The sequence below is a fragment of the Saccostrea cucullata genome, unplaced genomic scaffold (genome assembly GCF_032062105.1).
Source record: "Saccostrea cucullata isolate Sc308-1 unplaced genomic scaffold, CSIRO_AGI_Scuc_v1 ctg1876, whole genome shotgun sequence".
Taxonomy (NCBI): Eukaryota; Metazoa; Mollusca; class Bivalvia; order Ostreida; family Ostreidae; genus Saccostrea; species Saccostrea cuccullata.
This window is the reverse complement of record NW_026929714.1, coordinates 24,254-96,342: the sequence shown is the minus strand read 5'-3', so window position 1 is coordinate 96,342 and position 72,089 is coordinate 24,254. Positions and strand designations below refer to the sequence as shown.

Below are 72,089 nucleotides of genomic sequence, written 5' to 3'. Positions count from 1 at the left end.
TGATAACAAATTTTATTTCGTTTTTGTAACGTAAATACATAATAAAACAAATGTTTTACATACGTTCGTGGGGATGTAAATTCGTGGATAAGGGTAACCCACGAAAGCCACCAACATTGGACCCCCACGAACAATGATGATTTCACATTATGTTAAAAAAGAGTATGACTCTATGTTTGTAAATGCTCATAAAAACCCTGACTTGCAATGATATGTATTGTTTATTCTATTCTGTAGATGCAGCACATTGTTCAGGATGAGGTTTGTGTGAAGATCACCGCATTGTTCCAGGAGGAACGCAAGAACGTTAACAACGCTCCAGGGGAAGAGTAGCCACAGAGAAACAGCCGAACAGTGACTATCTGTTACTCACTCAGATCATATTTTACATGTACATGTAACAGGGTTTGCTATTTGCAGAATCAAGATTATTTTCTGTTCATATATTTACGAAGATGTATTTAAAGCATTATCATTAAGTTCTAATGATCACTGGAAAAAAATTCTGATTTATTCTTGGAAATTCAAAACATTACAAGATGTCTCTCTCAATATCTAAATGTCATTATTTGATATGTAATTATTTCACTGTAAATTAATTTTAATCATTTTCATAATGTCTGTTAAGTAATAAATCTTCATTTTGTGAATAGAGACTGGATGTCAATTACAAAATTTCGTTATTACATGTAATACCTGGAACTGTATTTATATGACTTTGATATAACATATGTTCCTCTTATTATTGTAGAACATTGCCTGTAGAAGTCGTTAACCACAACTTTGCATTAAAGGTTGTCAAAATGTAGTTGTGCGTTACATATTAGTTACATATTGCAATGTAATAATTGTATTACTGAAATTTCCAAACTGGTCAAACAAATCGTAGAAGATAATGTTATTATATTTAACATTTATTTCAAATTACATCGTAATACTTTTTTAAATTTCTCTTTTGGTCAAACTGATGCTGCCCTCTCATCTCAACATGGTCATCTACTTTCAATTTGTTGGTCATCTACTTTCATTTTGTTGATCATCTACTTTTACGTTGTTCTATGTTGGTCATCTACTTTTTTACTTCATGTATGTTTAGTGTAGAAAGAAGTGTTTAAAAAGTACGGTAATAAGTCAAAAGGCTTATTTTTTCTACTCTCTCGCTATGCATGCCATGGGAGCTTTTTGTATGTTTTGTACAAACCATGCATAAATGTCTGTTTTGAAGACAATTTGACATTAATTTCTGAGAGAGTACAGTTAACAAAATATTGTTGTATAAACGTAATACTGTAAAATCAGATATTTTTTAATGGGGTAGTTTTTTGTGGTTTGAGGAAAAACCATTGATTCGTGTGAATTTGATTTCGTAGATGTTTAATTGAGTAATTAAATATGTAACATTTTACATTTTGTGGTGGACATGAACTCGTGGGTTTCTTCAAACCACGAAAACAACGAAAATTAAACTACCAGGAAAATTATTAGGACAATTGAATAATTCTTTGTTTTGAATAAAATATTTTAGCATTATTTAAGGTCAAGATCTAGTAAATAACTTTAGACTAATTTTTTATGCTAGATCCATTATGACGTCATAATCAATTTCCACTTTCTTTTTCCCATACTTTACGGCTTTAACAGAATTATGTAGAAAATAGAGTATTTTGAAGACATTCAATTTGAAATCATATGAAAAGTAAACCGAATACCTATATTAAATTTGACATTGATTTAAGAAGAGGCCATGAACATACTAATTACCGTTTTCTGAGAGACTGTAGGCAATTTGGATACATTTCCTTTGTTGAATATGAAAAAAAAACTCCCATATTCATGACTGGTTTTCTTAATTTTTTTTATTGAAAATGACAATTTAAAAGACAGTTTTTCATCTTGTTTGCCTACAAATTATGCCCCGAAACACCTTATTTGACCAAGCTAAAGTTGTAAAGTTGTAAAGCATCTATAAAGGAATTTATTTCTTAAATTTGATAAATCTGTAGGCACCTTTCATTTACTAGATCTTGACCTAAAGATAATATGACTCAGCATTCATAGAATCAAAACCGATAAACTACTGTAAAAGGCATGAATTTTTATTGCATTACTTGGAGAACTGAACACAGTTGGTTAGTAATGGTACAATAATAAAGATTTTCTTGCATTAGTGATCAACAATAGATAAAATCTTTCATAATTAGATGCATGCATTTATAAAACATGACATGTTACTTAATCTATAATGAGGATTTTCCCTTAAATCCATAAGCAGTTTAATGACATTAAATTAAATGAATAAAGACTGGTTTCAATCAGAACACCTCGGGACCCTCTGCACCACATTTGGAATACACTAGGTCTTCATTCGAGTATTTTTCACGATTTGCATTAATCGTATGTGTTCGATTTTTTTTTTTCGCAAGATTAAATGCCAATGCAGTCTTATTCATTGCAGAACTAAAGATATAAAAGATGTTCTAATATTACAGCTCGGAATTTGATGAAACAGAAAGAGAGACCCAAAACAATTTCTAAACGTATTCCCCATACACCTCATACCCTAAGCAATACACATTTTTTATAAATATTACGCTGCTATCACTACTTAATCTAAAATCTACCAGTTAATTCAATTATTGCATGCACACCCCATCAACCTTAACAAAACAAATTATTGTATAGAAAATAGTCCAATAGTTCCAAAGCCACCATAGGACACTATGACGTCATTGGAATCAGGTCTGCGCGCGATGATGTCAGGGTTACAGAGTCCGTCTTCAGACGATAAAACTGCTGCCTTAAGAGCGCCATCTTTTGTCAGTAAACGAACTTTTTCACTGAACTGGTCGCACACTAAAATATTGTTGCCAATAGAGACGATGCCACGTGAACCACCGGGAATTGAAGTATCCCACAATGCCTCACCTTGAAAGTTGACACAGACGACCCGGCTCGGTGCTGATTCTGAGATGAAAACCCGACCTACTGATTTGTCAAACTCAATGGAGGATGACAGTTTTAATGGAAGTTCTGACACAACAGGTGGATAAATTGCTAACTGCTCTCTTCCGTTTTCGTCGATAATTCGAATCGTACTTTCTTCCGGTTCTGAAATATCACATGTCACGGCAAACCAGCTTTGGTCGGAGGCGATACCATGCGCCATTCCATTTACAGTAACATATTTTGCAGTTCTGTTCATTCCGAATTTCCCTACATTATAAAAATGAATTTCATTAAGGCACGTAACTGCAATTTCATCATGTGATGTAATTGTCATTCCACAACAGTCAAATGGGACCTCAATGCTTGCCACTATCTTGAAATTTTTGTCGAATCGTTTGATACACTCATTGTTTAGGTCTAAACAAATGACGTCACCACTTTTGACGTACGCTAATCCACCTACCCATGGAGTTGTGACGTCAGAGTCAATAGAACACATGAAGAATCGACCAACCCCATCGAACACACTTGCTTCCAATTGTTCCTCTGAAATGTCTTCACCATTTGCGTTTCCGTTTTCAACGGTTATGATTTGACCATTACAAACGTTATTTAAATCATTGTCAGAAGACTCGGGTCTTATGTGTTCTGGAGTATTGTCGTTTCCGTTTTGCGTTTCTGCTACCGAATCATTATCAGAAATCTCATTAGAACTTGAAGAAATCCGGATGTTAACATTTTGTTCTGCTTGACTTAGTTCAATATTCAGATCAGTCTTTGGTTTCTCTCCTTGCCCGATTGTCCTGTCAGCATTGGATTTCGGTTGACTTAACGTTCCGGTATTTAGACTAGCCCTTGGTTTCTTTCCTTTTTCGTTTTTCCTGCCAAAATTTGGCTCCGGTTGACGTAAAGTTCCTGTATTCACATCAGTCTCTTTTTCATTGCTGTTCTTTCCACCGACGTTTGGTTCTGGTGGATTTAACGTTCTGGTTTTCAAATCAGCCTCTTTTTCGCTGTCGTTCTTCCAGGTAACGTTTGGTTCTGGTGAACTTAACGTTGTGGTGTTCACATCAGCTTCTGATTTCTCACCTTCATAGTTCTTGCTGCCATTTTCTGTTTCCTTCGTCAAAGAATTACTTAAACTTTTATGTTTTGTGGCACCATTTTCGTTTCGATTGCCCTTCTTCTCAGAATTGACTTGTCCCGAGCTAACAGTTTTAGGTTTTGCCGTAACTGACAAAGAAATTGGTTTCACACTGTCTTTCTGAGGTCTGGTGGGGACAGTCTTAGGGCGAATCCTCTTCTGTTGATTTGTGTTTGATATACTTTTTGTTGGCAGGTCGAATTCTGTTTTAGCGGTGAGACTTTGAGGTTTGGCCTTCTGGGCTGATCTGAATCTGGATGACATTTTTGTGCCACGGTCCAAAGGCAAAGAACATACTGCAATGTAAAAGACCGTTTGGTAAAAATACATTACTATAATGACGTTTTGAACAAGTGCATGTACTAGAGTACTTATTGAATAATAACAACTTTATATACACATTTTTTTCAAGCGAGTTGTGCAATATATGAAACTTCATATATCCATGATTTTTAAAAATATATTATGAACATATAACACAAGTATAAAACAAGATGTGTTTGTGAAATATATTACCAAAAAAAAAAACAATTGTCAAATACATACAGAAACAAATAGAAAAATCATGCTGGACACTAAATGTACAAGGTATTTGTCACATGTATACATTCAGTAACAAACATGTAGAAAAGTCAGATCATTACCTTGTTAGAATTTGAAAGAACTTAATTATATTCTTATTTTGCATTTTATGGTTCAAATGTTGTGGCAATTAAACAGATATTTTTACGCTATAGGTTAAGTAATGGTCACAAGGTCACTGCCTTGGAGTCATTGAAAGTGCTTAATTTGTGAATGCATACCAAAGTATTATCTATAATTATGGCGATGGTTAAAGTTGACAACAGACAGACAAACAGATAAACATACAAACAGCTATACTTCTAAAAAATTCAGCACAAATTTTTAAATTGATTTATTGTTTTATTATTTGGTTTTAAATATTAAAATTTAATTAAAAAGCACTTCTAAGTGGAATCACATTATTCATTTAAAACATAAAGAATTATTTAAACATACAAAAACTTACTAGTTCTATATTTTCATTGGAATTTTTTTAGAGGAATTAGTTTTAATTAAATTATTGAAAATTCCCAAAAGACATAAGATTCACGGGAATTCTTTTCTTACAAATTATACATAAAACCAACAGAGGTTTATTTTCATTGGAAATTTCCTTTTGTCTTTAAGGGATAAATTCGAGGTTTCGAATGTGCTGATGAAATGAACATAGAAATTTAAAATTAATATGAAAAAATAAGATTTTTTTTATACAGAGGCATGTCACACCCAACAAGACACACACCCTCCCCCAAGTGTCTGTTCAAAGACATATTTTAGACAGAAATTGGATCCGCCTTCATGTTTGAATTCCTACAATGTCTTGCATGTCAGATTGTAGCAGAATATAGATCTCATTCTGTATGGGTGACAAATGCACTGAGTCTACCTTATACAGTAGATAATAAATTGTTTGATATGTAGGTATTTAAACTATTTATTCAAAGCATAATCAGAGATCAAAAGCTCTAGAATGCTAAGACATCAAGATCAATATCTGTCATTTAATACTTGAACCTTGCGTCCGACTTCAAGGACCAAAGGTTATAATTACCTGAGATAATGACAGGTACCTGATTGAGTGCTGCCAAAGATGTTTTGTTAAGGATAGAAAACTTATCCTATCTGTTTTGTGAATTACTGCACGCGACCTGTTGATTTAAAAACATTGCTACAATGTTTTTAAAAAATTCTTATCTACCTAGCTTCCACTAAATTGTTGTCTACCGAGCCTTCCTATAATTATCCCCAACCACTCAGTACCGTGTCGGTCCGTCGGAGGATTCAGTTATTCTAGTGGAAACTCTTTTTAGCTTTATTTGATTTATACATATCAACGAAACCAAGAAAAAAATATAAAATGGTATTAATGTATTGGTCGGTAGAAAAGACCCCCCTCGCTCCTCTCTTTTCCATTCCCGCCTCTCTCTCTCTCTCTTTCTCTCTCTCCAAATGCCTACTTTCCACTTTCTTTTGATTTTTGTATTATTTTACTTTTAATTCCTTTCTTTTGTATATTACTTGTAAAAAAAAAAACTTGATTGAGGTTTTTAATTTATAATTTGGGTAAATAAAAAAAAAAAGCTTATTTTTTTGTTATTTATGGATTTAAAAAAAGAAACGAAGTTATAATAGTAAAGGAGGAATTAATTGCTGTTAAAATTGCTTTGAATGCATTTAAACAAAATTATTCAAGGTTGTATTAAATGCTGTCCCATTCAAATATATATTAAAGTAAAATTTCTTTACAAACCTTTAATCTTGTTTAAACTTATTAATTCAATATCAATGTCTCTGTAAAATCCCCTTTGTTAAATTTCTCCCTGTATTTTGTTATGTACAGGTAACTTTAAAATTGCTTTAAACAGACTTATATCAACTTTTCAATATATCGATTGTCAAAAAGAGTGCTGTATGAAATTTAATAAAGCATTATTAACTGAAATCACGCCCCTCGAATAGAATGCATGCTTTGATTTCCAATGATTATGAAGTTCTTTTGTTAATAAAGAAAAGTAATCTCGCCTTACCTTTCTAAGTCTTGGATCTTTGCCACGATATTTACACGTACAATGTCGCGGATTGTTTACATTGTATCCATGCACAAACAATACATTATAAAGACCGGAATATCGGCGGTTTTAGTTCCGGAAAAAGAACAGGTGCTCGATAAGTATAGAGCCCATATTATCTGTACAATTTTTTTTTAAATATGTTACAAAAATATTTATTGATATACCGAAATTGGAATGAATAGCAGGCATGAATGTCTGTAACCATTCTCTCTACATTACAATTTGAGGTATATATACACATGATACATGTATTTTAGGATTACCTTTTAATGAACAGAAGGTAAAATAAAATAAATCTTCAATTTTTGTTAGAGTGAAACCAAGATCAAAAACTATTACTAAGGACAGACTTAAGTCGAACATTCAAATCAAAATAACTTGAAAATAATTTTGATGAGAAAACTAATATTTTAATTACAATATGTTAAAATTGGAATATTATACAAACCTACAAATTCTTGGTAACGTATTACCTATAAATTGCAAGCTATTCAAAACTTAAGCGTCGGAACCGGGGGTGGGGGTCTAGTGGGGCTAAGCAAAGATAGACATTAGGCATTGAAAATTGGGGATTACCCCTTTTTGTTGGTTTAGCCCCCCCCCTTTTCAATTAGCCCACCACTTTCAATTTGATTCCGACGCCTATGCAAAATCAAAAATTTTGACTTAAGTCTGTTCTCAGTTTATGGTTCTAGGCCAGAGAGAGAGATAGAGAGAGAGAGAGAGAGAGAGAGAGAGAGAGAGAGATTAAATTTGACCATTTTATTTTAAGAGAAAGGCTATGTCAAGGTCATTAGCTTTTTCCTTTATTTTAAGAATAAATTACCGTTATCACTGTTGCCAATTACTGCACCTTCGAATTCTCTATGTGGCGACAGTCAGATGAAATATTTTTTCTACCTGTCCTCTAACGGCTTTCGTAAATAAAAAGTGGTCATGTTCCAATTTAGTTACTCATCTCCGGTAAATTCAAAATAAAAACGCAGCTATCAAGGAGAGGCAGACAAAGAGGACCATTAACATACATTGTACATATCCGTTAGAACAATTTTCTGGTTGTCTGACAGAGTATAAGGACAAGCAAATACGATATGTCTTGGGATTCTATGGAAACTTTATCTTAATTCGTGTTCAAAACGTTTTCCGTTTTTTGTACATTATGAGTGTTCATCAAAGGAACGATAAAACAATGATGTTCTGTACAAAAGATTTAATAATATCCCACGACTTCTGGAACAATTTTGGTAGGGTGAACTGGGTTACAGACGGCAGTTTCGTTTGGTTCCCGTCCCAGGCAGTGACATACCAAGTTCTGATCCACATGGTATTTCTTTCCGTACTGCATAAACGACCCGTCTGGGGCTGTACAGTTGTAACCTTATAAGAAAAAAAAATTAAAAAAGGTCTTTTACAAATTTTTAAAGGATCTCCAATAAATAAATGATTGCTTAATTAAAGCATGTCTGTAAAATGATTTTAATCACAGGTGTGTTAAGGGGCGCGGTTATACTAACATAGCCGTTTTAAGGTAACCCCGCCTCTCCCGCCTACTTGGTTCCAGCACCAATGAAAATGAATCAATTTCATAAATTTTATGAGTTTGAAATTTATTTCAAAATTTACCATATGCGCATTTAGGGCAACAGTCGTCTGGGTGTTCCCTATAAAGATCCTTGCAAAAGTAATAAATAGAAGGATTACAGTCTCCAAACAAACAATAGGATTGCCCATTTGCAGAACAGACACACTTTACGCAAGGCGACGGCTTGAAGCCCCCTGGTGGATAAATCTCGCCCTGATAAACGCAGTATCCTTTTGTTGTTGGCGTTATGTACGTTGGAATCAGCAATGTTAAATCCATCTTGACCAAAGCCGGACAAAATATTGTCACTATGAAAAGAGAAATCATTTTTAAAGACAACGACATTATATACAACATGATAAGAGGGACAATGCTATTCCTGGAACACGTGATTTTTATTTCCTGTTCTTAATACATGCATTTGATAAAGGAATGTTTGTATTGATTGTGGAAGTCTCACACGTTAAAAATAAAATCTAGAATTGTTGAAACACATAATATATTTCAATATCATAATTTTTCATAAAAATACAAGGAAAATGTTGCAGTGTGCCCCCATGCAGTCAATCTGATTAAAGCATATGAGTGTATGCATCATTTCTGGTCAAGGTACGCAATGATAACTCCCCCCCCCCCCCCTTTCGCACGCTCCAAAAAAAAAATGGCATGGTTTTTGTCTTTGATTTCGGAAAGATTCTATGTATTAAATGTGATGAAGATAAATTCTATGAAAGTCAGATTAACTTTCCCTCATTGGTACGAGGGGTGATCATAAAGTTCGCAAACTAATTAAATAACTTTTGAAATATTTTTCAAAGTGAGATTTTTAGTTTATTCTTTTTCAAAGTAGGCCCCTCTAGCTTTTATGCACTTTTCCCATCGGTCTGCCCATGCGCGAAATACGTGATCCAAGCCATCACTTGACATGACCCTTAGCACCTTGTTCACAGCAGTACCAAGATCTTCCCGCGACTCATATTTTTCTCCCCGTAGATTATCTTTCAAAACTGGAAATAGCCAGAAGTCACAAATTGCCAAATCTGGGCTGTAGGGGGATGAATTAGGTTTTCTATACCCAGTGTTTCCATGGTGTCCATCACAACCCGACTTTTATGGCTAGGTGCGTTATCATGGTGCAGAATGAATCCAGATCTTAGGATGATTTTACCCTTACTTTGGACTTTCAGTAGGGCGTGACTTTTCTCGGCGCTACGTAAAAGCGAATACTAGTAGATTCTCATTGGTAACGAAATTAATAACATCAGGAACTTTAAATTGTTGTTGATAACGATGAGACCACTATAATTATGCCCCACTTCTGTGTCGTGAGAGAACTTTTAATTGGCTATTTACAACACCAGTTGACATTTGGCCGCATCTCTATCACATGTATATTTCAACAGTGATGGGAAACTGTGTAAATTTCAGACGCTAATTAGGTAACGTCGAGAATGTCATGCCTTACTGAGAGTCCGAATTAAGCGTGTAATGGTAATATCAGATCTGGGCGCTTTCTCTTTACTGCTCTCATCAAATCTGATTTGATAACCCGTGCATAGTAGTCCCCAGTAACTGAAGTTTTGGGTGGTACCATGTGATTTAGAATTATACCGTTGATGTCACAGAAAACTATGAGCATAACCTTCCCTGCTGACTTGGTTACGCGTGCTTTTATTGGGGATGGCGAGGAAGGATGCTTCCAAATTGAACTTTGTTGTTTACTTTCTGGCTCATAGAAATGTACCCAAGTTTCATCACATGTGATGATTCTATTCATGAAATAATTTTGTTCTTTTTCATATCTACTAACGTAGGACCGGCACGCATTCACTCTCACCCTCATTTGCTCCAGATGGCAGAAGGAGTCGAGGGACCCATCTCGCACAAACTCGCCGCATGTTAAGCTTACTCGTTTCTTAAAATCTCTTGAACTGTTCCATAAGACATGCTAAGATCATTAGCTATTTCCCTAATCGTAACTCTTCAATCTTTCATTACATATTCTTCAACCTCAGACACGTTTATCTCGGTACTTACGTTCAGCGGGCACCCAGATCTATCATCATCTTTCACCGTCTCCCTTCCGTCAATAAAACTTATTGTACCTTTTGAAAGCCCACATTCCCCATAAACTTTATGTAAATCATCGTATATTTCCCTAGTTTTACATAAAATTTTATTATAGTTCTTTGTTCAAGTACGATTGACTCATCCATTTTCGTCACAGTCGCCTCTATATTGACGTCATTTTAACATCATGACGTCATAATTATGACGCACATTTCAACATGACTGCATAAAGCACATGTTTAGGGCTATATTTGTGACAAATTTCATTCTTGTCAGAACTGTAGTTAGGTAGATAGAGGATTAGTTTGCGAACTTTTTGATCACCCTTCGTATAGGAAGAGTTTCGGATGAGAAATGGATACTTCTCCTCTTTCTAGCTTTGGTCAGTCAACTACCTTTCACTTCCTGATCCTAGACACATTCTGTAGCCAATATGTATAGTTTATCCACCTCCCAACCACTTATAGTTGTCTCTACAGACAATAAACTCGCTGGATATGAATTTTCAGTAATCTTACAAATAATTTTAATATCAAGCGAGTTTATCACTTGAAGTGACGACTATAAAGGGTTGGAAATGGATAAAATATACAGATTAATTAAATAATGTGTCTAGAATTAGGGGTTGAAAGGTAGTTGATTGAAAGATGCTGGAAAGTGGAGAAATTTTCCCAAGCGCACAAAAAATATTGCGCCGTAAATTGCACCTTTTTTGCACTACGGGATCTGTAGCGTTATGGTCAAAGCATCGTCGCAAACCACGGCTAAAATGTACGCTCCTCTCCCATCTGGCCGTGGTTGAACGAGGAGAGAATTCTTCGTAGCTCATTAAAATATTGACTAACGCGAGTAAAGCATAGTCGGATGATGAACTTTATCGTGACCTTTCAATATCCAATCGCAGTATAGGAAATATTCTAATGCAATTGTTTTGTAAAACACTTTTTCATTGGCTAATGTACTGATGTTTGAAGCAGTAAAACGAGCATTAACGAGCGTGAAAGCTTTTTCATTGTGACGTCATAATAGAGCGACGCAAAAACACAATGCTTCGTGACGTATTTCATGTAACAAAATTCATCAAAATAAGATGTAAACAACAAACAAAATGCATGGATTGCATTAGAATGGGAATAACTGATCTTCTAATTTGGTATTTGCGACCGTTAATGCTGATTTAACGGTCGCAAACATCCGTTTTACCGGCTCCGCTTACGCGTCGCAGTTTGCGACCGTTAAATCAGCATTAACGGTCGCAAATACCAAATTAGGAGATAGTTATTCCCTAATTTCTTGTATATTGTTGACGTCAGTTGTTGATTTCGATTGCGATGGAAACAAAACTTGCCACTGACAGAATATGACGTCACAATAGAGAGGCGTAAATAATCAAGATTACGACAGTTTTTATCACAGGGGCCTGTAACATACTGTATTTGATTTTACGTAATCACTATATGTATACAAAAAGAAATTTGTATATATATATATATATATATATATAATTATATAAGTAGAGTGATTACGTAAAATCAAAAACAGTTTGTTACCGGCCCCAGTGGTTTTTATGATCAAGTAGCCAAGGGTAGGAGAAAGCTATATATGCGGACTCCGGACCGTGGCTTGAGACGATGTGGTCAAAGACAAATATATAAAACCATAACGCTACAGATCTGCAGCTATGTCCATGCATGTTTTGTGATGGGAACCCTAAATATATGTTTTATCAGAACGTAAAATAGGAGGTACATAAAGGCAATGTGTAATGTAGTTTCAGTGAAAGTCTCAGCAAGTTTTATAATACCCCTATTTTTCAAGTAGGGGTAAAATAAACGTTTTTATTATATATACAAATATTATGGTGTAAAGACAGGCATAGTTCTAACTTTTAGTACAAGCCTTCGGATCCTCACCCTAATAATTAAAAGAAAAAGAAAATTTAATAACATTTTCTTAATATTTATTCATATCTAATTGATAAGGAGACAACTAGATCTAAATGGTTGATAACAATGATTACGTCACAAACATCTACCTAGCACTGGCTTAAGACCTCGGCCTTCAGCCTCGGTCAATAAATGGCACTTACAGCATGCATTATCTAACATTAAAGCAAACATCTGACACAAACACTCCACTAGGACGCCCCTAGAAAGACTTAAAATAGACGGGGTCACATGACCCCATCTACAAATATATAGCTGTACACATTGTGAAAAGCAAAAATACAAATTTTTCTATAAATTCCAATCTGAATTGCGTAATGTTTTCTAAATAAACATAGCACCAAAGTGTATATACAAGAGAAAAAGCATGATAGTTTCAGATCAAAACTGATGATAGAAAAAAAAATGGTGATAGAGGCAGTTTTCAGCAATAGTGATATATATATTACCACCATGTCAAAAATATGAACACATTCTCTCATTTGTGACAGTACAGGTATATTGCCTTTGGTTTAATTACAATACAGTATAAAAGTTGCTAATTTAAAAATGGTTAACCTTTTCTGGATTATTAAAGAGAGTACATTGATGATAACCTGAACACATTGTGCAACCCCTTCTGAAGCAAACAAAATTTGTGAATTTAAATGACATAAAGTCATATACTGGAAAAATTGTCACAGACAGATCTATTTAAGGTTCAAAGACTTCCGATTGGAGAGATAACACTTATCTTACAATTAGAGTTAATTAAAGTACAATTTTTAACAGAGTGCTTTACTTTTGATCAGTACACGGGGCACTTAATGCTTACTGCAATTTTTTATAATGCCTGAATTTCTTAACATGACTGATACATCAATTTTATGCATCTCACATGATAATGTACAAAGATACAAAAATAAAGTAACAGTGAATTTATAATGATTTTTGACAAGGTACACAAAGTTTTATGAAGTACTCAATGTTCTGTGACAAACTACCCAATATTCTGTGACAAAGCACTCTATGTTCTATGACAAAGTACCCACCTTTCAATGATGAAACTTTAAAAATATCAACAATGAAATTATTCCCTTCTCTCCTTCATATAAAAAGTATGTAAATTTTTCTCATCAATGTTTTCCCCTCTTATTAAAAAGGGAGGAAAGGGGGGGGGGGCAAAAATCTTCCAATGCATCATTATAAATTCAAGAAATGCTGGAAAAAATATTGCTGCAATTATATACGGTAATACTAACTGTGAACTGATGGGAAAAAAAAAAACTTAACTTCCTGAAAACAATCATGAAAACATATTCCATTATCTCACATATTCTAGTAAATAATTACAAAACAGATGTTGTCAAACATCATAAATCATCCTTTATACATGTACATGTACACTGAATAAATATTAAATTATGGACTTCACACTTTCTAGGGGCGTCCCAGTGCATTTCTAAATAATGGGAGAAAAAAATATACATACAAGATTAAAATTGACAGATCTGCAAAAAGTAGCCAATCAATGACTATACTATAAATAGCAACCAATGAAAAATTTCTTTAACATCCACTACATCATAATCTTTTCTCTATGACATAATATAACAATGTAGGTTTTCCAATGGAAAGTCTGTGAATATATAGGCGATGTTATTAGGGGGGGACAGCACATCAAAGTAAACATTGTACACACGCAGGTTTCTACCGATATGTGAACAAAATAAGGTCAACAATTTGGCACCATTTATAAAAACGACATCTCTCATTTATTTTTTTGGTGAAGCCGTACATACTCAGAGCTGTGGGTATGGTCAATGGGTTTTTCTTTACTTAAGGCTAAGTCTTATCTATTACTACCACGAAATAAAAAATATACATTAAAATGAACATTGTCGTGATTTCAGCAGAATTTTAGCGGTATTCTGGTTACAATCAGAATGCCTTCGTTTTCTTTTCTCAGTCAGATTCCTTTTATGGATTGTAAGTGTATATTCAATAGAAAAATGAGGTCATCATGAACATGTAGATTGAAAATGAATTTAACATTATTTTATGTTTTCAAATATTCCTTGTACATGTTGTCGGTAAAAAAAATTACCTTTATGAATCAGAATGTATCAATTTAATGGAGAAATGGTTTAAATTTTTGTGAAATAGACAAGATTTAAAATATAGCTCTATTCATTGTAAAAATTTGATGACTTGTGTTTACAAGGAAACTTCTCTTCAAATTCTTCATAAAGTTCATCTTTTCAATTAAGATACATTATATGTATAAATGATATAATGAACTGGAAAAAAAATAAAGGGAAAAAATTGACAACAATTCTGAATATATATGACTAATGAATTTGTAATTTTTCAACCTTGTGTGATACATAAGATTTTTTTTCAGAGAAAAATAAATACAATGTAGAACAAATATTTCTTCAAATAAAAATAAAATGGAAAAATTCTATACAAATAAATGCTTGTGTAAATAAATCAATTCAATAAATGTTTACTGACTGGCAATCTAATCTTTCTATTTTCAGTTTAAACATGATGAAGAAAAGAAAAAAAAACCAGATCTTTTAATGTAATCATCACTGAATATCAACACTGAATAAAAAACGAGCACTGCTGAAAACTGTTGAACAGCAAAAAAGGTAAAAATAGCATTTACAAAAAACAACCGTACTGAAATAATTTTTTTTCCCAAAGATAAAAATAAATGTGCAAAAAATCAAAAGTTTTGTTAATTTCATCATTGTCATCCACTACATTTGAATATCAGTACATTTAATATAAATAAACTTATCTTAAAGGTTTTCTAGCCAAATATAATTCACCTGATTTTTAAAAATAAATTCTCAAGAAAAGCACATTTAAAAAGGAATCTTTAAAGACTATTCGAATCATGTATACCATGTATAGCAATAATGCTTTTCTTCGAGACTAGTACACAAGTTTCAGCTTTATAAAATATATCATAAATTATAATAAGGATGAACAATTCCGTTGAATTAAAAATTTTGAAGAAACATCTGATAATCGTAAAAATGCCTTCTTACTAAATGAACAGAAAAATGGTTCCTTATGGAATCCTTAAGAAATTGCTTCTTTCTTAAGTCTTTTCTTGAATTCTGACGATTTTCAAAAGATAATGAGGATGATATCTATTAGACACATTTTGGCCCCTACATTAAAATATTCTGTAAAATAGTTTACAACCACAAAAATATTACTTCTAAAGCTTTTGCTACCCCTAGGAATCATTTTTTCCTAAAAGGTTTGCGTGGACAAGTTACTTCCCTTTGTTTTCAAAATGCGTTAACATATGATTAGTTAGCTGTCTACGTTCATAGTACGCTTTTTCACAGAACTGACACTTGTGTGGTTTGTTTTTATTGTGCGTGCGCAGGTGCTTGTGCAGCGTTCCGTACTGTGTGAACGCTTTTCCGCACGTGCTGCACGAATAAGGTTTTTCGCCTGTGTGAATGCGCACATGACATGTGAGATGCTGTTTCTCCACGAACGCCTTCGGGCAGTAGTCACACTTATAGGGTTTATTGCCACTGTGTATCATCTCATGTCGCCGTAGACAAAACGAAGCACTGAAACTCTTTCCACATGTTTTACACGTGTGAAACTTGTCACTTTTAGTGGGTGAAGTTGCCTCTGTGGCTTGACTCAGCATTGCGTCATTGCCGTTTTTCAGCGCGTGAGTCTTCATATGGCTGTCTAGCGTTTCCTGATCAGTAAATTTGGCGTCGCACATGTCACAATTCAGACCTATGATTTTGGTATGACTTTCAGAAGTGGTCAGATTAAGGCCGACATCACTGGATGACGTGTACGTACAAGAAACTGGGGGGCGTGTGAAGGCTGTGTTGTAGTCTGTGAGTCCCACCATACGTGCTCGCTGTAGTTGAGCCATGTACTCCAGCAAACTCTGATGCATTTCTGGCGCCCTCTGTATCTGGGCCATGTGCTCCATCAGACTCTGGTGAACTTCAGATGTGTTGGCCAATAAATTCAGCGACATTAGACTAGTGGTAGGATACCCGTACAGGAAGTCATACGCGGGCCTCTCAGCCTTAGATCCGCTCCCCGCTCCTTCCGTTTTCTCATTACCCTCAGACGTGTCCGTATCTTCCACCTGTCCAACTACATTTCCTGCCCCCGGACTGGTCTCCTCTTTAGAATTTTCTCTGTCCTCATCCCCCGTGACCGATGCTGTTTCCTGACTATCCTCCAGAGTGGCAACGTTAGGCCTCAGCTTGTTAGATATATCTAGACTCCTGCTCTCGTCCGATATGTACGGAGACTTGATGGCGGGAGCTTCAGTCATCTGGTTCTCGCGCTCTATAATTGCACTTTCGATTTCTGAGGGCACGGCTTCACCATTGACTAGTTCTTGTGACTGCTTTGAGAATTCGTCCTCCTCGCTGACTTCTCTCTTTATTGTAAACTCTGATAATTCCTCTTCACCTTTACTGCTCAGATTCATAGCCTGACTCAACTGCTGCTTCCGATGTACCTGCAGAAAAATTTAAAACAATATAGCTTTGTTTGAACATAAAAACAGTCACACAAGAATATCATGCATATCAGACATCCTTAGTCTTAAACTCAAAGACAGTCGCATGAGATTTACATGCATATTAGGACATATTAGCTCCTTACCAACCGCTTGGCAAAATTTACACGCCTGTAGAATGATCAAAAAAATTAACTCAACTAAGTTTCAGAGAGTTATCATTAAGAAAACAAGAGGCCCAAGGGCCTTGAATCGCTCTTCTGATAAATTGTACAATCTATCACTTCTATTTGAAGCCTCTAATCCTATATAAGTATCCTAAGACCCAAGTTGCATCAACTGACAAAGTTTGATGATTCTTAGCCAATTAGGACTGAAAATATTTTTAATAATAAAGCTATAAAAAACCATAAGTACATCACAGTGACCTATATTAAGATTGAAGTTTCCTGAGGACTCAAAATGCATTAATAAACAGAGATTGAAGAGTCTAAGCCAATAAGTATTTGAGATATTTAATTGTAGGTCATCGTGACCTACTTTTTTGTCTACATTCTTTGAAAACCCAAGATACATCAACTGACAAAGTTTGATGACTCTAAGGCAATAAGTACCTGAGATATTCAAAAGTAGTTCACCATGACCTACCTTTTGGTCGACATTCTCTAAAAACCAAAGGTGCATCAACAAACAAAGTTTAGTGATTCAAAACCAGTTACATGTAGTACCGTAGATACTTAAATAAAGCCATAAAATTTCAAAAATTAGGTCACCGTGACTTACTTTTTGGACATCATTCTTCGAAAACCCAAGATGCAACAACTTACCAAGTTTGATGATTCTAAGCCAATAAGTACTGTAGATACTTAAATAAAGCCACAAATGTCAAAAGTAGGTCACCATGACCTACTTTTTGGTTGTCACTCTCCGAAAACCTAAGACGCATCATCTCACAAAGTTTAGTGATTCTAAGCCGATAAATACCTAAGATACTTAAATAAAGCCATTAAATGTCGAAAGCAGGTCACAGTGACCTACTTTTTGGACATCATTCTCCGAAAACCCAAGATGCATCAACTTACAAAGTTTGATGATTCTAAGCCAATAAGTTCCGTAGATACTTAAATAAAGCCATAAAATGTCAAAAATAGGTCACCATGACCTACTTTTTGTTTGTTCCTCTCCGAAAACCCAAGATGCATCAACTCACAAAGTTTGAGCCAATAAATACCTAAGATACTAAAATATAGCCATAAAATGTTGAAACTAGGTCATCGTGACCTATATTTTGGTCAACATTTTTCAAAGTCACAAGATGCATCTGCCGACCAAGTTTGATGATCCTAGGTCTGAAGGTAATCAAAATATGCCTTTTAAACAATTCGAAAACAAATGCCTACAAAATTCAAAAAGTAGGTCACAGTGACCTACTTTTTCATAGATATGTTTTAAGGTCCCAAGATGCATCAACTTACAAGATTTGATGATTCTAAACCTCTCAGTGTCTGAAATAATTGGATTAAATGTTTTAAAAAGAATTAGTCATAAAGTTCAAAAAGTAGGTCATGGTGACCTACTTTTAAGCTGACGTTGTTCAAGGACCCAAGATGCATCAACTGACAAAGTTTGATGATCATAGGCCTAAAAGTGCCCGAAAAATGCCTTCAAATCAATTTGAAAACAAATGCCCACAAAATTTAAAAAGTAGGTCACTGTGACCTACTTTTGAGTTGACATGATGTGAAGTCCTGAGATGCATCAACTTATAAGATTTGATGATCCTAGTCCTAATAGTAAGCAAAATATAAACGTTTTTATTATTTGTAAATTTATGTCAACTTTGAAGTGACCTTGAGACCACGCCCTTTGCCCCAGGGTCATGCCTTGAACAATTTTTAATCTTCAACATATCCTGATCCTTGTATGTAAGTTTGGTGAAAATCCGCCTGGTGTTTCTGGAGAAGAAGATTTTTTAGCAACCAGTACTTTTGGTTTTGTTTTCCTGATTATCTCCCCTTGTTTAAGGGTCCCAACCCTTATTTTAGTATAAAGGGTAGCCCTTGGGCCAAGGATACCCTGTGACAAATTTGACACTGATTGGCCAAGGGGTTCTTGAGTTATGGCCCATATTCTAAAAAGTTAACACACACCGCACATCATACAAATGGCCATAGCATTAGCTCTTTGAGCCTTTGGCTCAGAAGAGCTAACAAATAGAAATGGAAATATTGTAGTATGAATTTATGAAAAATTGTCTTTCAGCTAACAGTACTATTTGTTGGTATACAGCAAAACTTGTTTAGTACAAACATGGATATTGCGAATTTACGGACATAGCGAAGTCACCTTGGATCAGCTATATAAATTTAATGAATTTCTTAGCCTGTTAGCGGTTATAACAAATTACGGATGTAGCGAAGTAATTTCATAGGTCCCAGTGACTTCATTGTATTATAACCGAGTTTTGCTGTAGTAATATCATTCTATACAGAATTGTAGAGAAGACATCTGATATTACCTGCATGTGGTTATGTAGTGTTCCGTACTGAGTGAAGCGTTTCCCACACACAGAACATTGGTGAGGACGTTCTCCTGTGTGTATCCTACAAAAAATAAATAAATAGCAAAATATACCAAAACAAATGTACAAAAAGAAGATCTCAGGTGCAAATCCAGGAATTTTCTCAAAAAACATTTTCCATTAGTATAAGATTGGTCAGAGCGTCTTTAAAATTTCTCTGTTTCAAAAGAAACAAACAGAAAAAATAACACATATATATGTATTATCCATGATGAATCCATACCATCTACTATGCAAAATAAAAGTATTAACAGTTTACTTTAATCAATTTTAATAACATAAATTTAAAAAAAAAAAAAAAAAATCAAAATTCCTATTTTCGCCGCCTCTCTAGTTAACTAAAATCCTCACCTGAAATGGACCAAGAGTTGCTGTTTTTCCACGAACGACTTCCCACACACCTGACATCGATTTGGCTTCAGTCCAGTATGTACCAGCATGTGTCGCCGTAGGCATGACTGCATCGTGTACTTCCTATTACACACATCGCACTGGTATGGCTTAGCGCCCTCTACCTTACTGGTGAAGTTTCTCATCAACATGTCATTGATCTCGTTCATGGTGCGAGAATCGCGATCCACCTCTGCATCTTTCCCACTTCCTGAGTCAGAAGGTACATCAGTGGAAACCTCCTGATTGTTTTCTATGGCTTTCGGAGAGGGATTTTCCGTGTCGCTCACTTCTGCAGACACTTCCTCTTGCTGAGGCATGATGGGTATGTCTTCATGTTGGTAGGTGACATCACTTCCTGGAGGCGTGTCTGACTTGATGTCGTCTGCTGTGTACATATACCGGGCCTCCTCCACCGGTTTTTCCGGCTCTGGCTCCGATATTACAGTTGTGTTTTCTGGATGATCGCTCGGCAGGTATGACATCATTGCCGCCTTATCCTCATCAAAAGAGAGATACATCCCAGAGTCCATTTGAGACTGTTCCGGCTCTTTCCTTACCTCAACCTCCTGTTTCCTTGGTATGTCCTCGTAAATGTGCTTTGGGGTTGATGTCTCCAATGGTTTGAATGTTGAATGTGTCTTTTCATGTCGCTTCAGCACTTCTCGCCTTGAAAAAGTTTTAGGGCATATGGAGCAGGCGTACGGCTTTTCCCCTGTATGTGTCCTCATGTGCACCACGAGGCGGGGCTTATCAATGAAGCGCTTCCCGCAGACACCACAGACTTCGTCTCTTTCTCCGGTGTGAATCTTCATGTGGCGACGCAGAGAGAACGGCGTGGTAAACTTACTGTGACAAATCTGACACCAAACAAAGTTCTTCTCAGTGTGCTGAGACATGTGTTTGGTCAGTTCTGCGGAGGTTTGAAACTTCTGAGCGCAGACTTTACAGGAGATATCCATGGTCATGTTGACTGCTGTGGACAGAGAATTCTGACTTTGATCATTTTCAACCACGGGTGTGTTTAGGAGTGCTGGTGATCCTAACGATTGCTGGACTGCTGCCTCGTAGCTGGGGGGAGGTGGGGGGTGAATACCGAGCGATGACGGATAGGCCGACGGGGTGGAGTCAGACAGTGTCTGGGTGGCAGGAATACCTGGACCCACAGCAGAATTGACGGTGGTCACAACCGGACTCTGATTTCTCCTGCGTAGAAGAGACTCAGTGAGACTAGAAAATGACTCCAGACGTTCTGACTTAGAGGATGTGACTGAATTGTCACTGAAAGTTTCCTGTAGTTGGTCCGCTGAGGTATCAGCCCTAGTTTTCTCTATCTGGGGATTTGGTAGAACAGACATGTCGTAATTTTGATCTGCTTCTGGTTTCTTGTAATCCAGACCAGCATACCCCGGGTATCCAGCCATTAGAGCAAACTCGGAGCCCCAGTTGGGAAATCTCGCAAGTGTCTGTGCAAACAGCTGATTTTGTAGATAACCCTGCAGAAACTGCTGTTGGTCCCCAAACACATGCTGATACAGGAGATTATTGATAGCCTCTGTGTCAGACACGTGGGGTGGGTTGGGGTACCCTGAACTTTCCCCCAGTTCCTGCTGATCATGTGTCATGTGCTCCGTGCTGGGTACACTAAGAATCGTGGTCTTCTCAGGAGCCCGAGGGACCTCAGAAACGTCTCTGTTTTCTGTCACCATGGGCACCCTCTCTAACCTGTTTTCAGATGACATCTGTTCACTCTCTGGACCCACTGTTGCAGGTGCTGAGTTCTGAACATGCTTCTGATTGGCTGGGCTCTGCTGTAAGTGTTTCTGATTGGCTAGTCCCTGTTGTAGGTGTTTCTGATTGGCTGGATCCTCTGTCGGGGCAGTTTCTGCTGGGGCTGGAGTTGCAGGAGTCTGGTTGTTGGCGTTTTCTGCTTTGTTGTGTATTTGTCGGTGCCGGTACAGCGTGCCGTACTGAGCAAATTGCTTTCCGCACGTGTTGCATTTATACGGACGTTCCCCTGTGTGTGTCCTCATGTGAACGACCAAACTCCGCTTACCTAGCAACAAAAAAATTCATATGTAAGACCAACATTTGCTTACGTAACAATGAAAGAAATTACCAGTATATAAATTCATGTCTGCTAAATGCATGATAAATCAACAATACTTTTTCATGTCTGTAGAATAGGAAATGAAATGAATAAATATTTAATTATTAGTTTGTTTAAAACCTTATTAAATGACAAAATCAACTATAAGCATTTACGTCAGGTACATAATTCAAGAATTATGCCATATTTTTTTGCAAATTGGTACTTACCTACAAACTCCTTTCCACACACTTGACATGTGTCGGCCTGTTTGTCGTAATGACTCTGCATGTGGCGATACAGTGTGTATGACGAGGTTAGCTTTTTCTTACAGATCGGACAGGTCAACATATCACCCTCGCTGGGGCCTACATTCCCAGAATCTGTGACATTATTAAGGGCAGCTGCACTCTGCAGGTTCTCAGTGGTTTGGTGCAAGCCAGATTCAGTAGTGTGTGGTTCAGGATGAGCATGCGGTTCAGAGTTAACCAGAACCTGGTGAGGTGGTGTTATTGGTATTGTGTTTTCTATGGAAGCAGGAGGCTTAGGATGCATGATCCCTGGTTGTGAACTTTCTGCAGAAGTATGGATTTCATAGGAAGAGGCAGATGCTGGGTTTGTCACCATGGTGATCGGTTTTTCTGGTGGGGCGGAGTTGTGGGGTTGGTGGTTCTGTGAAAGGTCAGTGGCCGTGACATTGACCGTCTCCTGGTAAGTTGCCTCTGGCAACGGTTGCCTAGACAACATGGCTATGGTGTTTCTCAATCCCAGGATGCAATGGTACAGCTCTTTCTTGCTGTGAGTTTCTATATGGTTATTGAGGGATGTGAGCGTGATGAAAAAATTCCCACACACCTGGCACTGGTTTGTATCCATGGTAACGAGTGTAATCAAAGTAAACAATTAAAAGGTTCCTAAGCAACTTATTAACATCACAAAAAGGGTTCACTGTCTTGAGTTTTCAGCTTTACATATTGTCTTCTAACATGTTTATAGGTTAAAGCAAAGCTGCACTGGGATCTTTGGTGGGTATCCATCATTAGCTGTGGATGTACACTGCCTGGTTAATTCTGTTCTACAACTTAGCGGCTGGTTACACTGGTCCATGTGTTTGATCCTTCAGCAGTTGAATAGCACTACTCCTACAACACAAAGGTGTAAATCATTAATATTTTTAAAAATATGAAAGCTTAGTGATTTTTTTTTCATTATTTAGAAAAAAGCACGCAGCATTAGTGGTACAGTTCATGCAGAATTTGATACAATCTTGTAGAGTTAAAAAAAGATTAAAAATAATTAAACTACTAAAATGATTAATATTCATGTCAAAAAGTGATCATTTGGGGATCAGAGGTGGTTTTTCCACCTGTTTTTATTTTACAATGTGTGTACTACATTTGCAAAAGTTCTCCTTTATACATGTAGAACATTATTTGAACAAGGTGTACTTATGACTGTATTAAAAAATATCATGTTCATGATATTATTATTATAATTATATAGCACAGGGATGTGCGATTTTATCGGTATACCGGTATATCATGATTTTTGTTGTGTGATACATATCATGATTCAGAGACTTAAATACCGGTATTTAGGTACATAATTATTATAAAGTCCAGAAATTATTTATTTATTTGTTCAATCTTTCAAATGACAATTACAGAAAGTCTAAAAATTGTTGTAAATGGTGAAAAGAACGACATCTTACCATCATAACATGATTAATTTTATTAAGGCCATATAAAATAAAAATTTCAAAAGAACTATATGCGGTATATTGCATATGTTATACCCCCGCCTCGATTTTTTTTATTTCTGTTTTTCTGAATTCAATAAATTGTATCGAGAAATATAAGTTAACAGAAAATATTATAGTGCCATTCTACTTTCTGTTTTAAATCCCGCACAAAGTCGATGATATGTGATGATGTGAAGTAAGAGATAATTGAACCTTTACTATGACTTTATAGAGGTATGTGTGTTAAAATTACACCGATTGACATAGGTCAATAAAAAATCTACAAAATTAAATCAAATAAAAAACATAAACACACATGCGCTCGCCCGCCTTTTATTTAAAAAAAAATTTGGACATTTTTCTGAGACATTCATAGCAATTTATTTATTATCATGATTATGGCCTAATATAAAAAATTTTTAAAAAGTGAAAATTTGTTTTTCTTGCATATTTTTAAGAAAAATAATGCCTATTCAATATAGTGTTCATTTAAAATCATTGTAAAAATTACTTGTAAAAATACCATGATGCTATTGTGATATTTTGGGAAAAAATTGTGTTATATTTCAAATGAATTTTTAGCGATACCCATCCCTAATATAGCTGCAGAACTGTAGCTCTCCAAAGAAAAATATATTGACAGACCGGAGAGCTACCCATTAAAAAAACTGTAATATTTATTGTGCACAAAAAGTTGATCATATTGATTTTCTTTTTTGGAATGTTACCTTAAAAAAAAAATTATTTTTTTAAAAATCCCTTACTCTTTTTCAAATGTAAAAACATTGATGTTCTTAATTCTGCACAACACACATTGGCCCTGTATTATTATTGATTTAAATGGCAGCATAAAAAGACAAAATTTTTTTTCAATTTTAGGGCTTGTTTAACAACAGTTTTAAAGTAGATTTTATATGTATGGCTAAAAGCAGTGAAAAAATATGTGATGAACACACGGTTAGTGATATTTTGAGATAACAGTTTAAAAAACATGGGGAAATAAATCGAGAAACAGCACACTTTTTGTGCGCCATAAATATACAGTTTTTTCAATCAGTGGCACTGTAGCTCTCCTGTCTGTCAATATATTTTTTTAGGAGAGCTATAGTTCTGCACCTAATAATTTCATAACCTCATATTAAATCTAAACCACTGATCTTTGAGAAAAAAAATTGTTTCATGTGTTTATGAAAAATTCTTAAAAGGTATAAAAAATGGCTTACTGTGTGGTCAAACATTAATTTTTTATGACTGCTCAGTAAAACATTGGAAATGTTACACTTTTAATAGCAGTGATTTATACAGGAACAATTTTTTAAAAGATATAATAATGGTCCATCATTGCATATAGTTAAAATTTATCTTTTACAGGAGTTGCAAGACTTGTAGAAATTTGGAATGTTTCAAATCAAGAAGCAATTTAACTGTATTCTTTAGTTATTAAAAATGGTGGGTCTACAGTTTAGGAAAAAAGTAAGTGACATTAAAAACAAATATTTAATAAAACATTGAATATTTTAAAAATAAGGATCAAGGTGTATCACATTAAGATCTGCGACATCCTACAGGGCGCTTATATTGTACTTTCACTTCGAGGAAATTCGGATATGCACCAAAATGAGCAAACTCATTTCATCAAATTTCCAAAAATATTTCCTATAAGACAGCGTAAACTGCCTTTATAAAATGCTCTGGTGATTATGTATTTGATAATCCCAATAAATAATGGGAAACAAACCTTTTCTATCATCAACATCTCTAGAATTCGCATCTACAGCATCACCCCATATGGCGACATATTTACCCTTCTGGCGATACGTTTCCAATTTTTTAGTCTGCCATTGTTGAGTTGATTTGTAAATATATCCTTTTTATCAGCATTATACACGATTTGGGTCTTAATTTTATCATTTTTTCAGCATTTCAAACAAAGGAAAAACCATCCCGAACAGGAAATTATTCTTGATAACATACTACACAGAACCGGATACACAGATATCTTGTTTCCGAAAAAGTGAAAGACGGAGGAATATTTCAAAAAATGTATTTTTTGCTATTTTTCTCTATGGTTAAATCTGAAAGTATACTCGGTCTCCAGATTGACATTTTCACCAAATACCCATAAACAGTACTATGCACTTGACATTAGTTAATTAGCAAACAAGTTAAAGAACATAATACGTGTAACCCCCTCCTTCCTCAGTTCTGATTCATAAACCAGAGATCTGCCTCTTACTAATTTTTTAAGGCTGTATTTCATTTTCGGATTCAGCTTTTTATAATAAATTATCTAATAAGATTCCTGACATGACAACCCCCCTTCCTTTTATTGCCCCCCTTTATGAAATTCCGAGATCCGCCACTAGATATTGCATTTGTAAACAAAAATTGCATTCTTATTTCGGATTCTTTGAAGTCTTAGAATGGATTTTGTGATAAGTTGACAATTGTACCCCATAAAAATCCATAATAAATACATTTTCGGAGATATAAAATTTTATTGAATCTAACTGTCTTGTTAGCACACGGGCACTGGAAGTTATATAAATATATAGTTTGTGCATGTATAAAAAAAAAAAAGAGGCTGCACAGGTACTTGAGGTACTTGTGCACACCCCCGATATTTAACCCCGGGGCTTATTGGACATTTTTTCTCGCAAATTATATTTATTATAATTATTCATTATGTGTTCAATATGAAAAAAAATCGTAAAACCCCCCAAAATGATCGCTAAACAAAAAAAGAATACCCTACTACTATATATATATTCTCTCTTATGATGTATAGTTGGGTTTTTGTTGTTGTTGTTGTTGTTGAGCGATTATTTGGGAGGTTTTACGATTCTTTTAATTTCCTATTGTGCACATGATAAATAAGTGTAATAAATATAATTTGTGAGAAAAAATCCGATAAGACCCGGGGTTGATATCGGAGGGGGGGGGGGGTCTGTCCACAAGTACCCGTGGTTAGCTGATGGAATAAGAAGCGATCTGTGAAAATTGATCGATTGTACATTGTTTAACGTCCCTCTCGAGAATTTTCCACTCATATGGAGACGCCATCATTGCCGTAGGAGAGCTACATGTATACTTGGCACTTAGGTCCATTGAGCAGGTAGGGATCTTTTTCGTGCCTGCACCTACTGCGACACGGGACCTCGGTTTATACATTCTCATCCAAAAGACCAGTCTCCACTTCTCACAGTGGGATTTGATCCCGCGAAGTAAGGATCTATTCCTTACTTTGCAACTCTAGAGCAGACGCTCTAACCACTGCGTCAAGCGGGCGACCGATCTGTGATGTCTTGCAATGAAAACGCAATCTTTTCACGCTGTATTTTCTAGCCTCAAATACCGGTATACTGTATTTGTATTTGTTGATCTGATAGGAAATGTTTCTTTTCTTTTCTAAATATAGACTATGTATTTAAAACTTGATACATTTCCCTATATATTATGATTAAAGTTCTTTGAATAAATGCTATAGGTAAACTTTTAATTCAGAGATTGTTCAGTCGTGATGTTATGAACCTGAGGATCGGACTACAAAAAAAAAAATGCTGATTGGTCGATCGATGGCGATCCACTCTAATCAAAAGTAGATCGAGAAAAAAATTCCTTTTTTAAAAAAAACCGTATGCCAAGGGCGTATGAGGAGAGTAGCGTATCAGAATCCCTTGGCTAGCCAAGATACTGTCGGAAATGAAAACAATAAATGTCGGAAATGAAATGCTGCACATTTTTAGCTGACATAAACCACATGTACAATCAGGGACCTATATACTAACGTTAGAATGAAGTTAGGAAATCAGTGATAGTGGGTCTGTTCTTTTACATGGATTAAACCCCTGTCACACCGGGGCTGCGTCCTCACGGCGACTGCACTGCGTCCTCAAAAAATGCAAAACGCCGAGGTGATCGCAGTAGAGTCTCCTACAGCGCCGTGACAACGCGGCGAGATCTCCACTGAACGCCGTAGGGTCGCGTAGGGTCTCCAAGAACGCCAAGGGACGGCGATCACTTTGAGCATGCACAAAGTACGCGCCGTGTGATCGCAGTCTGATAAGAACGCAGTAGAAACGTAGTATGATCGCCGTAGCAGCGCGGTGAGATCTCCAACAACGTAGTGGGAGCTCCGTATAAACGCCGTGAAGTCGCACATGATCGCAGCACGAACGCAGTGATAGTAGACTGCGCTTCCACGGAGACCCCACGGAGATGTCGCGGAGTCCTTGGAGATGTCACTACGTTTCTATCGCGTTTTTACGGCGCTTCTAATGAGATTTATCGTCTTGTGATTTTTCGGCTGCGATTACACGGCGACAGCCCGGAGTTGTCACTGCGGTCATTGCGCTCCCACGGCGTTTCTACAGCGTCCGTTGGCGATCATAATGCGCTTTCACGGCGTTGTTAGAGCGTTGTCAGCCAGCTCACAGAACAAGAGCAATTGGATCATATTTGATCTGCTATAATTTAAACGTATTTGTTGCACTAGGAGCATTTTTGTGAAAAAAATGGAAGAGAAAATTACACAAGCACTTGTTCTGTTGTTTCAATTAAAATTTGTAGAAAACTTTTCGGTGTGTTTATTATTTTTTTTTACATTAAAAATAAAATAAAGAAAATCTAACAACACAACTGAACCGATGAAATTGAAAGAAAAGGAGTTTATTCATAAAACTATTAATAATTTAGTACTAAATTATTTAAATATAGAACATTTTTGATTATTAATATTTCTTGGCATGATTAGAAGTCTTTTCATCGTGTAACTTGAGTCTTTAAACAAAAATGTGTTACAGTCCTTCTAAATAAATATCAACGAGTATAGAACGCATTGTGAACGTATTGTGAACGCAGTCAGCGCAGTGAGAACGCCGTGAACACGAGGTGAAAACTCCTAACGCGCCGTGAAAACTCCGCGGAAGCGCAGTCAATCGCCGAGAGATCTCCATGGGAACGCAGTAGAACGCCGTGAGATCGCCGTAGAATCGCGTCCGTCACCGTAAGGACGCCGTGACATCTTCATATTGTGAAAAATTAACAGAAATTTGTGCAATTTCCCTGCGATTCCACGGCGATTTAAAAAAATTAACAACGCCGTAATGACTCCGTGTGAACGCAGTTGGTGTGACAGGGCCTTTACTAAACAGAGCTACTGTAAACATAAACAGTTCTTTTGCAGTGTATGCCAGCTGCAGAATGGTTATGTAGATGGGCACTTTAGATGGCTACATGTATTACATATCTTTTAATAAAATACAGTTGGTACTAGTCTATAAATGAGGTACATTGTAGATTTGTTAGCCATTTATATTGAGTGTTGTGACCAGATTAATACCAATATACATGTATGTAACAGGCCTAGGATTAGACCAGGATTTTGAATTTGGCAATTTCAACTGTAGATAGGTAGCCTACCGATTAAGTTCCTTAGCCATCGACGATTACATTGTAATGAATGAATGGACTTTATGTTCCAAAAAGAGGAAACTTGACATTAGGTGGTTAAGCAAAGCTTACACTCATTCATGATTTTAATAGAGGTCTTGTTTTTTTTTCCCGCTCAAGATTTCAATAAAGGTCTTGCATATAGCCCGCAAATGTAATTCTATCTCTCTGCGGACTTGAAGACAATATGAAAAAACTTTGAAAAAATTGTTACTGTTTAGTATAAGATAAGTAAAAGATTTTATTATCGAAAAAGTAAAATGGATAATATTTGTTTAACCTGTGAAAAATATACAACAAAAAATATCTTTTAAATGAAAATGTGCTATGATATCATGGTTCTGTTCTTGCAAAAACCAGAGAAAGGGGTTGAAACATTTCTTTAAGTTTAACTAGATTATAACAAGATTTTATGACCTGGTCCGTTCCACGTCCTGACCCTCTTCCGATTGCAGTTTATTTGGTTTATTTTATTTTTTAATTTTCCAAACATATATGATTATTGTTTCAAAATCATCATTGCACTTATGAAATTTAACTATTAAATTTGCTGTTTTTTAAATTATAACTTTTAAATCATTGCGTTCATGTCATCACTTTGTTCCTCCAGTCTCACAATTCACATTTGGCACTCTGCATGATATTAATCATAATACAAATGTATAAGACTATCTCAGTACTTATATCCTTCAAAACTGGGCTGTTTCAGAAGATAAGACATTAAGCAGGAGCACAGCTAGCACACTTTTAACTTTTTGGCATGATCTACATGTAGTCCCTTGCATATACTTCCTGTGACAGTATTTTGTTTTAGCCTCCCCCCCCCAATATGATCAATGTTTCAAAATAATCAATGCATTTATGAAATTAAACAATTTTCTGTATCCTACAAAGTTCCTATAACAGTCCAGTTTTGAAGGATGTCAGTACTGAGACAGTTTGCTCTAGTTTGCATCAAGCACGATTATTGTTGGCAGGAAGAAAATTTTCTTGTTCGCAAACGATTTCGGCTAGCTGCGATCTTGCGGAAAAAATTGCAGCAATTGCTTTACGTTTGCAACAAATTCACAGGAACTCAACATGCTTGCAGCAACATTGCTAGAAACATGCACACCAGTCTGTTGTTCGCAAGTTCGAAACATGGTGCTCGTACGCAGGAATGTACCAAAAACAATAATTATATTTAATACTGCTTGCCGAAAGTTAGCAACAATATTTGCTGCCGCATGTTTCGTGTTTCCATGTTTGAAAAATCCAATGTTTGCTGCTGACTTGCAGCAAGTTTCATTGGCATAACTAATTGTTTGATGCAAACTTGCCGCAAAGTTGCTGCGAACACAAAGGCCTTGTGTAGACTGTCATGATTTCTTTAGCTTCATTGCAGGAAGCTTGCAGACTTACAGCAAATGTTTTTAGGAGGGCAAAAGTTTGAAAAATTAAGGTAATATATGATATTATATTATTTAATTTGACTGATTCGCTTTTTTTTTTGAAAAAAAAATGAAGAATTTCAATGTTTCCCTCAAAATAATGTATTCCTGGATTGCTGATTATGTTTGCTTTTCTATTCAGGTGTGTGAGAAACCAAAGTGCATGGGGACGCCAAACATCTTTACTCCTCGTCAAGCATTCTTCTTGTTGTTGGATGACCTCGTCTTTGTTACCTGGAGGTATCCAGTCCACGTCCTGCATATGAGCATTGTTAGAATAAATCCAATCAAGAGTCTTTTTTTTATTATTATTATTTTAACGGTATCTTAATGTTAGATACTAGTATAGAGAGAATTTTCAAGGAGTTTGATCTAATTGCCTATTAAAAGACAAGTTGTAAAAAATATTTTTAATTTTTTCTATTTTAGGCATACAATTTGGTTTGTTTCCTATAAAACTTTAATTAGATTTGCAAAGATAAAAGATGCTTCGTTTTTCATGAAATAAACCAATAGAATATTTCTTTTTTTACATAATTAACTTACATGTGTAAAAACGGTAAACGAAACTTCACAAACCATTAAAATATAAGTTTGCACTAGTCAAATAAAAATAAAATATCTTATATGCAATACCGTTCAGCAGATCCTCAACACTTGCACTGTTTTAAGTTAGGAGGTAAATGAATTCATTGAAATGCAGTGTGCATGTATTAAATTACCTTTTAAAAAAAATCAGAAATCAAATACATCTGACAGGTATATGACAAAAGTATAATTTGTTGCTTGGTTGAATGTTTGTTAAGCTTACGTTCGAGAACTTTTCTCTCATACTGGGACGCCTTTTTAGCAAGTGCATTGGTTGGTTGCATGGTTTCTTATTTGCTCAACATAACCCCAAGAACTTTCACTATTAATAAGACGTCACTTATTGCCAGAGGGGAGCTACATATTTTTACCTAAACTTAGTATTTTTTGAGAGGTATATTTTGTGCCAGGATCCACGTCGGTAAAGGGTCTCCTTTTTATATGATTTCTTTGGAAGGACAATCTACATTTTCTGCTATTACATCACTGCATGCAGACGGACCACTTCATAAAACATCAATAAATTGGCATTCTGTGGGCGAAAACGCCAGGTAATGATATTTAATATATATATTATAAATATATGTAGGGGTTTTTATTAATTTTAGAAACTTAATATGGTTTATTCTCTTCCGTATACCATTTTATTTTGCATATAATACTGCTTTTTCCCTTATATTACTTTACCGCAGTATTAACTGGGAGGGGGGGGGGGGGGCAACCTGTACTTCAATGAACATTTTCAATAGAAAAAGATATAGATGCTAATTATTATATCAATTGTCATGATGATATAAAAACAAAAATTTGAAATCAAGCCTTTTAAAGTTGTTCGCCTGACTGGATGAAGATTTAAGATTTTGTGATATTCCTAAAAATAGAATTTATTTTATAAGTTTAAAGTGATATGAACACAATATTTAGGAATTAGGAAGTCTAAGGTGACATATATGGAGATAACGAAGAGTATTTAAGCTCAAAATTCCATTCAAAGAATACAGATCGAGAGTAGACCAAACACGGTTCTTAAATCAATAGAAGATCAGGTGCAATGAAGGATAGAGCATCACCTGCTGACCGGTCACGCCCGCCGTGTGCTTCTAGTCATATGCATTGTAGATAAATAAAGAAAAAATCTGCAGACAATTCAGTGTGTAAATAATGGTATGTAAAGGGTTCATCAGCATTTGACTTAATGATTGATTGTTCATGTATTAGCTGAAAAAGTAGGACTTGTCATATCTTTAAATAAAGCTTAATCATGCATTACATATACTAGTGATCACCACGTGAAACTAAAGTATGAAACATATGTAGATCACGAAGAGAATTCAAGATAAAAAATTCATAAAACAATACAAAATAGGAGGAGAGGAAACACGGACCTCAAAATTGTTGGAGGTGGGATCAGGTGCCATGGAGGAGTGAGCATTCTCCGACGACTGGTCACACCTACCGTGTGCTACTTGTCACAATCTGGAAATAACGGAAAAATCCGTATTTAATTCAGTGTATAAATAATGGAATAACAATTTGTATGAAAAACGTCAGTCAGTATTTGTCTGAATGATGAATTGTATATGCCGACAAGGTCATTGTATCGACCATAGAACTTAAAAAACGATGCCAAACAAAACTGTTGATCTTCCTGTTTCATTAACTTGTTTGTCATTAATTTATTTCGTTTTAGAAATTGTCATACCTAGCTCTAGCATGCTCTTGCGTATCGAATCAATTGAGATATATTGACTCCCTCTGCAGATGATAGTAAGAAAAGTTGACAATAGAGGAGTTAAAGTCATCAAATTTATCATAGAATTTAGCTGTTAGGTAACCATTAAGGTCTTTTTCAAGTAAAATATCCATATTTGAAACAGTTTGGTGTCTTTTATGTCAAGCACACCAGGATACATGTATATCATATCGACATAAGAATGGAAATTACAACTGTTAATTGACAGTACGTCGTCGATATATCTAAATGTCGAGTTGAAGGCCACATCAATAATTTTCTTCTTTTCACACGCATTAGAGTTTGCACAAATTCTGCTTCATATGAATATAAAAATAGGTCTGCTAAAATTGGGGGGGGGGGGGGGGGGGGGGGGATAGGTATCCATGGGAATTCCACTAGATTGTTCTTGCAAAAATCTTTCAATAAATCATTTTTCATTTCTTCTAGGAAAGGTAGAAAAAAAATAAGCAAAAGTTTATATGATTCATAAAAAGCCTATCCGATGTCATTATTTTTAATATTTATAAAAGAGAAATCATGAAATTTTCCTTTTTTCAGTGCCACAAGTTTCTATAGTTATAGATCGTCATACAAGTTCCCAGAGTGTGACGAGTCCATGGATCACACAGTAGCCAATTCTGAGTCTACTGCCCCCTACCTTGGATGTGCCCTACATAGGCAAAAACGATGTGCGATGTACTGTAAAGACTGTGACCTTCTTATATGTCACACCTGCTTGGCATCTGATCGACATTTAGGTCATAGGTTCTTAGAAATCCCGGATATTCTAAATGAAAAGAAAAAGCTATTAAAAGAAAAACAAATTGAATTAAAGAAAACAATTTGTCCAACCTACCAGGACATTGCAGCAGATGCACAAAACGTAATAAGTAAGATAGAGAAGGAATATGAAGATCTATCAACAGACATTGCGATACAAGAAGATAACCTGCACAAAGAAATTGACAAACTTTTCAATAAATCTAAGGCTAAAACAGATGAAATGAAACACAAACAGTTACACACTTTACAGAATCATTTGGATGATATTAGCAGAAAACTTATGGAGATCGATGATGAAATTGATTCAATTGATAAAACTTTGGGCTCCAATGATATTTCGACAATTTTACAAGTACTACATACCTCCAAAGTGGAGCAGCATAAAAGGCTTCCAAATAAGCTTGTCCCCTCTGGACCCAAATTCACTCCAGGGAAAATTCAAGATGAAAAACTTTCAAAATTTGTTGGAACTTTATCAACATTTAATCTTACAACAGAAAAGCATGGTTACAGTTTAAAGGTCACACATGAGCCACTAGAATTTGAAAAACTTTCACCAATCACATCAAAATTAACGGAAATATATTCCCGTGATGCAGTCTCACTGGAATCACCAGAAGCTGGATCCTCTCCCTAAGTCTCAAGGAAATTATCACAAAGAGCTGGATCCTCTCCCCAAGTCTCGGTAAAATCATCAGGAGCTGGATCCTCTCCTCAAGTCTCAAAGAAATTTCCAGCAAACGAATACCCTCCTGCAGATGAACAACAATCACCAGATTTGGGATCTACGACCATGTAGGGTGTCCGTAGATACAGATGAAAAATCGCAATAGCAGAGTCATATTCAATGTTTTCAGGGTTAAAAAAACGAATTCTTGCATTGAAATTAATCAAGCAATCTTTCATAAGTTTCTAAATGTACACAAAATGCAACATATATCCGTCTTTTGCTTATGTTTATATAGAACAAAGGCTAGAAAATGCGTATATGAATAGGGAAGACAACCTACGATGTTTTCTATAAATATTACAAAATCATTATTAAGGTCATTAGTAATCAAAAAGTCAAAGATATTTACGGAATGAATACAAAAGCTACCAACTATGTGGCATAAACCCGGCTTATAAACTGATCCAACCCAGTTTATAACACATAAAGAAATCTATCAAATTCATTTCCTAAAATTTATTCTCATTTTTTTTCTTCAAGGAAATAGTCCACATAAAATTTTCAAATTGAACAAAATTTGAGAGTACGATAGGATCGACAGTCATTGTGATGTTACCGTAGACAACACAATTAATACGATAAAAAGGAAAATTGCATTCAATCGAAAGCCGCGTTACAACAAAAATTGATTTAATTGAATTAGATTACATAGAATCAATCTATCATATTTGGGTTTGTGCTGCTATTTATCCTCAATATGAACATATATACGAGACGTTAGTGGTGATAAATACTATTAAATTGATAAATATAATCAGCCAAGTGAGTAAATATAACAAGTATTAAGATTCTTTGAGTGAATTTCCTACGACTGGAATGCACTGCATATTTTGAAAATTAAAGAAACATTCAAAGATACCCCGGAAACATATTTTTTGTTTTGTTTTAGCAGTAAGTGTTGTTTATTATTCAAATTAGAAGTTCTTCAAGAGAAATAAAGAAAGGGATATAAACATCAAATTAAGTGATATGGATCATCAACACTACCTATAATTGCGCTAAAACAAAAACGAAGAAAAATGTATTGAATTAGCCCTGGCCCTCTGATTTTTCAATCAGGTGATAATCCGACTGAGGTATATGACCACCGGCGATCGAATACATCTAACCGCCGCATTGACCTCTCCATGAATGTCTTTTGCCCTCAAAGACATAAACCCAGGCTCTCTCTTGCCGGGGCTTCTGTCACTTTCTGAGTTTCTGAGCACCACATTTCAAGTTCACAACAAACCGAAAAGAAATACTGAACATCAAATATTGCACCAGTGATTAAACCCGTCTATGAGTCTTAGTACATCATAATTAGTCCTTTATCTATATAGATTTAGGGAATTTCAGTACTACAAATACTTACACATGCATGAATTAGCCCAAAAAGTCAGCATTTAGCTATGATACCTCTTTGAGACTGAAAAAGCACCCAAGTACGGAAATGTTTCCATAATAACTGATTTTGTAAAGAGAAGTACTGTTTATCATGTTCAAAATATGACCTTTAACGAAAACGTTATAACTTTATTTAAAAGGAAAATTCAAATTTAAATACATTTATCCATTTCTTACGTTTGCAGTGTGTGCTGTAGGTGTGAAAAATAATTTCAAACAGAATGAAATATACAGAACAAAGCATCGGAGCTAGGATCAGGTGTCATGGGGGAGTCAGAAATGATAACCTAGGCCTATAGTTCTTTTTTTTATAAGCTGTTCCTAATGCCTTCGGATGTTCTTTTGCTATGATATTTTTACTGCTTTGCAAAATAACCTCTCACCTTATCAGCAATGTCTTGATAAATGCATCAAAATTGATCAAAGATGCTTTATTAATATCGGGATTTTTTTAATTACCGCAACAACTCTCTCAAGTGCAATGTTATTTTATGCAAAGTACAAAAGGGACGTCTGTGTTGTTTTATTTAACATCTTTTTATATTTCTTTTTCTTTGAAAATTTTTCTACTATTCAACTATTCAACTAATTCAGCTATATTTGAAATCGAATTTTTTGGATTAAAATGTTGTGGGTTATACTAAGACTAAAAACTTATATAATTATCTAGATTACTACTGAAGTTTGCCTCATAATTCAAAGACAAAGCCTATATATTTTATTTTAAAAAAATGTTTAATCCTAATATGATTTTCTAGGCGTATATATATAGAGTGCATTCGTTGAAAAATATTTTAAATAATTGCTTAAAACAATGTAGCATATATATTAAAATATAAATTATAGTGAATATATCCTATTCCATAAAATCTTTGAAATAGATGAATATTCCTGAATTGTTCTTTTAATATAAAACAAAAATAAAACCGTTACCAGACTTGTTTTAAACGCATCTTAAAAATCCAGTGTAAATGTACAGTAGAAGATCATTGCAGCCCGGAGGACCAGGCCGCTCTATATATATACTCACCGTCAATGAAAACGCAACACTCTGATATAGGGTGAAAGTAAATACAGGTTATAACTTTGTACCAAAAAAGTTAGGACATCTTTTACTTTGCCAAATGAGTTATTTAACGGTTGAATGAATTTCTTTCCTCTACCGGAAGTTGTTTTTTAGCCCTTTTCACAGAAATAAAAATTTTGCATTTTTAATAAAATTTTTAACAATATTTTTGGTTTTCAAGCCAGGCGGAGTTGTGGTATAAAATATTTTGCAAAAACTCAAAGGTTTCTCGAGATACGGAATGTAAACAAAAGTGTTTAAACATTTTTTTATGTATGACCTTGACCTTTTGACCTCAAAATCGGTAGGTATCTTCATATATATTTCATTACAATATCTCAAAGGATTTTCGAGATATCGCGTGGAAACAAAAACGTTACAGACAGACAGAACTATAGCTAGACGGACTGACAGACAGACCAAAATTAATATCCCCAACTTTCAGTGGCAAAAAAAAAAAAAAAAAAAATAAAAAAAAAATAAAATAAAAACCCTACTTCCTAGGTGTCGGAATCATTTTTTGACCCCCAAAAAGTAATTATTGCGTAACATGCGTTACCAATTAACAATATTAACAAATTATAAACTTCAGAAATGCATGCAGAGCAGGCACAGACATTTAAATGCCTTGAACTAAGGAAAAACTTCGACGGGTAGAAAGCACATATCGTCGCTGTAATATCAAATTGTCGCAAGTCAAAAATCCCAACTTTTCAGGAGAGACAAAAAACATATTTTTTCAAAATGTCGTATGTCGTGTTTTGTTTTCTGTCCTGGATGTTTTTTCAGTACAAAGTGTCGTATCTCCAAAAAGCATTGAAACAAACCCTTGCAATGTATTGTAAGCGTACGAATCTAATATTAGAACGCTCTAAAATGTATTTTATGAATTAACATACTCATAAATTGATTGCAGTTACTAAAATTTTTCCATTGATATCGGACTGCCAGTGACATCTTTGTCAGTGCCCAGAGACATACGACCTTTTGTCAGAAAAAAAATCCATCCAATGGACATACGCGCTTTTATCACACGTCTGTATCTCACTTTCTAATTGGCCTAGAGACATGGCGTTTTGACAGAACATGTATTCGATATTGCAGATTCCAAAATAGCAATAAAAATTTCGCGCCAAAAATCGACTTACGACATTTTGATATTACAGCGACGATATATGTGCATTACGGGACTTCAGAATATGCACCAGTCATGTTGGATATCCGTTGTTACGGGCAACCCTCATTGTCCCACTTTTGGTTATGTTATACTTTGAAGAAGCCCGGAAATAAAAAAAAAAAACTTTCAGTCAGTAAAGATCACATTGATTCGCACATTTCAGGTACACTAGTAAATGGGATTTATGCTGAAAAGGAAAATCACATGTCTTCACTTGTCGTCGGGTAATAGTAATGAGTTTATTTACATAATATTTAAAAAAAAATGTTTTTATCAATATTTATTAAAATAATTTAGTATATAACATGTTTGTTTAAAAACAACATTTAATTCATTCTTCAAGTGAAAACTCAATGATTTTTAATATAGTCTCTATATTAAAAATACATAAAAATTCGGGCTTTAATATATATATTTGGGTTTTACCCGTAGAGTGTTTATTTAAGGCAACAGCTGGAGATTTGTTAGTGACTGTCAAAACATATTACGTCACACCTGATCACACCTCTGAATTTTTAGATGTCTATATTTACTCCGAATTGTATTGCTGCATAAACTTTTGGACTTAGATACTTGTAATTCGTTATCTCCATATATAATATTCACATTCAAACGCGAAAATTACCATTTCAATAAGATTAGATGTATACATTTCTGAAAGAAGTAAAAAAAAAGAAAAGAAAAAAAGAACGTTAAACATGTAACACAGGTGAATGAATTATATCTATGCAAGAACAAATTCTTTTCGTAAATATATATTATCAATATAATTTTTGCTATTGCAGGTCCATATGCCTAGTTATATAAGTAGTCATGAACCCCCGCACCAGTCACCTACTTGATCCGCTGTGACAAATGTGAGACTGCTAAAGTGCAGATACTTTGTGATACATGCCACTTCAACTTGTGCAACGCCTGTGTAGGAGAACACATCTCAAAGTACGAGTTCAAGGATCACAAAGTGGTCAAATATCAGTCCACAAATTCCATTCCAATTTATCCTGGATGTGCCTCACATTAAAAAGAACGATGTGAGATGTTTTGTAGGCAATATAAAATTTCAGTCTGTCTCACTTGCTTGGCATCTAATCAACATTTTGTTCATAAATTATCAAAAATCTTGCAAGTTCTGGATGAAAAGAAAGTTAGAAGGAATAAAGGGCACACAGAATTAAAGGAAGCAATTTATCATACGCACAAGAACATTGCATCTGATGCACAGAACAAAATTAAACAATTAGAGAATGAATACAGAGATCTTTCAACAGTCATCAACAATCGATGAAGGCACTGGCACAAAGAAATTGACGTAGTTTTGGAAAACCTTAAGATACAAGTTGATGAAATGAGGACCTAACAGTTACAAACTTTACAAAAAACATTTGGATAATATTGATAAGAAAATCAAAGATATTAAATATGAAATCGATTCACTTGATTTAAACAATAAAATGCTTTCTTTGTTTGTTAATACCGCGAAAGCGGGTTATGCCAATTTTTACCGTTAATTCCAGTAATAACAAAGAAAGACATTTTATTGTTTATATTTATATCTGTTTAAATAATCGTTTAAAGTAGATTTAAAAAGATCAATTATTGTATTAATGATGTGAACGTCTTTATACGTTTCATTGATGGATCAGACACTGATCAAAAAATCTGTACAGGCGACATGCCTAATGTAGTTCATGCAGTGATTAACGCAATGGATTTTCTTAAGAAATAAAGGAGGAAATATCCAGTAGATGTAAATATAAAGCAATAACCTCTTATGACATTTCAAGACTAATTAAGGTTAATCCAAATGTAGATCAATTTAAAAAGCTTCCTCAAATGTTTGTGCTATTTGTACCAAGCCTCAATCCTGGAACGATCCAATGGGACGAACTTCATAAACTGTTCGGAGTGTTATCACTCATTTCACCTAAAACAGAAGAATATGACTTCAGTATAGAGATGGAACATAAATCACTAGAAGTCAATAGTTCTTCAGCTGTTGGATATTCTCATAAAGTCAAGAAGTTGCTCGATGAGCCAGATATTAATACAACGGAAATGATGACAAAAACCAATCACAAACTGTTCGATACTCTTGTTCCTCCACGTAAAAAAAATAAATTCAGTTTGACAAGAATGGTAAACCTCTCTATTAATCTGGTGGGTCTGCTAAATACTTATGTGAGAATAATAACCTTGATATTTGTGCAGCTGACAGTAGAGCTAAAGCAGTAGTGGTGATCAACCAGGCTGGAAAATTCCGATTTGAATACCGGAGCATACTCCTGCCCCAGAATAAAAACCATACGGTTTAAGAGTAATCACTACTGACAGTCAAGTTCATATACTTACAGGCGACGAAAACATTGTTGTGTACACATTATAGAAATGGATGGACAGTTCCTTAGTTATATAAAACGTGGACGTGACCTTCTTGTGCACAGATACAGATAACAATCTGATTTTTGGTGGCGTAATGTTTGGTGATGAGAGATGTGTGTTAAGAATCAAATATCTGCAGTGAAATGAATACTATGTTTGAAATAAATAATATGTTCGTAAACCTTAAGATTTTTCTAATAAAACCTCTGGCTTTGAACTTCTTGGGGCAGCTTGATATATTCGTTTTGTAACTACTTAATACAATTACAAATACAGTATCTGTGATTTTTTAAGAGTGCTTCAGAATTCAGATTCTTTTTTTAAAACCACTCAAAATTCTTTGCCACCAATGGCCACCGATTTTGATGAAACTGCCCATTTTGAGTACTCGACACCGGAAACATACACCAAAAATAACTTTATCGTCAGTTATATATAAATGCGTTCTTTTAAAAGGTAGGATCAGGTTCAAGCATACAGAGGCTCTCTGATGTATAAAAACTATGGCAACCATTGTTAACCAAACAGAAATATATGACAATTTGATTCTGGTTGATTTACCAAACATGTTTATAAAGCATCAGGGTTTCAACCTTTTGAAACAGTCATTGCCAATTACTTGCTTTGCCGCAAATGTTAACCACTGGACTCTAAACACGTTAAAAATGATTTTTCAAACCTTGTGACATGTTATCATGGCAACTGTACCACATAGCTTCTAATTTTTGCCCTATATTAGTTAAGGGTATCAGAGACTTTTGAATTTAAAATCAGTATAGTTATTGGATAATTTATAATTTTTATGCACCGTTATAAGAACAAAAATAAATATAATTATTTAATCAGAGATTATACATGTATAATTAAAAATTATAAGAATTTCAATTTGCTTTACTTGGATATTTTTGAAACTATGGATGATCAAACTTGTTTTTTTTTTTTTTGCTCAAATTTAAGTATACAAGTCCTCTCTCTACTTAATATATAAAAAGGTTAAGATTAATCCACTTTGACAGTTTTGCATTGACACATAAATTGACTAATGGAACTTTTAAGTGAACGTTAAAAAAACTAGTTCTATGTATATATTTACTGATATTTTGGTAAAATATCATCTACGAAATATATAATACATGGGGTATTAACAAGAAATGTAAATATTTGAACTTTAAAATATTTTTATATCCATAACGTTTGAGTATGGAACCTAGCAGCAGTGCACATGGCGTTACACGCTGACATATGTTAGACTGCTGTTGTACAGTTGCACTGTGATGCATGTCCTGACAACCTGTGCAAGACCTGTGTTGGAGAACACACAGTAACACATCCATCTAAAGATCAGGAAGTGAAGGTCACATTTCAGTCCTCTCTGCTCTGGAAGCGCCTTCTATAAAAACCAAAGATGAGAAAAGTCTGCAGACATTTTGACATTCCGGTCTGTCACGCATGCCTGGCATCTGATCAACATCTTGGTCATAAATAAGCCAAAGTCTTGCATGTTCTAGGTGAAAGGAAACATTTGATTAGGAAATGGCAAAATGAATTAAATGAAACAATTTATCCAACATACCAGGACATAGCAGTTGATGTGCAAAAGACAATGGGTCAGTTAGAGAGGGAGTATGGAAATTTCTCAGTACCAAAGCATGGGGAGGACTGGCTTAAGAAAATAAATATAAATGTCAATACATTTTAAATTCAGGTTGATGAAATGAAGACCTAACAGTTACAAATCTAACAGAAACCTTGATGAAATTAAACGGACTTCACAGATGAAATTGATTCATCAGCAAATATTGAAGATTCTAATGACATGGAATTTATGGATATAGGGAATAGTATTCGAGCTCTAAAATCGAAAACAAAATTTAAGTAGATCAAACATGGGCCTCCAAACCATCAGAGATTGGATCAGATGCCATGGAGGAGTAAACATCCCTTGACGACCGGCCACACCCGTTAAAAGTAATAATTTTTCCATGTGCGTATTATATAACTGAATTATTCAAAGAAAAAGGTTCATCTGTTTCAGTTTATTCAGAAAATTATAAAATATGATAAATAAATGAGATGAGAATTGCTTTCTGCAATCTTTAATGATAAAAAATCCACTGATTACGCATTTCAAGAGATAATACATAGAAAGAGCAAAAATATTTTTAAAACAGCCTTAATTGAGCCGATTGTGCATTTATTGGAATATACGGACAGTCAATAGAAACGCATCACCCTCATTTTAGGGGGGGGGGGGTTATATTCGGGTTATAACTATGTACCAAAAAAGCTAGGAACTCTTTAACTTTGCCAAATCAATTATTTTACGGTTGAATGATTTTCTCTCCATTACTTGAAGTTGCTTTTTAGCCCCAATTTTTAAAACAAAGTGATAAAAATCACATCCGGAGAAGAAAGATTTTTTTCCCCGGGACTTTAGTACAATACCTATGATTAACAGCTACAAATCCTTGAAAACCCAAAATATTGTTAAAAAATTTATCAAAAATGCGAAAGTTTGATTTCTGCTAAGAGAACTAAAAGGCAACTTCCGGTAATGGAAAGAAAATCATCCAAGCGCTAAATACGGATTTGCCAATGTTAAAGATGTCCTAACTGTTTTGATACATAGTTATATCCCGCATATGATTTTAACCCTAAAATTAGGGTGTTGCGTTTCTATTGACTATGAGTATATTTAGGTCCATATATAAATACAAATTGAACGAACATGTGCTCATTTTACACTTTTCTAGAACAAAATCGATTGATGGGTTTTGTAAAACCACCGCATTAATCAATAATGAATCATTAGTCCACGGATTGTACAGAATCACTCTTTAAAGCGCCAATCATTTTTGCTTTAGCTTGTGTAAGCCACGTGCAAACAAGGCTTTATGTGCAACACTATTTTAAGAATAAAAAAAAAATAGAACCGGTTTTCAAAAGAAAAAATCTTTGAAGTGCAGCGCACACGTATTAGATACCAAGAAGAAACCGGAACCAGAATGTTAAACCCCTAACAGTTGCATGACAAGGGTGGATATGACATAAAACAACAAACTTTTTATATTTTAATTGGAGAAGAACGATATTTTCTTAACTGTGTTCAGGTAATAAGTATAGCTTTAATTTTATTTTCATGCGCCCGGATCGATAGATCAGGGGCGTATATTGTTTTTGTCCCGTCCTTTTGTCTGTTTGTTTATCTGTCTGTTTATCTGTTTGTCTGTCTGCCTGTTGTCAACTTTAACCTTCGCCATAACTTTACATTACATTTCTGAATTACAGCCGTATTCTTTCATATCTATTAAAAGCTTTTGTGGCCACCAAGGATTACTCATAAAGTGAATTATCTGAGGTCTGATCTGTTATCGCTGTTTCTTGCAAAAAAACCAATGATTTTACCAGTATTATTCTCTGTCACTATAAAACATGATGCTTTATATTCATAATTATGTTTTCATGTTTTCCATTTCTTTTCATTGGGTATCGTTTTTTACCTTGTATTTTGATTGAGAAAATTCTTGAGAAAATAGTGTGGAAGGGTAGAAGAAATTCCAATTTCAATATTATCAAATTTAAAAAATAATTGCGATCTATTATTTCTTTACAAATGATCATAAAATTTTACATTTTCAGTCTCATAAGTCAGCAATGGACCCCAGAACCAGTTCCCAGGATGTGATACGTTGTGACGTCTGTACGACTGCTGTGGTACAGATGCACTGTGATTCATGTCACGTTAATCTCTGCAAGGCTTGTGTAGGGGAACACATTTCAACTGATGATCCCAAGAATCACCAAGTTGTCAAATTTCAGTTAAGAAATTCTACTCTCCTCTACCCTAAATGTGCATCACATGAAAAAGAAATATGCGTGATGTATTGTAAAAAATGTGAAATCTCTGTCTGTCCCACTTGTGTCAATCAACATCGCAATCATAAAATATTGAATATATTGGACTTTCTAGAGAAAAAGAGAAACATGATAGAGAAGGAGCAAAGTGAATTAAAAGAAACGATCTATCCTACTTACCAGGGAATTTTTTCAGAACTAGAAACCATTAAGATTGAGTTAGAAAAGGAAGCTGAGGATCTTTTAACAGCCATAACGAAACATGGAGAATTCTGGCACTCAGTAATCGACAAACTTGTCGATAGACTAAAAATTGATGTTAGAAAACTGAAAGACACAAAGACAGATATATTACAAAGAAAAAAGGATGAAATTAACATGATTATTGTTGACATAAGAAATGAAATTGATTTGCTTGATAAAGCTATCGACTCGAACGACATTTCAGAAACTTTAAGTGTGAAATTAAAAGATCATTATAAAAAACTTCCACCAAAACTTATTTTCTGTAAATCTAAATTCACACGAGGTGAAATTCAAGAGGGAAACATTTTAAAACTGTTTGGAAGTTTAACAGCACTTGGTTTTAAGATGGAGAAGAATGGCTACCGAATGAAAAACACACAAGAATCAACCGAGGATGAATGCTTTCGAGATATCCCAATTAAACCATCAGAAGAAAGATCCTTATCTTCATTCAAACAAGAATCACTGACAGCAGAATCCTCTTTAGTTTCCCAAGAAACTGAACCCCTTTTTCCCGCCAATCAGCATTTACCAGCAATTGAATCTACTCCTTCAACTAAAGAGAGGTCATCAGAAGTTCGACATCGACCTCCAGTCCCTAGGAAACCAAAAGTCCCTCGTTTGGTCAAATTAAAACCATCAGAATCTGGTTCCCGTACTCCAGTCCCTTTGAAATCAACAGACTGCGGATTAGGTCATACAGTCAATCATGAATCAGTTGAAAGTGGACATCCTTATTTAGACAAAAAACTGCATAATGAACCAGCGATTTTCAGCACAGAAATTAAATCTGTTAAGTATATGATAAATATTGCCTTTCTGGGCGATGAAAAGATATGGGTATGTAAAGGTGAAATTATCATGGAACTGTATAGCGTTAATAAAGGTTTTTCGCTGGAGTCGATTACAACCAGGTCGGAAAACATCCCAACAGACATAGCGGTGACAAAAAGTGGAAATCTCATTTATACTGATAAGGGGGATGGAACCGTAAACATTGTGAAAAAAGGAAAAACTCAAGAGTTGATCAGATTACAGAACTGGAGACCAATGGGTATATATAGCACATTTGATGATGATCTACTGATTACCATGGAAAATGATGATCATAAACAATCAAAAGTTGTCCGATATTCTGGTTACTTAGAAAAACAAACAATTCAGTTTGATGACGATGGTAACCCACTCTTTATCTTTGGCGGTTTTCAAAACTTTATATGTGAGAACAGAAACCGTGACATCTGTGTGGCTGACTGTGGAGTTAGAGCACTAGTGGTTGTCAATCAAACCGGGAAGTTCAGATTCAAATACACTGGACACTCTCCTGCTCCAAAGAATAAACCATTCAATCCGACAGGAATCACAACAGACAGTCAAGGTCACATCCTTACAGCTGATTATGATAATTATTGTGTCCATATCATTGACAAGGATGGACGGTTCTTACATTTCATAAAGTTTGAACACATTCAACCTTATAGATTGTGCACAGACAGAGATGACAATCTTTTTGTTGCCGTCACAGTTTTAAAATCGTGGCCTCCAGACACCGTGAAGAAAATCAGATACCTGTACTGAAGTTAATTACTTTTTATCGGTCATTTCCCTAAATATTTTGTTAAAAGCAGAGTTTTTCCAGGGTTGTAATAGAAAACCGGGAAAAAATAGTTACTTTGAACATGTTTTAAAAGTTGTGCTCTTTAGGCTAGCTGTTTTGTCTAATGTTGTTCAAATAACGATATTTGTTTTATTTCTTCCTTGTTAATACATGTAACAAATACCTTGTTTTCGTATTCTAATCAATATGCATATATCAGTAATAAATGTATGGTCATACGTTCCCGAGTAACCGTCTCAAATACGATGAACCAATACGCTATAATGCAAAAAGACAATTTTTGTACATCAAAAAATGTTTGCAACGTTCTTGCGTTATCCTAATGGTGGTGGATACAAATTTGGACCTATGTTAGGTAGGATTCTTCTCTGGTTACTGACTAGATGAGGTATTCAATGTATATTAGCTTATATCTCTTAAATATTTAGCTCAATGATATCAAAGAGCTGGAACTTCTTTTATCGTGGAGAATGGTGGTATATAAAGGTGAAAAAGTCTAAGTTGATTTTCGTAAAATCTTGTGACTTCAATTTAGCCAAAAGTTGATTTACACCACCAATTTTTTTTTTTTTTTTTTTTTTTTTTGCATAAAACTCTTGAAGTTTCTCCTTCACTACTGTCAATATCTTAGTGAGGAGTAAAAAAGGGGGCTTGATTGAGCATTTAATGAAATATTAATTAACAATTCACAATATTCTCGTATTTTTAGATCCAAAAACTTCAATATTATGAATCCCTATACTAGTCCCAAGGTTGTAACATGGTGTGACCCGTGTAAGAGTGCTGTGGTAGAGATGTCGTGTAAAACATGCGGCGTCAACCTTTATAAGGCATGTGTCGGAAATAACCACATTTTATCGGAGTCCGTAGATAACAAAGTAGTCAAGTTTGAGTCTCCTTCCCTCTATCCTGGATGCTCCTTTCATGGACAATAACGATGTGAGATGTACTGTACAAACTGTGACTTACCTGTTTGGCATCTTGTCAACATTATAATCGTGATTTATCAAAAATCGAAATTCTGAAAGAAAAGATTAAAACAAAGCAAAATGAATTAAAGGAAATAATATATCCAACCTACCAGGGCATTGCATCAGATGTAAAAAAATGGAATAACGAAAAGACGGAGAAGGAATATGGAGATCTTTCAACAGCCATTGCATTCAAGAAGATAACCTGCACAAAGAAATTGACAAACTTTTCAATAAAACTAAAGCTAAAACAAATGAATTGAAAATCAAACAGTTAAACACTTTACAGAATCATTTGGAGGATATTAACAGGAAACTTAATGAGATCGATGATGAAATTGATTCAATTGATAACGCTTTAGTTTCCATATACTTATTCAACAATTTTACAAGAATAACTTGGTTCCAAAGTAGATCAACATAAAAGGCTTCCAAGTAAGCTTATCCCCAATGCACCCAAATTCACTCCAGGGAAAATTCAAAATGAAAAAAATTTCAAAATTTGTTTGAACTTTATCAGCATTTAATATTACAACAGAAAAGCATGGTTACAGCTTAAAAGTCACACATGAGCCAACAGAATCAGAAGCCGGATCCTCTTCTCAAGTCTCAGAGAATTTTCCAGCAGAAACACTCCAACAGATGAACATCAATCGCCAGATTTTGAATCTACGGCAATGTAGGATGTCCGAAGATATATTCCATCCAATGTACCAAAACTCCGTCAAGAGGGTCCTCTACAATACGCCAACGTACTAGTATTAAAAACATTCTCCCTCAGTTTTTTAAATACATTTTTCTTGACTTTGTAAACGTAAAAAAATGTTTTAATATTTAGAAAAGCAGTGAAGTGTGTTTTTAGAAAGGCATCAGCAATATGCATTACACTCAAAAATCGTTATTATGAGTATTTTATATGAAACAATGTCGCGTTAACGTTATCTCAGCGGCGATATCGAATCTGTCTTGCTGACCACTATCTCTATAGAGGTATTTTGCTCTTATAGACATGCTGCCTTGGTTCTTCCCTGGCAGCATTTTCACTTATCACTTACAGGGCATGACACGGAAATAAAGGTCATTTGCTTGTTTTACAAATTCATTAAGAATGCATAGTGTCAAACAGAACATTTGAAGTATGCAGTGGAACTAGATTTTCTCTGATCTAAGCATAATTATAGAAATGGCCGAGGGGGACTTTTAGAAACTACAAATTATTTCTATTCTCAGAGAAAGGTTTTTTATACCAGTGTTGATGTTTTTTTTAACGGGGTGTGTTAAAACATTGATATTCTTAATAATTCTTGTCATAGAGGGTGAGATGTTGTCAGTTTTAGAACACGAGTTTTAATGATATTGGTATTTTGAGGTGTAATTTATACCAGAAAATGAATAGAAACATGTAAATATGAACAAAAATAAAATGATTTTACTTTGTTATGCTGTATCTGTCACTTAGATAATACCAGTACCGATGACGTTTTAATTGGAGATTGATCATATTGTATAAAGAGGATTGATTGATTGTATGTTGTTTAACGTCTCTTGCGAGAATTTTTCACTCATATGGAGACGCCATCACTCTCCAAAGGAAAGCTGCAAATTTTGTCATTTACTTGGCACTTACAGCCATTGACACAGGAACTTGGTATATACGACCTAATCCGAACGACCCACGTCCAACAGTGGGATTCGAACCCGCGAGGTAAGAATCGATTGCTTACTTCGCGACTTTAGAGCAGATTGTCCTAGAAGTCACGTTCAAAGATACACAAGGGGGGGGGGGGTCAGAAGCAAATGCCGTGAATATCATTCATGATTCATATGCAGCGTAAGTTTATTTAACAGGTGTGCTTATTTAGTTTCATGAATTATTCTACAGTATAGTGATGGTGCATTTTTACATAAGAAACTTGTATTATTGAAATAAGCATAGTTGATGATAGTTTACGTTTTATTAGCAGCCTCGATAAATTATAAAAATTTCATGATTCGAATGTTTACTTAATCTACCTTCGTAAAAAAAAATGGAAATGTTAGTTCACATATTTATATCTGGGATTTACATGACTTAAACTTTAATAGAAAGATTAGTAAGAAATGTTTACAGATAAACTCAATTTGATAGGAATAACAAACAAAACCGTGTACAGAAATATTGCTTCATCAACCTCGATTGATAAGAACATGTTTGTATCACGTCTGACACATTGATAACGTAAGTGTCATGTGAGCGGTTAGTCGGTTAGGAGTGCAATCATAAAATAATGGTGACTTTTACATTCATTTTTTGTTTGTTTGTATATTGTTTAAAGTCCCTCTCGAGAATTTTTCACTCATATGGAGACGTCACTGTATGATGGTGAAGGGCTTCAAATTTTGACCTTTACTCGGTACTCAGGGCCATTGAGTAGTGAGGGGATCTTTATTGTGCCAACGCCTGCCGCTGACACTGGGCCTCGGTTTTTAAGGTCTCATCCGAAGCACAACTTTCACTTCAAAGTGCCGAGCGCATGGCGAAGGAAGTTGCTTCCCATTTTTTATCGACTTAGGTCAGTTGCGGCCCAGATACGAACTCACGACCTCGCGATCACGGAGCGAGCGATCTACCGACTGAGCTACCGTGAACGGTACGTCCATTTTTATACCAAAATTACAATGTTTGCACTTGTACGTAGACAGAACCCTAAGAAGGTTTTTAAGTATATCCCTTCCACAGCCAGGAAGGAAAACTCATTGATTAACTGATATTTTTAATTCTATAAATCTCAAAATTATGCTTGAAATCGAAAAAAAAACTTTTCATGCAAAAAATTTCATTTTGATGATGTAAATATTAAAAAACAACAATGCTTATTCATATTCACTATTAGGACAATTGTTGTTTTCTTCAAGGAGAAGAGGGCCAGCCAGAGAAAATAAACTTTACTTACCTGAAAAGTTAATAAACTTTACTTACCTGAAAAGTTGACAAGCAAAAAGAACACATTTGTCATTGCCCAAACTCAGTAATCCCATTTTGTGGGGAGGAATGGGTGGAGGTCAACTTTTTCAATACTTATTTCTTTCAGTACAATTTTTTTGCATACAATAATACATAATCCTTATATTTATTTACTGTAGCAAAAATTGGGGGGTGGGGGTGGGGGACAACAAGCCTTTCAATGAACATTTTCAATAGTGAAAGTTATGTTTGGAAAAGAGTAGCACTGTTGCTATGTGCCCGGGAAAAGCCCGTTATTTTCGTTGAATTAAATGTTGAGAGAAATATTCACATCGTAAAAGAGCTTCCGTACACTGTCCTAGAGTATTTTGTCAACTGAAAAAGTCAGCGCTCTTCGAAAAAGTCCACTTACAAACCATTACCAAGGATTGCTCTATCAACCTTGGTAGGTATTTATGTATCACTTCTGACACATTGATAACGTGAGTGTCATGTGAGCAGTTAGATTTTGGTCGTTAACTTAAGGAGTGTAATTATAAACTTTTAAGGATAACTTTCAAATTCACTTTTTGTATACCAAATATTCAATAGTTGTCCTTGAACATAGAATCCTAAATAATTTTAAGGAAATCCTTTACTTTATTAACCAGGAAGAATAACTCTTTGAATAATTATTTTCATTCAAATACAATTCAGCATAAATGATGTCAAACAAAGCAATTTAAATATGCAAAGAAACTGGAAACTGAAGTTTCTCTCACTTAAACTACCTGATCTATGAGGAATTTATCTAAATCTCAAATCATTTTGCTTTTCCAGAAGGAGATTTTTCCAGCATTGCTCTGTTTGGTTAATTTTGCAATTTCCAATACATTGGCTTTCAACTAGTTATTTACAGACCCTGAGACGTGCTACTACCCCACACGCTCGCTGCACGAACGGTACACGAACGCTACACGGTTTGCACGAAACGCTGCACGGTTTACACGAAACGCTACACGGTTTGCACGAAACGCTACACGGTTTACACGAAACGCTTTGCACGAAAGGCTGCACGGTTTACACGAAAGGCTGCACGAAACGCTTTGTATACGTTTCTCACACGCTTTGTGCACGATTCTCGCACGGTTTGGCCTCGGTTTGGATTTTTCTACTCGGAATATCCCGGGTATTTTTACCGCTTTATCATTAATTCAATGAAAATCGCTCAAAAACCACATTAAGCAGCTGTTTAAATTAAATTTAGTACACTTGTTTTACAAAAACCGATAGAAATATTCAATACTCTGACAGTTGTAATTAATTGATAAATAATTGTCAGTTCGAATTTATTTATTTATTATCCAACTGTTTAAAAACGAAATGCCGATATCGTAAATGACTGTTTAATAAAATACAATTTTTATATACAGGTATTATTCATTCATTTCAATGTAATATTTTTACGAGTATAATTTAATAAATTGATTTAATAAATTGAACACAAATTCGATTTCTCACCGCAGGAATATAAACTCATTGATTTTTAATAATATTGATTATATTGCATGTGTTTGATTTCCGTAGGCGGATTATTTTTTTTTATTTTGATTTTAAATTATAAATTAAATTTGCCTATATACTCTACTAACGATTTTTGAAACATTTTTAAAGATTTTTTTACGCAAGCATTATCAATAGGAGGGAAACCGGTAAAGGGCGTAAAGGGGGGGGGGGGGGTTAATGTGATCTATTAATCTATTCTATTCTCTTTCTCTTTTTACATGAAGCTTATCAAATTACATCAGTATACCCATCATACTGTAAAATCCTTCATTTCAAAACAGGACTAAAAGTATGTTTGTATGTGTACATTTATTAATAGTCGCGGCATTAGACTATACATTGTACATACAATATAGATCGATCTTTACACTGGCATTCAGGTATATTACAAGAAAACTGAAATATCTTAGATGAAATAAAAAGTACGTGATTTATTAAACAAATAATATACAATTATTCATGATTTACTCCTAAGCTTTTCTTACATGATATTCATATAAAGACTACCATATCAGTTCTGTTTATTTTACTGTTTACGGCTAGAAATTCGGATTTACAAATAAAAGATGAAATCCGCTGATTTATAAGTTGTACCCATCAAATACTTATAGAACCATTTTATTTTTTAAAAAAATCCAGTCGTAATTTCCAGGTGTCATTAAGCCGTGAACTCAACATGTACATATAGCAAAACAGGTTTTCATTTGCAATGCCCTCGGAGCCCGTGATCGCTGTTGTAAATGACCTTGATCACAGTTGAAAGGCGGAAAGAAGATTCCAATACATTTATAAGGGGTGTATCTGCGCATACATTTAACAACGAATTTAAACAAGAATAGAAAATAAAGCATTTAATTTAACTAACATTAGATTGAAAGCTACAACAAAAAATGAAAGACTGAACTGTCTAGTAATTTAATTTAACACCCCCCCCCCCCTCGTTTATAAAGATATGGTCGTCAGTGCACGTGAATTAAAATTATAAAATTCATTTTTTTGACAATAATGAGCAACAAGTTTTATGTATTAAAAGATATTAAATGACACATCGTTTCAAATGTAAAGACAAGAGCGGAGTCCTGATATATTTTTGATTTAAATTAAAAAAAGAATATTACCGGTATTTCTTTCTTTCTTTGAGAAAAAATGTTTAAGAAGCCACGATCGCGTTGATACATGTAGTATATTAAATACAATGCCCTTAAAATTGTTGTACATAGCTGATTTATTTGAACACATTTTCTATAGAAGGAAAAGAAATCAAACAAATATAAATCATACATTACCGTTTAATTTAATTTTGTTGTTCCATTTTTTTTTTGTTTTTACTCCTATAATATCACAAGCATAACTAATTCAATTATAAAATACTAATAGAATTTTACATCCTGACCCATCGGTAGCCATATTTAAAATGAAATGACTTCCGAATGAATCTTACACGATTCTTGCACGAAAGTCGCACGTTTCTCACACGGTTCTTACACGAAAGTCGCACGTTTCTCACACGCTTTTCGCACGCTCGCTACACGGTTTGCACGAAACGCTTTGGAGCTTACACGAAACGCTGCACGGTTTACACGAAACGCTACACGGTTTGCACGAAACGCTGCACGGTTTACACGAAACGCTACACGGTTTGCACGAAACGGAAAGCGCACGAAAGCCACACGCTTTTTTGGGGTAGTAGCACGTCTCAGGGTCTGTATATATATATACATGTAAACGATGTATTGTCAATTAAACAATGTTTATTTCCATTCTTGTGTTGATACGATATATCCCGTTGAGCTTGAAATGAAAAATACCAAAGAGTCTGATAAATATGTTTCATATCTAGGTATTTTACTTGAAAAGACGTTTATGGTAATCTAACAAATAAGCTTTATGATAAACGAGATGACTTTAACTTTTCAACCGTCAACTTCCTTACTTATACATCAATACACCTTCATCAACTGCATACGGAGTTTACAATGTACACATGTATATCTCTCAGTTGATTCGATTCGCAAGAACATGTTCTACGCAAGATCAATTTTTATAACGAGTACGTTATTGACAAACAAGTTATACAATACAATTCAATCAAGTTATGATTGAGTCTAATGCTTTTTCACACTCACCCGGAGTGTGTGTGTGTGTGTGTGTGGGGGGGGGGGGGGGGGTAATTGTTCTGCCGTACACTGAATTGTCGACGCGGGTATGTAAAGGCAGCACATGGATCAGAATTCGGCTAATTATCACTTTTTTATAATTATGTAACACTAATAAATCGGAAAAGTTAAGGATAAACTTTTGCTATAATTATGCATTCTATAGACTTCAAAGGCACTTATACTACAGGAGGCACTTCACCAAGACGTCACCACGTGACGTCTATAAATAGAAAATATGCCTTAATGAAAAAGTGAAAAGTTTAACACTACCCCAGGGATAATTAGTTTCCATTTGTAATAATAGTTATGTAAAAACATCTCTGTACCATGAAAAGTGCTGCTAGAATCGTACTCTCCTATTATAGAAGTAATTATTCAACAATTTCGGACGGAACCTTCCCAAAATTTTTACATATTGTTCATAACATTGAAAAAAAAGTATCAATTCCCGTAAACCATACGATTCTAGCAGCACTTTTCAAAAACAAAAGAATAAGAACTTTAGATAGAAACAAAAATTAAGTTTCAAGGTATGCGGCATAGTGTTGAACTTTTGCATCTTTTTTGTTACGAACGACAGAGGAAAGGCTGATCAGCATGTAAACACCCTCCCTGCTATAAATTCTACGAGGAAATTGCAAAATTATATTACCATACCTTATTCATACGCTTTATTCCCACAAGAATCACACATGATATTCATTCTAAATGCTTTTAAACTCCAATTTCTTGTGTTTGTTTACATCAATTCTCGTTACGATCCAGTTTCACTCTGCTACTGCATGATCAACAGTTATGACGTCACGGGTTTGGTATGTAACCCCTGTGATAACTACAGAGGCCCAGGAACGACAAAATTCCGTTTACAGTATGCCTCTGCATATTTTGATTCATTTTTACGACTTCAAATCAATCTTAGATATCGATTTTAAGAAATTATTATCTCTAAACCTCACGTCATATAGCTTACTATGACGTCATATCATATAGGCAAGTAGAATATTTGGTTGTAACCTTAACCTACCTGCGGACGTATATTCCAGTTATTTCCCGATCATGACAAGGAGCACAGGCAGGTGTGACCGTTTGGTAGGAGATACTCACTCCTCAATGGCATCTGATCCCGTATGTTATGTTATGGAGGGCCGTGTTTGCTGCCTTCTTAATTTGTAATGTTTAATGGACTTTTGAGCTTGTAAACTGCTTCTTACCTCCACACATTTTAATAAGTACAATAAAAATTTTGGTGCACAGATTCATATCTGGGATATACATGTACATGATTAAAACCTTAATTAAAAGATCAGTAGGAAATGTTTACACATAAACACAATTTAATATGAATAACAAAATAACGCGGGACTGGATCATTGCTTTATCAAGCTAGATAGATATTTATCTGTCTCAAACAACCTTTGTTGTATTTATGTATCACAGCTGACACATTGATAACGTGAGTGTCATGTGAGCTGCTATATTGTGTGATTTTCGTCGGTGATGAGTGCAGTCATAAAGTAAAGGTAGATTTCAAATTCTTTTTTTTTTATTGAAAAAGTGCACTATTTTTCCTTGTAAATTCCCTGAGTCTACAGGTTTTTCTTTTCTTTATATGGCAAAAGATTAAAATATTTTGATTGAGTACTAAACTCTATATTTCTGCAATAGTCTTCCCAATCTGTACGAATATTAACTTTTACAACGCTTTCTAAGTCAGCGGAAAGGGTATTACTGATAAATAGCTTAGCATTACAGTTTAGTCTACAACAAGAATGTCATATTACGAAAAATATCAATGATGGTAGTCTGGTCGTAAGACGTTCGTTTCTTACTCATGACCAGATTTCTAGTCTTGTTGACCGTTCTGTATATGAACCTACGACGCATAAATAGGTTTTGATAACCCTTCGCCATGCACCAGAAATAAGAATTAACAGTTAGAGGTCTTTTATATGACTTGGAACTATATGTCCCTTGTCATGATGGGCGTTGTTTAGATATTAACCTGATAGCTAAATTTCCCCGTAAGGTGAATATTTGTCTAATTCTGAAGCTCTTCACAGGCAAACAATATCGTCGCTACTGAGTGAACAAATCATTTAATTAATGTTGACGTCACACAAAACTGAAATTTCTCATGAATATCACAAAATATAAAGATGAACGATTTCATAATATATAGATGACTATAACAAAACTTACTATGCTGATTAATCGTCATTTAAAATTAACTTAGAAAAAAAAGAAAAAAAATTATTGCGGTGACTTCATTCTGCTACATTTGATGCTGATTGCATACAATGAGTGGTAGGTGAAGTAATATTCACAACTAAACTGTATTTCATAATTAAATAAGATCATTTAAAGATTGTGGGAAAGTTTCATTAAATTTCACTAAGTGGAATGAGAGATGTTGTGAATAAGAGATGGGTACCCCAAAGCGTAACAGACGGACGGACAGAAAGACAGACGAAAGAACAGACAGACCGACAACGATTAGTATATACAATCTCGCTTTTCAAGCGGGGGTATAATTAGGATCTCTTAAATTTACTTTCTAACTTCCACGTGAAAGAGGTACTTCCAAGCATTTATGAGATTAAACAAATCACAATCAAATTAATTTCTCAAATGACGATCATTCAAATATGTATAATCAAATACTAAACTTTTCATGTTTTTCAGATCCACAACGTCCGGTTATGGATACCCTTGATCAAGATATAATGCTCTGTTTTATGTGTAAGACGGCTGTCGTTCAGATGCACTGTGATACATGCGGTGTCAACCTGTGTAAGGCATGCGTTGGAGAACACATCTCAACTAGCAAATCTAAGAATCATAAAGTTGTAAAATTTCAGTCAAGGAAATTCACTCCTCTCTACCCTGGATGTGTCTCACATGGAGAAAAACGATGTGAAATGTACTGTAAGCACTGTGATATTCCTGTCTGTCACATTTGCATTGCATCTGATGAACACTTTCGACACAAATTATCAAACATCTTTAATGTTTTGGGCGAAAAGAGAGACTTTGTAAAGAAAACTCTAAATGAATTAAATGAGTTCATATATCCTACCTATCAGGACATTGCAGCTGATGTACAAAACAGAATACGTCAAATAGATGAGGAATATGAAGAACTTTCAACTACCATAACAAAACGTGGAGAAGACTTGCACAGAAAAATTGACAATCTCGTCAATAAATTTAAAGCTGAAATATGCGAAATGAAGACCTCACAGTTACACATCTTCGAAAATCATTTGGATGAAATCAACGAAAACATTGTTCAGATTAAAGGTGATATTGACACACTTGATAGTGCTGTAGACTCTAATGACCTGTCAATACTTTTAAGGGTGGACTGCAATGTAAATAAATATAAAAAGTTTCCACAAAACCTTTTACCCTCTGTTCCTAAATTCAATCCAGGCAAAATCAAAGGGAGAGAATTTTATAAAGTTTTTGGGGATTTATCATCAGTTTCTCTTACGGAGGAAGGGCCTAATTACAGATTAAAGAAAATAAAAGAATCACAGGACGTTGATGCCGTTGCTTTAGTCCAGCGAAAATCAAGGCACAATTTTTCCCCAACTACCGTCTCTCTGAATTCATCAGACGCTGCAGTTTCTCCACCAGACAAACAGGAATCATCAGAACATAAATCCCAAAACTTACGCAAATTGCTGCTTGATCCAGATATTTTCAGTGGAATGGAGTTTTTTGGCATCGAGACAAATATCGCATGTCTTGGTTATGACGAGTTTTGGAAATGTGGAGAAAGCAATACCATGTCACTGTACAGAATCAAACAAGGCTCTGTACTAAATATTAAGTCAATTAAAACAAAGTCAAGGAAAAACCCAACAGACATAGCAATTGCAAGAGATGGATATCTACTTTATACCGATTACCAGAGCAAAACTGTGAACATTCTATGTGAAAAAGATTATGTGTTGATCAAATTGAAGACCTGGAGACCTCAGGCTGTCTGTACAAGCTCCGCTGGTGACGTTTTGGTTACCATGGAAAGTGATGATAAAACACAATCAAAAGTTGTGCGGTATAATGTTTTCATAGAAAGAACTCCACATCCCTTCGCTGGAGAGAAACAAAACATTCAGTTTGATGATAAAGGTTTACCTCTTTATTCCTCTCGTTGTTCTGATAAATACATATGCGAGAACAATAACCATGATATCTGTGTATCTGACTGTGGAGCTAAAGCAGTAGTGGTAGTAAATCAGGCAGGAAAACGGAGATTCAAATATACTGGCATTTTTTCTGGTCCAGATAGCAAACCATTCAATCCAAAAGGAATCACAACAGACAGTCAATGTAACATTCTTATAGCTGATCATGATAATTTTTGTGTCCAGGTTATGGACCAAGATGGACAGTTTCTAAAGTCCATAAGTCTACGAGTTCATAAACCATATGGATTGTCTACAGATTCAGACGATAATCTTTTTGTTGCTGTAACAGATTTAAAAGCATTTTTCCCACTAAGCCACGTGAAGAAAATCAAATACTTGCAGTGAAAAATAATTATGCAATTAAAAATATATTCAAAACACCTGAAAATGCAAAAACAGACTTAAAAATATTTTTTCAAATCATTAATATTGTTGATACAATGATTTTTATTGTAAAAAGTTACGACATCTATGGATCTCAAGCTTTAAAATTGTTCATGGGTTGCAATGTTTACCTGACCGAGTCAATTGGCATACAGGAAATTTGTCAGTTTGCAAGAAGATTTTGCTCCTCCATTTTATCAGGTCACCCCTCTAGTGATTTTTGACCCACTTTAGCATACCATTTTTGATGTTTTGAGAGTTTCATATTTACTCCTCCACATTCATTTTGTAATCAGAACAACACTACTGTGATTCTTGAATATCACCATGCAAGTGTGTCTTATTACGGTCGAAATGAGATTGCACATTTTAAATTTAAGGTTATGAAAACTGCAATGAAAATATGCCTCAATTTTTTTTCAAACCCGGCTTGTTTCATTTTCTTGTACTTTCTCTATAAAATAAATGTTTGTCCCACTCCTTAGGGTCAGAAAAACTGTATGTTAAAATACCGAGAAACATCATCTCAGTAATGCTTCATTCTCCTCCATGGCACCTGATCCAACCTCTGATGATCTGGAGGTCGGCATTTGCTCTACTTATATTTTGTATGTTCTGACATAGCGATAAAATTGGACTTTTATTTATTTATACATTATTAATTGATTGATTTCTACATTAATAATTATTCATTAAATTTTTATCAGAAGAAAAGTATTTTTGAGTTGATTAAAAAATGAATAAGCACCTATTCATTGATAATCTGCCATTTCAAAATGCCTTTATAATTTTTTCCCGAACCATTAACTGACATCTGCTTTACATAGCAGCATGGGATTAGGTGTGTAGGAAAATTATAGATTTCCTGCCAACAGGACAACTGTTCTACTCGTTGTTGTACGAGGGTTGATCCAAATGCAATGTCTTTACAGCTGTAGAATCTATAATAGTCGAAAATGCGCGGCAACGTTGAGGGTTATTAAGCAGTGAGAGATCTTTTTTGTATTAGTATCTAAAACTGCAAGAAGTATCGGTTTAGATGTATTTTGTTTCATTAAAAGTACCTATCTTCAATCCCCACAGTTACATTCATACCTGTTATGATCAACGCCTTACCCTGAATCGTTAGAGTGAATACTCTGACTGCTACGCAACGTAAGCGACAAAATGAAAAGACCCTTAAGCAATCATGCTTTTTGTTGAATACATTCTATATCTTGGGAATGCATTTCACAACATATGATGGTTTTATGAAGGATTTCTTCAAGTTGAAACAAACTCTGGACACTACTTTTCTGAGCTGTATCTTCTTAGCCATTTTTCTTTTCAATAAAGATTTTTAAATTGTTTTAGTGATTTATTCTGATGAGGATTTTCTATCATTCTGACCAGCTTACATTTGATTCAACTTTTGATCGAAATCAACAAAAATTAAAATCCTTCGACAGTAAACTGAATAACTTTTTTGCCCTTTTTCCCTGACAAAAAATTGAATAAGAGTAAAACAACGTTTACTTGTTATTGATATATACATTTGAATAAAATTACCGAATTACCATACATTATTCATACTATATTCATTACTGTTATAAAAGCACATTTAATGAGCATTATAAACAATTCAGAACAGATGATACAAGCAAAGAATGGATGTCCGGATTGGAATATATTTTTTGGCTTAATTTCATTGCAAATGATGCAAATAATAAATTTCTAGAAAATAAAGAAATTGTAAAGCTTCTGTGATGTTCAAAGGTATGCTCTGTTGAAACCATTCTTATCAATCTATACAAATGTTTTTAACTTCAAATTTAATTTTTGTTCAAATTTGAATAAAAAATTTAAAAATTTGAAAGTTATTCAATTAACACATTTGAACATGACCCAACTTGTTATATTCATTTTTTTGACAAAAGTTTGTTTGTATCATGTGTCCTTAAGTCTAAAAAGAAATACTATAAATAAATAAATAAATGAATAAATAAATAAATAAATATTTACATTTGTTTTCCCTTATGTAAAACTATTTGAACAAGGTGATTTTACATCTCTGTTAAACAAATTCGTCATGTGACCATAAAGTGATTGTTTAGTCATAAACGATTTACGTAGTTTAATATTGACGTCATAAGCGATCACCGTTATAAACATATTCAATTTATACCGTTGATCTTGATCATTAGTTTTGACAAAAAACGTTATGGGTTTCAAACTATAGTTAAGTACGTTACTATCTGTAATAAATAAGTCTCAAATATAAATATATATATAATATAAGTAATAAGGTATCATTTTATTAGTTTTATTGGGATGTAAAATGGGTTGGCACATGATCAAATCTTCCATAAAGCCCGAAGGCGTATTTCTTAAATATAAATGGAAGTTCCTCTTCTATTGGACATTTGCCAAATCATACAGAGAATCCTCTAGGTCATGTATAAACATATTTGTTACGATGTCAAATGACCCTGTTTATCACAAGACGGTCATTTTTTTCTTTTTTGAAATGTTTCACATAAATTGCTTCGGCGCAGGTTATAAACACAATTATTATTAACATTTTGTCACATAAATAAACTCGTTTATCCTTGTGAAACCAAAATGTGCTTGGAAAAAGTACTATTTCTTTGGAACAATTTATTTTAATCTAACTTTTTAATTCTGTTTTAAAACAAAACCATTATAAACTTTTCCCAAGCAGGATTCAGTTAGAGGGGAAACCCGTACATATTTCCACAAAAGATATTAAAAATCCTAATTAACAGCCTGCACCAGGGTCTTTTATACACTAAAATAATTCGGATATATTAGACTCTGAAAAAAATGATACAACCACGTTTATTTTACACTAGAATTCTGCAATTTCATATGCAAATTGAAATAAGATGTAAAGTATATGACACTCTCCCGGCCATCATTACAGTTCAAATATGTAGTGACGGGACGTCATATCTAATTATGACGTCATACATTTGTAGTTCAGAGAGGTTCATGCAGAGAGTACACTACAATATTCTCTGGGAAGCCTTATCGTACCTGCAGGAGAAAAGGAAAATACATTTTCGTGGCGAGTTCTGATTCCAAGGAGACTTACTGAAACATTAAAGTAATCCAAGTGTTCCTCATTTCCTATCTATAAATATTGCAAAAGTATGTTGTTTATTGATATCCATAATATCAAATGTTATTTCAATATTAATTTAAAAGTAAAGGTGAATTATAAATTCTTCACTTTGAGATGCCCCCTTTATTTAAAAAGTGTGGAGTCTAACGTCTGTTGTCCACTGAACGCTATTCCGCAAATATCCATTAGTGAGTACATTTTTTTTTTTAGAGAGAAGTGTTAATCTTTGCAAAATATTTTCAATTACTAATGTTTATACCTGTCAATAAACCTTATGCACTTAAATCCTTAAAAACTAACAACTTGTTTGAGTATTTGTACATGCTTGAATTAATTTTTCAATCTTCATGTAGTATGAAGGATATTTTGACTAAAGGAATCTAAATACGTAATTTTCACCTTGTTATATTGATAAATGTTTAGATAAACAATCTTCATCTAATAGGATTTATATAATAAGTTTTTAAAATACTTTTTTGCATTACAGAACTATTTTTAAACTTTATGAAATGTCCACTTTTTAAGTTTAAGAGTTAACCATAAGTATCCATTACTTAAAATGAAATGTGAAAGGGGAAAAATCCACAACTACATGTAATGAATTACCAATGAATCCCAGCAAATAAAATTTATCATTGAGTCGACTGCTGACTGATGTTTGTTTTAAATACCTATTGTTATTACCATAAATTATACCTGATTTGACGGCGGGTTTTCCCTGTTATTTCCCGATCATGACAAGGGGCACTCTGCGGTCGTGACCGGTCAGCAGGGGATGCTCACTCCTCCATGGCCTGATCCCACCTCTTATGTTTTGAAGATCCGCGTTTGCTCTGCCTATTTTTTTACTGTTTAATGGATTTTGATCATGAATACTGTTTGTTATCTCCAAATCATTCATAATATTACTAAAATGAAAATCAATTTTATAGCTTTCAATTAAAAACAACAAGTACTTTTATGACAGTTCCGTAAGATCTAAGTGATGTATCCCCGTACCACTGCCCAGGACCTGATGCGATGTGATCTGTGTGAGACTATAGTACAGATGCACAGTGATACATGCCTCGCCAATCTGTGTAAGCCCTGTGTTGGAGAACACATTTCAAAAGAGGATTTCAAGGATCACAAGGTGGTCAATTTTCAGAATAGGAATACTACTGTACTCTATCCTGATTGTACCACACATGAGAAAGAAAAATGTGCAATGTATTGCAAACACTGTGATATTCCCGTCTGTCATAGTTGCTTAGCAACTAATAATCACAAAAGTCATACGTTAACAAAAACCTTGCAAGTTCTTAGTGAAAAGCAAGATATGATAAAAAAGGACCAAATTGAATTTCAAAAAAGAATCTATTCAACATACAAGGAAATTGCCTCTGATGTTCAGAACAAAATAAGTCAGTTAGAGAAGGAATATGAAGATTTCTCAACAACCATAACACAACATGAAAAAAACCTGCACGAGAAAATTGAGCAACATGTCTCGAAACTCAAATCTGAAGCTGACGGAATGAGAGTGTCACAGTTACAAACATTAAAAAAAACAGAACACATCTCAAAATATTACTTCAATACTGGATTCCCTCCACGAGTCCCACCTAAACCACAAACGACGAACTTGCTGCCATCTTCAGGCAAACAGAAATTATAGAAACTTCTTCCCCTCTGTCACTTGAAAACAAGTCACCAGAAATCGAATCTCCTGTCCCAGCCATACAGAAATCAGTAGAAGTTGAATACCCTATTTATTTTCTCATTGGAGATTATAATAATTACTGCGTGCACATTTTAGACACAATGGCGATTTTCGACGTTTCATTGAGTTTAAGTATCGACCTTATAGGATGTGTATAGATTCAGATGTCAATCTCTTTCTAGCTGCCGCAGAATTTAAAAAATGCAAAAAGTTAAAGTTAAATTGTTACGTTGAAATGGATCATGCATTTTCTTGAAATATTTCCGATTCTAGATAAAAAGGTTACGCAAACGCATGAATGATGGATTTTTTGATTTGTGTATATTGTTTGTTATGAGGTTTATTTTTTTGTAATATATATGTTTATTATGCTTAGAATATAATTAAACATATTTAAACCAGAAATATATTATCCTCATGGACTTTCATTACATTAGCCTTGCCAAAAATACAAAACCATGGAATAAAGTGTTCGGTCAGAAAAGAAACACTTCAACTACATTAACAATTGATTAAGTTACTGCGATATCACTTACGTTTCTATTATTTCTTCCTGATGATTTAGGTGAAGATGAAGAATATCAATCTGATTGAAGTCATCAAACTAATTTTTCCTGGTCTGACAAGAACCGTGGTAATAAGAGATAATCATTTTTTGTCATAGGTATTTTCTGGATAAGACACCGAACTCAATTAAGAAATGAATTTAATTTTTATGTAACAAGTGAGAGAAATATCAATTCAATTTCAAATGATTGGGATGAAGCACTTACGAATCTAAAGGATGAGGGTTTACATTCCAGTTACGCTTCACGCCGACATGTTTCATGAAGCGCGTTAGCGCTTAATGGTTAATATGTCGGCGTGAAACGTTGTAGTTCATATACCTCATAAATCTTCAAAAATTAAATTCATATTTTATATTTATATTATTTTTCTGATGAGGTGTCACAAAATTCCTGCCATTCAACTGTCAGTTTAAAGCAAAACAGTTTGCACTATACTTTTGACAAGTGTGGTACTATGACGTAACAATTGAGATATTCATGATCACCCATGGTATAGTTCATCAGAAAATTTACAATGCCGGCGTTAAGGTAAGTCACTCGTCAGCTTTTTAGAAAAGTTCACGCAGAACCTCTTACTTAAAAAATATTTATTAAAATTCAATTTTTATAAAATATTTATATTCAACAATGTATATTTTTTAACATTCATCGAAAAAAATGCTTAAAAATCTACAAAGAAGCAAAATTAGTGAGGGACTATTTTTTATGGTGGAAGGATATTCAACAGAAATTTCTGCAAATCTGCACATTTATTAAATTTAATGTCTTGAAACTTTAGCCTCACATACTTTTACTCGGTGAATATTTCCCGTCATGCTTTTGCAGGAATATTTAATATAGGTCTTAATTTATATTTTTAGAACAAGTTTTACGCCTTCCTTCAACAAACTTTGCCAAGAAGTGAAGATATATTAAAGAAGTCAAGATAAAATTTATACCATTTTTTGCCTGAAAATCACATATTTTGACCAATATTTCAAAATTAACATCACTGACCCCAACTTTTTCTCTCATTATTTTAAACTACTAGATACTTGTGACTGTTTAGCACTTAACTCCTAAAAAACTTAATATAAGAAAATATTTTATTGCCTATTTAGTTTTTTAATACCCCAAATATGTTAATTTTTAGTGCAAAAAGGTCACACAATAATAAACGCGCATTAATTTGCAAGATTTGTTCAGTGATAAATATTATTCAAACTATTTTATGTAAAATAAGATTAAATTTATTAACGTAGTAACATCTGATAAAATAAAATTAAAGATAAAGTAATAAATCAAAGAGTTAAGATTTAAGTGCAAAAAGGTCAACTTAATTGTACCATAGATCAGTAAGATGCACACTGACCCCCTATTTTCTCTGTGATTTTGAGTCATACTATATGAGGACTTATCCAAAATATACTTCCCAAAAAATCCTTGATATAACAAATTTGAGGAGTGACTTACCTTAAGCGTTGTAGTTCATGTACCTCGTGAATCTTCAAAAATGAAATTCATTTCTCATATCTTCATAATTATTCTGATGAGGTGTCACAAAATTTCTGCTATTCAACTGTCATTTTTAGCTCACCTGAGCCGAAGGCTCAAGTGAGCTTTTCTGATCACATTTTATCCGACGTCCGTCTGTCCGTCTGTCTGTCTGTAAACTTTTCACATTTTCGACTTCATCTCAAGAACCGCTGGGCCAATTTCAACCAAACTTGCCACAATGTATCCTTGGGTGAAGGGGATTCAAATTTGTTCAAATAAAGGGCCACGCCCTCATTCAAGGGGAGATAATTGGGAATTAAAGAAAATTTGGTGGCATATTTTCAAAATCTTCTTCTCAAGAACCACTGTGCCAGGAAAGATGAAACTTATGGGGAAACATCCTCAGGTAGTGTAGATTTATCATGACCCCCCGGGGTAGGGCGGGGCCAAAATGGACGACCAAACTTTTACATAGAAATATATAGGAAAAATTCTTTAAAAATCTTCTCAAGAATGACAAAGCCATAATTCATCATATTCTTATGGAAGCATGCTCAGGTAGTATAGATTCAAATGTGTTCAAATCATGACCCCACGGGGAAGGGCGGGGCCAAAATGGCCGACCAAAGTTTTACATAGAAATATATGGGAAAATTCTTTAAAAATCTTCTACTCAAGAATGACAAAGCCATAATCCATCATATTTATATGGGAGCATGCTCAGGTAGTGTAGATTCAAATTTGTTCAAATCATGACCCCCGGGGTAGGGCGGGGCCAAAATGGCCGACCAAAATTTTACATAGGATATAAAGGAAAATTCTTGAAAAATCTTCTTCTCAAAAATGACAAAGCCATAATTCATCATATTTATATGGAAGCATGCTCATGTAGTATAGATTCAAATTTGTTCAAATCATGACCCCCAGGGGTAGGGCGGGGCCAAAATGGCCGACCAAAGTTTTACATAGAAATATATAGGGAATTCTTTAAAAATCTTCTTCTCAAGAATGACAAAGCCATAATTCATCATATTTATATGGGAGCATGCTCAGGTAGTTTAGGTTCAAGTTTGTTCAAATCATGACCCCCGGGGGTAGGGCGGTGACCAAAATGGCCGACCAAAGTATTGCATAGAAATATATAGGAAAATTCTTTAAAAATCTTCTTCTCAAGAATGACAAAGCCATAATTCATCATATTTATATGGGAGCGTGCTCAGGTAGTTTAGATTCCAGTTTGTTCAAGTCATGACCCCCGGGGGTAGGGCGGGGCCAAAATGGCCGACAAAAATTTTCCAAAGAAATATATATAAAATACTTTAAAATCTCCTTATCACGAATGACAAAGCCATAATTCATCATATTTATATGGAAGCATGCTCAAGTAGTGTAGATTCAAATTTGTTCAAATCATGACCCCCGGGGTAGGGCAAGGCCAAAATGGCCGACCAAAATTTTTAAAGAAAAGTATTTGGAAATGTAAATATATATAGATAAACAGTATCATAAAGCTTAGGTATTTTTTTTTATTTGTAAAGATAACATTTATTTATAATGACTATTATGTCAATTATGTATGGGCTACACTGCAAATGAAATTCTAAAAACATACTTTATTGAGTACATTTAAACGGTGACATTTTGTAATGTATTTAGGGAATAAAAGTGTTATCCTGTCACGTTGTCAAAATATACTAAAACGATATTCTGTCACAGTGTAAAAAATTCAGAAAATCACAAAGATCCATTTTGCTTTCAATCATCAAGAGTATTAAATAAAATAACTCTATGACCCGTTTAACGATAGAGTATAAAAATCTTGACAGAGTATAAAATAACCTAGGTTTCGCAAATTATGCTGTTGAAATCTATAATCAAATATTACTATATTTCTATGAGGTATCAACAACTCAACTATGACTCCATAGCTTAATGACACTGTGTTACCAAAAAAAAGGAAAAAAGGGCAGAGGGAAGATCTAAGAAAATGTAATAAACATGTAATTCAATGTTTTGTAGTTGAATCTGAAATTTATTTCACTCGCGAAAATACAATAATCCCATCCTATTCCACTGGGAAATAAATTCTATTTTCAACTACAAATGTACAAATAATTTGACATATTCTAATTAGTGGACATAGACACAGTTTCAACTGAATTTCTTAAAACGAATTTTATTTTAATGTTTACAATTTCTAACATAGGTAATTATATTGATTAAAAAAACGAACATCATTTTAAAAAAAAAAATTAAAAAGGAGATGTAAAATGACCAAAAAAAAAAAAAATCCTGTGTCACAATGGGAATTGATATGATTTGGTTTATCTCTCTTTGGCCATAGTACCGAGGAAGTATCTAAATTTTAAATATTTTACTTGTAAATGGTTACGTTTGATATAAATGAAAATTCTCCTCAGGGACATAAAAGAACTATCTAAGTACATTTTTAAACATAATTTTAGTTACCTTTATATAATCGCCGTTTTTTTATTCTTCTATTGCATTTCACGATTATTGACCCATGTGTCTGGAAAGACCATTTGGAATGTTTGATTTTTTTATAGCTACCTTTTACATATTTTTAATCGATAAAATGAATATTACTCAAATAGAGAGGTAAAACTCATTCCATGCGTTCTTTATGTGATAACCTTTCTCATCCTCATCACGTAGATACTCAGTTTGTACTCTATGAGTAAATATATATTTAAAAACATATTTGTCTGTTCTAACTCAGAACATTAAATTTTACTATGTAGATAAGTTATCAATTCGGCCACATGATTTCAGACGCTAAAGATTTTTTACAATCATAACATGTATGACAGTGTGATTTTTTTCTGATACATCATGGGTATTTTCTGTATTTGTCCTTTGTGATTTAAATATGGTAGATTTCTAACTATTCCCCAAATACTTATTATAGCCTCTTTCAAAATTGTGAATTGCATGGACTCTGGGTTAAAACACAAACCAAATTCAATTGTTGGAAAGTTCTTACATGATACCCAGGTAACCTATAAGGCCCATGGGGATCTTGTTTAAAATAATTTTAAAGTGTAAATATGCAAAACCGTGGATGAGTGTTATTTTGTTTGTTTAACCTACGGAATAACGAATGGAAAAAGCCTTCCTTGTTCTAAAAAATTACCATACTTTAAAAAGCTAGGATTTTCAAAAACCAATTGCACTTTGAATGTTTGTTTCTAAAACACTACTGGGTGCATTTTTGTCGGAGGACGAAATTAAGAGTGTCCATGTTGTGTACATGTACTTTGTTTTGAAAAAAAGAAGCCACAAATATTCATGTCTGTGATCTTAAGAAGTGTCTCAAGTTCGAAGGTCGTTAACGATATTCTAAGAGTATATATCACGGATATTATATGTCAGTACACAAATGGCTCTTAGATTAGACCCAGGAGGTCGGACAAGGTTTTCAAAAATATCAATGGCGATCATCGATGTACTGACTCAGGTATACAGAGATATAATGCAACAACATGTACCTCCAGATCAGATTTTCAACAAAGTTAAAGCATCTCTCGACGTCTTTCAAAAGCTGAACACAGATCAGATATTGATCTTAAAAGATGCTCGACGTACAAAAACGTATGCCGATTTTGACATAACATTGTTGTATATATTATTTAGAAATATTTGCACAAATATCCCCTCACCGACGAAAAAATGGGGAACTCCTCCAGAAACTGGAGACGTAGGCATTGGCGATGATATAGAGAGAATAAGAATGCTCCGAAATGATGTGTACGGCCATGTCAGGTCTGCTTCCATGTCAAGAAGATCATTTGAGAAATCCTGGAGAATGATTTCTGACATATGCCAAAGGCTTCAATCTCACACAGGGGGTTCATACACAAGAAATCTAGAGAATATACTTGAGGGAACCATTGATGAGGATCAAGAAGATCTATATATCGAGAAATTGAAGTTTGATGGTGAAAAAGACAAATCAGTCTTAAAAAAATTATCTTCCTTACACTCAGATGTTAAGGACTTGAAGTCGAAGATGACAGACACTAACAAGTGTGAGTATTTTACTTTCTTACAATGGCGGATTCATGGGAGAGAGGGGTTCACCAGTTAGTAGCAGTTTTAACTTTTTAATTTCAAAGATTTAATTTTTTCCTTGTGTCAAGTCCTAACTTTGGATACCAAGAATTTTATACCTTTTTAGCTTTACCTTGGACTTGCATTTAAGAATCTTTAAGAATCCTCGCCATACGCGTTTTGTCCCCCACTTTTAAAAAACGTGGTTCTAAATGGGGTCAAAAGGAGAAACACTAAACACTTAAGATGAGTGGGCAGAGAAATAGAGCTAGACGGACGGACACACAGACTTCATTTAATCCCCCCCCCGTCTTTTGAAAAAAATCAATTTGGAAATAAATGTTTTACAAATGATTCTGTGATACTATTGCGTATGTTAGCACTGTGAATTATTATTATTCATAATAAATAATAATTTGTTATTTTTATTACATAACAGGCTGTTGTCAGTTAATCGTCAAAGTTAATGTCCTCACAAGAACAGAATCAACTGAAGCACAAGACAATGTTGATAGAATGATGGAAACTCTAAAACAAACTCTGAATAGAATGGTAGAATTCATTGACAAGGAAACAAAAATTCGAGACATTTCCATGATTGAAGATAACATAATAGAGTTTTTGGATTCGTCTTCAAAGAAGGAAGATATTGTCTTCATCAACGATTTACTAGATAAATTCCAGGAAAATATTGATCTGGCCTTTAAAGATCAAAACAATGTTCGAATTGGCATTATGAGTAAATTTGCACGTTTTGTTATTGTCGTTAAGAAAAAGTATCAGGCAAAATTTAGGGTTGATATTGGGAGCCTAATTATAACCTTTATATTTGAATCGTTACAAGGATTTCAGAAATTTAAAGATGACTGGAAAAGTTGTGTCATTCAAGTGGAAGTGAAAAAAGTTGTTCATTGCGAAGAATTCCTATGCTTATTTATGATAAACAAGGATGATATGAAAGTAGAGCTCGAGGAATTTAAGGATATTGGTAAGTGGATAAAATTGAATAAAATGACATAATTTTAAATGATGATACATATACCATTTAAATTCATCATATGATGAGTTACATATGATGTCATAACAATCGCTACGTTGTACCACCTTTCTGACTGAGATAATCGCTTGCTGCTTTAAAAAAACATCGAGGGGTTGGGGGTGGTCGTTATCAGTATTACTAATAGTAACTCATCGGTAAATTCTGCGAGTAGTTTTTTTATTATGCAAAATTGGAGCAGAGTAAACACAGACCTCTGTAAGTTCGTTTTAATGATCAGGAAATAGCGGAAAAATTCATCGTGAATTCAGTTTGTGAATAATGGTTAATTTAACAAATAGTACGAAAATCGTCAGTCAGCATGTGACTCTGCAATAATTTATTTTCACTCTCAAGATGAACGCATAATATATTATGTTGTGCCGTTCAGCAATCATCAACACTTTTGCACTCTTTGAGTTTAAGAGGTAAATGAATTCTTCAAAATGCGGGTTTAAATAATTTTAAAAGATCAGGAATCAAATACCTCTGACAGCTATATAACACACGAACAATTTGTAGCTTGATTAAATGTTTGTTGAGCATGCGTTTAATACCTTTTCACTCATATTAACACTCTATAAATACCAGTGCATAGGTTCGTTGCATGGCTTCTTATTTGCTTAAAATCACTCAGAGAACTTTTAACTCTTGATAAGACGCCACTTAAAGCCGAGGAGGAGAGCTGCACATTTAGACATATATTTGACATTGAGTAAGGTGTATATTTTGTGTCAGGATCTACTTCATTTTAGGGCCTCCTTTTTATAAATTTCTGTGAAAAGACAATATACAGTTTACGCTATTAGACCATTCCAGTCTGATCACACTATTTAACACCATTAAAGAAGGATTTTTGTTGCCAAGAATATCATTCCTTATAGGTAATGATTTTTAAAATATATTATATATATATTATAAATATACTGTAAAACGAGAATATTTAGGGCACTACTAATTTTAGTGCTTTTTGCGCAAGAGCCCCTGAGCGCTAAAATTTATTGTGCGCTAAAGGATTTCTAAATATCATTTTTTTTTGTGTGTGTTAAAAGCTTTTACATAAGTACATGTAAACTGGAACGCACGATTACGTAATGTCGAAGGGTCATTGGATTTTATATACTCATTAGCACTGCTCATGTTCGGAAGACAGAAAGTTCTGCCAAATTATAAATTAATTAAACTATATTGTTACCCCGGTAGTTGTTACCCGATTATCATCATTAACACCTTCAGAGTTGGGCTTCTCGGCGTGTCAATCATCTATCGCCTCGATTGATTGACTGATTGTAGACGGTTTAACGTCTCTCTCTAGAATATTTCACTGATATGGAGACGTCACCATTGCCGGTGAAGGGCTGCAAATTTGGGCCTATGCTCGGCACTCAGGGCCATTGAGCAGGGAGGGATCTTTATCGTGCCACACCTTCTGTTGACACGGGACCTCAGTTTATACGGTCTCATCCGAAGGACCGCCCCATTTAGTCGCCTTTTACGACAAGCAAGGGGGTACTGAGGACCTATTCTAACCCGGATCCTCACGGGACTCTATCGCCGCGATGTAAACAATGCAATCAAGCATGGCGATTGAGCTTGCAGACAATACCTGATAAGGATTACCGTTTAATATAATTAATTTTCTGTCGATGCATGCATTGTTTTAATGTGATGTAAATGAGTAAATACTCCATTTCTTTTAATTTAAAATAGAAATGAAATAAATTTTAACATTGTACCACGTCCAAGTGATAGCAACACGTACCGCGGTAGAGGTAACAAGTGTTTACTGATATACGGGAGTGCTATTTTGTTTCCGTGCTTGACAAACCAAAA

General features: G+C 34.4%; 7 protein-coding genes across 7 annotated transcripts; 4 read left to right on the top strand and 3 right to left on the bottom strand.

The window, feature by feature from the left end:
- Positions 1 to 2,084: 2,084 nt before the first annotated feature.
- LOC134281987 (uncharacterized) lies at positions 2,085 to 6,763 on the bottom strand. Its single transcript, XM_062764428.1, has 2 exons — positions 6,682 to 6,763; positions 2,085 to 4,386 (listed from the first exon to the last, which is right to left on the bottom strand). The coding sequence occupies exon 2, from the start codon at positions 4,352 to 4,354 to the stop codon at positions 2,672 to 2,674; it is 1,683 nt and encodes a 560-aa protein (XP_062620412.1). The 5' UTR covers positions 4,355 to 4,386; positions 6,682 to 6,763; the 3' UTR covers positions 2,085 to 2,671.
- An 829-nt stretch (positions 6,764 to 7,592) lies between these two features.
- LOC134281986 (brorin-like) lies at positions 7,593 to 8,646 on the bottom strand. Its single transcript, XM_062764427.1, has 2 exons — positions 8,350 to 8,646; positions 7,593 to 8,103 (listed from the first exon to the last, which is right to left on the bottom strand). Exons 1-2 carry the CDS (start codon positions 8,633 to 8,635, stop codon positions 7,937 to 7,939), a joined length of 453 nt encoding a protein of 150 aa, XP_062620411.1. The 5' UTR covers positions 8,636 to 8,646; the 3' UTR covers positions 7,593 to 7,936.
- Positions 8,647 to 12,321: 3,675 nt separating this feature from the next.
- Positions 12,322 to 25,587, bottom strand: LOC134282002 (zinc finger protein 629-like). Its single transcript, XM_062764440.1, has 5 exons — positions 25,374 to 25,587; positions 22,125 to 23,036; positions 19,767 to 21,861; positions 19,353 to 19,437; positions 12,322 to 16,834 (listed from the first exon to the last, which is right to left on the bottom strand). Exons 2-5 carry the CDS (start codon positions 22,768 to 22,770, stop codon positions 15,599 to 15,601), a joined length of 4,062 nt encoding a protein of 1,353 aa, XP_062620424.1. The 5' UTR covers positions 22,771 to 23,036; positions 25,374 to 25,587; the 3' UTR covers positions 12,322 to 15,598.
- A 4,639-nt stretch (positions 25,588 to 30,226) lies between these two features.
- On the top strand, positions 30,227 to 34,259 carry LOC134281993 (uncharacterized). The gene is made up of 4 exons (XM_062764434.1): positions 30,227 to 30,247; positions 30,659 to 30,756; positions 33,398 to 33,578; positions 33,675 to 34,259. The coding sequence occupies exons 1-4, from the start codon at positions 30,227 to 30,229 to the stop codon at positions 34,257 to 34,259; spliced, it is 885 nt and encodes a 294-aa protein (XP_062620418.1).
- Positions 34,260 to 44,014: 9,755 nt separating this feature from the next.
- Positions 44,015 to 46,039, top strand: LOC134281992 (uncharacterized). The gene has a single exon (XM_062764433.1). The coding sequence runs from the start codon at positions 44,015 to 44,017 to the stop codon at positions 46,037 to 46,039; it is 2,025 nt and encodes a 674-aa protein (XP_062620417.1).
- A 9,145-nt stretch (positions 46,040 to 55,184) lies between these two features.
- Positions 55,185 to 59,662, top strand: LOC134281985 (uncharacterized). The gene is made up of 2 exons (XM_062764426.1): positions 55,185 to 55,218; positions 56,381 to 59,662. Exon 2 carries the CDS (start codon positions 56,398 to 56,400, stop codon positions 58,237 to 58,239), a length of 1,842 nt encoding a protein of 613 aa, XP_062620410.1. The 5' UTR covers positions 55,185 to 55,218; positions 56,381 to 56,397; the 3' UTR covers positions 58,240 to 59,662.
- Positions 59,663 to 62,387: 2,725 nt separating this feature from the next.
- On the top strand, positions 62,388 to 63,059 carry LOC134281991 (E3 ubiquitin-protein ligase TRIM45-like). The gene has a single exon (XM_062764432.1). The coding sequence runs from the start codon at positions 62,388 to 62,390 to the stop codon at positions 63,057 to 63,059; it is 672 nt and encodes a 223-aa protein (XP_062620416.1).
- The last annotated feature ends 9,030 nt before the right edge of the window (positions 63,060 to 72,089 follow it).

Excerpts from the sequence above, each read along its gene's own strand:
- LOC134281993 (XM_062764434.1), top strand. The coding sequence starts at position 30,227 with ATGGTGCTCGTACGCAGGAAT. Across the intron at positions 30,757-33,397 it reads CTCGTCTTTGTTACCTGGAG|TGCCACAAGTTTCTATAGTT; the intron begins GTATCCAGTCCA and ends TCCTTTTTTCAG. Across the intron at positions 33,579-33,674 it reads TTATATGTCACACCTGCTTG|AAAACAATTTGTCCAACCTA; the intron begins GCATCTGATCGA and ends ATTGAATTAAAG.
- LOC134281987 (XM_062764428.1), bottom strand. The coding sequence starts at position 4,354 with ATGTCATCCAGATTCAGATCAGCCCAGAAGGCCAAACCTCAAAGTCTC.
- LOC134281991 (XM_062764432.1), top strand. The coding sequence starts at position 62,388 with ATGTATCCCCGTACCACTGCCCAGGACCTGATGCGATGTGATCTGTGT.
- LOC134282002 (XM_062764440.1), bottom strand. The coding sequence starts at position 22,770 with ATGGATACAAACCAGTGCCAGGTGTGTGGGAATTTTTTCATCACGCTC. Across the intron at positions 21,862-22,124 it reads GTGTGGAAAGGAGTTTGTAG|GTAAGCGGAGTTTGGTCGTT; the intron begins GTAAGTACCAAT and ends TTTTGTTGCTAG. Across the intron at positions 16,835-19,352 it reads CACTACATAACCACATGCAG|GTACATCGGAAGCAGCAGTT; the intron begins GTAATATCAGAT and ends ATTTTTCTGCAG.
- LOC134281992 (XM_062764433.1), top strand. The coding sequence starts at position 44,015 with ATGGACCCCAGAACCAGTTCCCAGGATGTGATACGTTGTGACGTCTGT.
- LOC134281985 (XM_062764426.1), top strand. The coding sequence starts at position 56,398 with ATGGATACCCTTGATCAAGATATAATGCTCTGTTTTATGTGTAAGACG.
- LOC134281986 (XM_062764427.1), bottom strand. The coding sequence starts at position 8,635 with ATGATTTCTCTTTTCATAGTGACAATATTTTGTCCGGCTTTGGTCAAG. Across the intron at positions 8,104-8,349 it reads TTGCCCTAAATGCGCATATG|GTTACAACTGTACAGCCCCA; the intron begins GTAAATTTTGAA and ends TTTTCTTATAAG.